Genomic DNA, 60,902 nt, shown 5'->3' on the forward strand with positions numbered 1-60,902 from the left:
CTGCAACCAAAAGGGTTAAGCAATTATCAGTAGAGAAAGGGAGAATCATATTAACATAGAAAAAATAGGTTAGTTACCAACGAGTTTGGTGAAAGAAGTTAATCCCTCACAATATAATAAATTAAGTTTAAATTTTTATTAAAAGTAATGTTAATATTTAGTGTTTGATTATATTTTAAACACAATTATCTCTAATAAAAGAGTACGTGTAATAATAAAAAATAGGTCAATTGACATAGAAATATGAGCTCACTTCTTTTATTTTATTTTCAAATAAAAAAAATGTTATATATATATATATATATATATATATGAAAGTAACCATGAAAATTTAATTATTGAGAGGTACAATTGGTAGCCAATACCAACATGACTAGCCGGCTATTGTTCCTCACTCCTTTTTTTCCTTTCTAATTTTTTCTTTTACTTTTTTGGGTACAAAAGACACTTAAGAGGACCCTCTGTATTAAATTTCTTGTCTATAAAAGAGGAATTTTATCCTGGAAAATGTCAATAAAGTTCCGTAACAGTGAATCTATGACTATTAAGTCGGTAAAATTTTTAAAAAATAAATTGTAAATATTAATCCATTCAATTGCAAATAAAAATTTCAACTATAATCTGATAGTTATATTTAAAATTTAAATATCTTACTTGCAATTAAACTCCTAAATTTATAACCATTTGAATTAATATTTACAAATAATTTTTGAAAAAATTTTGTCAGGACCTAATTGTCATAAATTTATTATTTTGGAATTTTAATATCATTCTCTCATTTTATCATATTTGTCTTTATTTATGTCAATTTGACTCCAATACTACAAAAATAATTATTTATTCATATACTACTCTTTTAAAATATTTTTCAAAATACTATAAATTTGGAGCTCAGTTTGTATCGGACCATATATATTTTTTTAATATGGAAGTACAAAATTCGATGTCACAGACTCACTTCTGTACTTATAATTTTTGACAGGAATTAAGTGATTTCAAAATTTGATTAAGTTAATTATATCATTTTAATAGGAATAAGCATCAAAAGCATATACACGATAAAGGGCATGAATAGATGATATGTTGATTGGATGTCAATGGCAGAGATCATATTTAAAATTTGAGGCTTTGCTTCCTTCATCATATATAGTAAGACAACTAAGAGAGTGTGTTCGTTTTTTTGTTATGCTTAAGGAACTAATAACCTCATCATTAACATTCACCTTACTTTATTGGAACAAATAAAGATATCATAGTGGCTCAAGGAATGGAATTTGACTTCTTAAGAGGACGAAAATACAACTTATGTTCCATCCTCCATTGAGGAACTATACATTTGATCGGATCCTTCTTTTGAACTCTAACAGGCCAAATTCAAGAGTCTCATTCTGCAATTGGTAAAGTTCTACAATATAGTAGTAATTTCCAACAGTTACGATCCATATCAATGTTTGCTTTTCTTCTTTAGACTGCAAAATGCAAATGTCATCTTCCAAAATACAGGAGTACTTTTCGCAACGTAAAACAACATATACACAAAATTCATATATTATTTCAAAATTTCAAAAGTACAGTTGCTGGTGGCAAACAGATCGTTCTCATCATCTCCTTTGAAAGCAAAAGAACTTAATTGCAAAGGCAAATATCACAGCAAAAAGAGTGCAGAAACCAGCCACCGTGACAGCAACAACGCCTAAGAAATCATGCCTATACCCAAAAACATCATTAAGTACATGTCTTGTACTCTTAAATTTGTCTCCATCAGACAACCTCACCAACTTATTATCATCACCATATTGTGAAATCACAAGACCATAGAGTGTCCATGCTACTGGGTTTGCCCAATAGTACCATCTCCACCATATAGGGATTCTCTGAGAAAAGGACCAAAATACATTATTTATTTGTTAACATGCCGTTCAGTTTATCCCAACAAGTAAAAATCTGACTTATGCCACTCCATATGGATATCATAAAACATCAAAACTTGGAAGTTAAGAAGAAATCAACTTCAATAGATACCTTATGAGGGATCATAAAACCACTGAAAAGGTTCCACAACATATAAAATGGAGCGGCTATGATGGAAGCAACATCATGATTTGGCGTGAGAGCCGTGGTCATCATTCCATAGAATGTGAAGTACAACATGGTAAAATACATCAGATACATGTACCAAATAAATTTTTCAGCAGTCCAGTCAAAAGAAGCCATGTAGTAGAATATTGAGCAGTATATCATGGCTTGTGCAAACACGTAAGGAAACTCAATAACAACCTGCGAATTGAAGGGTAACGAATTATATAACTTTTGGAAACAATAAGTTTTGATCAGTGAAGTCTGAAAGAATTGTAATGCCTTGAAAATAAACCTGAGCAAATGCAAATGGGAAGGCTGAATACATCCCTGCAGCTCTTTCTCGATACGAAACAGATCTTTCAATAGAAACAACAGGTTGAACAGACGTGCCATTTGTGATGCCAATGAACAAGATTGCTGAATACAAAGACCCCATGGCATTGAATAGATCTTGCTGTGTTTCCCTATTAAATTGCAAAATCAAGTCAAACTCAATTTTCATGAGGTGAAATGGTACGTCAGAAATAGAAAAAAATCAGACCCAGTGCTGACTGTTATTTTGTTAGTTGCTTTTTCCTAGAAGGGCTTTAGACAGTCAACTACAAAAATAGAAACGCATTTAATCATGGATGGACCTCAGTAACAATGGACAATCAATGATTTCCCAAATTTAATGTACAGAGCCTCTTTGAGGAAAGGACCTTTTTGCACCAAATCTCCAGCATATTGTCCCAAGCATCAGTGAGATGATGACAGTGTAGAAGAAGCGCACAGCAGTGTATTGTGGGTTACGCCAGTAAGATAGATTTTGCTTCCAAAGACATGTTAGAAACTGGTCAAAAAATGACCTGCAATACTTGGTTGGAAAATGCAATTCTACTGAATCGCTGCTTGGCTTGCTCAGGCTTTCAACCAGTTCTTTGTTACGTCTAAGGAGAAAGGGGGAAAAAAAAACAGGCAGTATATGAATACATATAGGTGAGCAATGGTAAATAGTAAATTTAAGGACAAGCTTGAAGAAAAGAATTACACATACTGGAATAAACTTGATCTTCGATAGATCTCGGCGAAGTCCACTCCCAGACGGCTTTCTTCTTCTGAAGAAGTAACATCCAGCATCCATGCAGCAGGATTATATCCAGTTTTAATCTTTGGGACTCCTTCAATTGTCTGCAAGGAAATCTTCTTATGAGAAATAGTCGAGGTATGCTTCATTAGCATTCGACTATAGTAAGCATATCAAATGGAATTGTACATCCACTGACCTCAAAATACTTGATTAGCTCACATGACCTAGGGCCAAGTGGACCAGCATATATGATCTCTCCCCCACGCTTCATAAACAGAAGCTGTAAAAGAAGTTTCATTTGGTGGAGCCATTGAGGAGATAGAAATTGAGAACGATTGCGTGTGTGTGTGTGTGTGTGTGAGAGAGAGAGAGAGAGGAAATACCTCATCAAAAGACTCAAATATGTCAATGCTAGGCTGATGAATTGTGCAGACAATAGTTCGTCCTGTATTTACTATATTTCTCACAGTTCTCATCACAATAGCAGCAGCACGAGCATCCAACGCTGATGTGGGCTCATCCATGAAGACTATAGAAGGGTTAGCAACTAGTTCAACCGCTATAGTTAATCTTTTTCGTTGTTCTGTTGACAATCCATCAATTCCTGGTAGACCAACAAGTGCTCTACTTAGTGAAGTAAGCTCTACAAGCTCCATTACCTCTTCAACAAAAGCCTGACAATCAAAGTGCTTCAAAAATCATTTTGTGCCCATCATATGAGAAAAGAGCCTAATTTGTTGAACAAATACCTTTTTTGTCTCAAAGTTAACATCTGAAGGTAATCGAAGCCATGCAGAGAACAGTAGCGATTCCAAAACTGTCAAGCAAGGGGAGTGAACATCAGTCTGCTCACAGTAGCCAGAAATTCTTGCAAAAGTGTCTTGCCTTTTGGGGTAGCCAGAGATATATATGTCCCCTTCTATGATGCCGCCTGTTTTTCTTCCACCTAATACATCCATGAGGGTGGTTTTTCCAGCACCACTTACTCCAACCAATGCTGTTAGTACACCAGGCCTAAAAGCTCCAGTAACATTAGCTAACAGTTGTAGCCTGTCTTGCAGTATCCCTTGTTGTTTCAATTCCTTGAGTAACATTTGAATTGAAAACCAATTAGTGTGCCAGAAGAAAATCAAAAGAGAAAAAAAAATGAAAAACAAAACCAAAAACACACCAAAGGGACATCCACATGGTAATTGATATTGCTGAAAGCCAAGGAAAGTGGTTGAAATGGGAGAACCATTCCCCTTTGCTTAAAAGCTATTGCTGCAAAGAAATGACAACAACGTGAATACCACTTCCCTCTGATCAAACATGCAAGTATAAACAAAATTGTTGATAATTTTAGAATTAGCAAACCACTTGATCTTGATTGACGCAAGTAGTCTCTCAGCTTCATGGGAACACTTCTGTCTTTCCTTCTCTCTTCTCTCTCTTGCAGCTCCTCCTTTGAGACTACAGCTTGTTTCCTTCCCAAGGCTAAACCAAGTTTAAGGAGCAAAAAAATGTTATCATTGTTGAACAAAATTGTTTCTGCTCCATGAAACGACAGAAAGAAAGGTAACATTAGATTCCTATAAGGCTTGAATAGCGTTCACTGAAGATTTCTTACGCTTGAGGTAAGCTAAGAAGATTGTGAATAGCGTGTTGAATAGAACTGTGTATCCGATCATTGCACCAACACCAATCCAATACCAATAGCCCTCTGCATATAAGCTCCGCTCTCTTAATAGTGCCTCACCCAATGGATAGCTAGATTGATTTCCAATTCTCTGCAAAGAAAGAAAATAGCAAGCATATTTTAACACTGAGGAAAATTTTGGGCAGAATAAACATATGTAAGAACCTCAGAACATTACCAAAAGCATTTTGCATTTAGAAAGTGATGAGTGGATACCTTATCCCAAGAATGTCTAAGAAACTCATTTACAGAAGCGGAATTTTGTGCATACATCAAAGGAGAAATCCAAAAGCCCCATATCCACCAAATTGGTATTCGATCTGCCCAAAGTTTTGATTAAAAAAACTTTAGTAAATTCAATTAATCAAATCTAGAAACATGTAGAGATAGCATTTCCCATTCAACCTCTTGAAATTATATATCCTCCAAGAGCCATCACAACCAACATGGCGAAGGATCCAAAGGTATTGGCTACTATCATATTCCGGCCCAAGGATCCTATCAAACGAAAAAGAGCTATAGACATCTGGTGCAAACAGAAATATAGCAAGAACTGCTGGAAAAATCTGCAGAACCAGAAAAACACACCTACAATAAGCAGTCAGAATGAATGGAAAAAAAAACAAGTTAAATCAAATTATACCCAGAAATTGCAGGATCAAATCCAATTGCATAGTATGTGACTGCCACCCAGCATCCAGCCTCCATGAGGGAAGTGGGGATACTGAGGACCCAAGAAGGGAGTGTATAAACCCAGCTAGGATAAAAATGCAAGTCTCTGTGCTTGTAAAGTAGTGGAAGCTTTGTGACCAACATTGGCACCTCCGTAAAACCATTAAAGAGAATAATAACCATAGAGAAGTATAGGGCACCAAGATAAATGCCTCCATCATCGATAGTATTGTGATGAGTTGTTGTCCGGAAGAAAACACTCATTGTGATCAAAGCAACCAAAAGAAGCTGAAAACAATCAGTACAGCTCAAGATTAGCTACATAATGTTCCTTCCATCATAAAACTACAAAAAAAAAAAAAGAAAAGAAAAAAATCGATTCTAAAGAAAAATTCAAGCTTATAAAGCTCATGGTGAGTAAACAAGTGAGATTACCTGAACAAATTTAAAAACATAAATAAACGAATTTCGTTTCATTAGCAGCTTCTGCCACCGGAAGCTGGTCTTTAAAAGATCACGCCTTTTTGCGCCATAGCTATAAGTTGCCAAGGCTGCTGGATGATTATAACGTCTATCGAAATAAATACTCAGGTCTTCATACAAATTCTTTCCTTCACGATAAAGGTGAAATGCTCGTGCAAACATGCCAACAGGTATGTACCGGTAAGGGCGGTCAAGCATAGCCCAATACTGTTCTTGGTCCCTTTTAGATGTAACCTGAGAAGAATTTGAAGTTTGAGCAATGACTAAAAGCATATAGAATAGAAACTGATATTCTGCTCTCCACAGCTCTACTACTCACTTCTTGCAAGAAATCTGCCACATTCTTTCTCTCAGGGCAAGTAAATCCCATCAAGTTGAAAAATTCAAGAGCAGATTCACGAGGGCCTTGATACACAATCTGACCCTCACACAAAAGAATGATATCATCAAACAGCTCAAATGTCTCTGGCGATGGCTGAAGAAGAGATATGATAGTGGTTGCATCAAGTGCATGGGTTGAGTGCTTAAGATATCTGATAATCTGATAAGTGGTTGAACTATCAAGACCAGTGGATATCTCATCCATGAACATCACTCTCGCTGGGCCTACTAAGAGTTCACCTGAAAACCATACATCATCTTATTTAGTAAATGCACTGAAGGGACGGTGCAAAACAACGTGCATATCATTCACCTGTAGTAAGTCGCTTCTTTTGGCCACCTGAGATGCCCTTAAGCATTTCATCTCCTACCAATGTGTCAGCACAAGAGTCCAAACCTAATATCTTTGTCAGAACTATTTTAGTACCTCAGAATATTTATAAAGACCCAAACAAGGAAATAACCTCACAAATCTGGCATAACTCTCATATCCATTATTATTTTTTAAACACAGATACTATTGCTTAGGGAGAAATTCTTTTCCCACTAAAATTGATTGCAAAAAAGTCAGAAGAACAGTGTGAATTTGCATCAGATATTATATCAGTAACACAAAAATATTATCTTTTTTAAGTAAAATTTATGCCATTTTCATACGTCCGGAAGTTTGAGAATACCTTCATGATGTACTCTACCGCAAGATTTGTTTCCTGTCCCGCCAAAGCTAGTGACTACAGAAAGAAACTGCATTGGATTGATTTGTCTCCGCAGATGAAGTATAAGATTTCATTTTTTTGTAATTTAGAAAAACACATGCATTTAAGAAGGAAAATAATGTGATATGAAGAAGGACCTTCATAAATATATCAAGATCTTCATCAGGTTTTATACCAGCTTTCTTTTCTCTTCTAGCAAGTTCCACTAACATATCTGTAAGGATTTGAATTTTCGTATTTATCATCTAAAAGTGAGAAACGATCGCAAATCACCAGAGTCTCTTGAGAGCATACCATATTTAAACCCAACACCTTGACAACGTCCAGCAAACTTGAGTGTTTCCCTTACAGTCATCTCTGCTGCATGATAATCTTGTTGGCCAATATAAGCAGATGTTTTCTGGGGAACAAACTCATCCAGACCATGTCCATTGTATGTGATGCTCCCTGACATCTTCAAAGGTCATACAAAATGTTAATGGAGAGGGGAAAAGAGAGAGAATTGAAATGAAGTATACCATTACGTCTGATGAGCTTATAATAGAGAAGGCGCCATCCACGACATCTTCAAAGATCATAACGTTTTTTTAACTTTTAACTTGCAGAAAGTAAATTATGTACTATGTTATCACCTTCAGTTATTATGTTATTATGTGGTTATTGGCAACAGAAAAAATAAGTACCTGCAAACCAGGTCCCAGCCTCCCAGCAAGAGCTAGGAGTAGAGTTGTTTTTCCAGAGCTTGGTGGACCCAATAGTAGCGTCAGTCTGAAGGAAAATAAAACAAGAATGTACAAGAATTTTCAGTTTAGTTTTATGTTTTTAATTAATTTTAGTATGATTTAATACTCAATTAATAAATCACGCGTCTCCTCATTTCATATAGTCTAATTTAAGATATATATATATATATATATATCTTTTTTTCTTTTGGAATTACAAGATATATGTCTTGTTTATAATTTGAATATACTTAAATCTTTTAATCGAATTCAGAGGTGAATAACTCATATGATGATAACATTTATGCTAGAGTAAAGCTTAGCTGAGGGAAAATATTGTAAGAAAAATATTGCTATAAATCAAATTTTCAGGCAAGAAGGCTGAACTCATTTATCTTCCTTATCAAAAGATTTACATATCCAGATAGTCAATCAAAATAGTTGTTTTTTCCTCTTATTTGTTTTGGCCAGTAGTTTTTTTGTATTAATATAAAAAAACATTTCAGGTATAAGAAGGCTGCAAGGCGAGTAATTTGTTTTCTATGTTCTTTCTTTAAAAGGACAATTTTTTAAAAAAATTATAATTATTATTCAATAAAAGTATTTATTTTCATTACCAAAAAAAAGTATTTACTTTATTTTTTAAATAAAAATGATAAAATTTTATTTTTATATTTAATTGTTTTATTTTTTTTAATCAATTGAAATTACAAATAGTGTGGGGAAAAAGATAGTAAGAAAATAGTAGTAGAAGCTAGCATCGGCGAAGCCTGATTCTCTCAAGTCTATGCTTTGCTCCCCATAATTGGACGTGTAAAACTGTTAACCCCACGTCCCCAGAGATTAATTGTCAAAAGAATTACAAAATTTAGATTCCAAAGCTTACCTCGAAGGCCTGATTATTCCACTGATGTCTCCTAATATTCTCATTTTACTTCTCTTCCTTCTGCTTATCCGCAGCTGCCTCAAAAGCGCCTGCATCATTTATCAAAGAGTGGAATCAAAACTACGCGGATCATTGACATGTCCAAACAGAGGCTTTTGTTTTTTTTTTTTAACCAGAGCCAAACAGAGGCCTTTGACACCACAAAAAACCCACCAAAACTCATCCTAATAAATTAATCATCCAACAATTTTATAAAAAAATTGGGTGAACCAGCGACTAAACTATTAAATTCACCATGTATTGATTTGTTCAATGAAATACTTTGTTAGTAAAGAATTTGATTATAATAAGGACTACCATCTTTATAGTTAAAATGTCTTGACCGGGTAGATGATTGAACTAGCATCTAAATTAAGGTTGTTAGACGCACGAGTTTAAATGAACTCATGATAGTTATATAAACACATATCATAAACTCGGATTATAAACTCGTAAGAGTTTTCCTCTATTAATAAATAGCCATTAAAATATGATTATAATTTAATTTAAATATATTAAAAATATAAATAATTAAAATTAAACCCATTTATATTGATAAATTATCATATACAAGACATAAAAATTTTAAAATAGGAGAACTTATTTTTGATATTTTTGTTTTCTTTTTTTATTAATATTAGTTTTTGTATTTTAAGTTTTTTTTTTCTTTGAGCGAAGTCTTATAATTTTTATAAATTAAATTCTTCATAGTTAACTCACTCAATCGAAAAAAAAAATTAATGTGTTTAACAAGTTTAATCAAGTTTGTATTTAATTCGAATTTGTGAATTAATTAACACGATTTTATAAGTTAAAAATATAAAAATAAAAAATTTAAAGATAAACTCGTGAGTTTCATTAATTTATATTTAGTCTAAATTTATTAGTGAGTTAATATAATTTTATAAGTTGACCATATAAAGTCAATTCAAAAATTTGATAACTATGTCTAAACTATCGAATTCTCTAAGTTGCACAATAGGTTTGTAAGAAAGATACCTCGGCCATGTTGCAGATATAATTAGGAATTGTGGGCAGCGCTCTGCTTCCTACGTGCACAAAACATTCCACCGTCAAGTGTTCAAATCGAACCTCCACCTTCGGAAAACCCAAACTCACCCTGTTTATGTACCATTCATCATGTTCAGTTCAGCCAAATCAGTTATATGCATGCTTTTGTTTCGTTGCTGAGAATCACAGGAAACTTATCAGACTTAGGCTTTGATTTCTTACGCGTCAAACCGGCGTCTAATCCGATCGAGCAATTTTTCGGGATCATGATCCGCCCACTTCATCAATCTTTCCAAGAGCAGCTTCCTCTCCTCCGCGTCCAGTTCCCTCACGTCCACCACTTTCCGTTCGCCTCGTAAATCCTTGAAGATGCCTCGGCGAACTCGCTCGTACGTGGGCAGCCTCTCCAATGAGACCCGCTCGTCTTCCCTCAAGGACGCCGTTCCTGCGAACACATTCTCGCCGGAGTTCCACATTTCGTCACGCAAGAATCCACAGCGCCTCTCTTCACGCTCCCAAACACATCCAATGCCCACTTAATTAATGCCGATACGGTTTCAGAGAAGAAAGGGCAGAGAGCAGTGAGGGGGAGAGTATGCGTGTGTGTAACTAAATAGGTAACAGAAGTGGGAAGCACAAATAGTATGGCCATTTTCAACCTAATTTCCAAATGGTTTGCTTCTGAATGGGGTTGAGTTGGTGAACAGCCGGTAGACTCTTCACTCTCTAGATTGGTTCACCAGAAAGATTCACTGAATTTTCAAGTTTTATTCTTTGTTCCATTAATCCTGAACGCCAGGTCTTATCTGCCATTAACGTATAAATTTTTGCCCCTGTGGAGATTAACGCTTATTACCGTCGTAGGAAAAGGTTTAGTTAATCTGGTGAAGTTGGTTTACCAGTACTTGACTGCAAGTAACACAGTCATCACCTTCGTCCTCCCTTGATACCATCACGATATGTGTGTGTACTGTCTCCAAATTTCAATTGGCGAGACTGAAATCATACCTAAATTCAGAGTAGTGTAGGTTAGTTTTTGATGAAAGCGTTCACCTTTTGAGGTGAATCATCAACTGTTCTAATTTAGGTATTAAACCAGGTCTTTTTCATTTTATATCAATTATGACAGCGTTCAATCTTTGATAAAAATTAAATAAGAATTGATGTTCTTTCAACTATGAAAATAATATATTTTAAAACACTAAATTATTTTATAAATGATAACTCTTAATTATTTTCTAACTTCTTTGTTGCGCGATTTTATCTGCTGTTTTGCAATTAAAAAAATGCTCCATTTGCATTGTGGAAGAAGTGATTTTTTATTTTTAAAATTATAATGTATCTTATTAGGCAGAAGATGAGCTCTGTAGGTGATTCCAAAAAAAAGAACATGAGCTATGCAGCAAAAAGAGTCAAATGAGTCCTGATAGTTTTTTTTTTAAAAAAAAAAAAAACCGGCGAGTCCTGATTGTTGTTGAATATAATACTATCTCATATATATATATATATATATATATTCTATGATATTGAAAGTGTGTGGTTTAACCTGGAACCACATTCTTATTGTCAAACCATTGAAACAAAGTTTTTATTTGCTCAAGAAACAAAAAAGTTCTTAAAAGGGTAAAAGCGGAAGAAAATGATATTAAAAGAAGAGAAAATCGCTAAGAAAGTTATTTTACTTTTATGGAGGAAAATGTGAACATGAATACAAGATTACTGCATAGATTGACCTAAAGTGTAGTTTTTTTTTTCCCCGAGGCTCAAATTTTGTATCTGTGAGTAGTAAATGTTACATTATCTTGTAACAGTTAGTACTAGTAGCACTCTCTCTCTCTCTCTCTCTCTCTCTCTCTCTGTGGGTTTTGTCCAACAAGATGTTGATAGCAATAAAACTTAAGCAGAATGGGATTAATATCACTCTTGCATCTGCTTGTGATATGAAGAGACATTCAAAAAGGGATTATATATTCATACAAACTTGAATGAGATTTTGTGTTTAAACAGCTGTAACTCATTTTCTTAAAACTTCTTGAAAAAAATAATGTAGTTCAAGTCATATTTTGAGTTAGAGCAATTTATTTTTACCTATTTTACTGTATGTTTAAACCGACTATTTTTTAATTATAAAATATAAATGATTCTCTTAGAATTAAAAATATGATCATAACCTTTTTAAAACTAATTTTTTTTAAAAAATATGGCTTACATTTCAATTTAAATTATTTTTCATTGATTTTAAAAGATGAATTCTTGATCTTAATTCATACATTCTCTAATTCTTAACATCTGAGCCAACTTCAGATGTAGCAATATTTGTTAACTTTATGAAAGGAAAATATATAATTTGAAAAAGGAAAAAAAAAAAACTGATTGAGTTGGGCATTCTCAAAATTTCGCATTGCCACATATTTCTACCACTGAGATTGGCAATCACTTATCCGTACTAATGCCATGTTTTGAATTTGAATTCAACTTTATTTGATACACAAGTAATGAATAATAACAAAATGTAATCAAAGCACTCTCTCAAGAGGGTGACGAACTTAAAAGTATTTCAAATAAGCTTTCATTAATTAAGTTCATATCATCAAAACATGATTTTGAATAACAGAGGTCATACAGAATTAAAAATAAAAGGAAAATATTGTTGTTGTTATTTATTAAGAGATTTAGAAGATACAAAGAAGATCGCTTATGAGCAGCATCAGACGATGATGAAGGACAGCAACAACAGAGCTTATCGAAGCAAAACTCGCAGGTTTCGTAGCAGCAGAAACAGAAACACGTGGCGAACAAACTGCGTACAATAATCCCAGCAAATCAGTTAATTAATAAATCTTGGGAGAGGAAATCATCACTGTAAACCAAAAAAGACGAACAAGAAGGAAGAAGCAACAAATCAAGCACAAAGACAGCCCTTTTCTTCGTGGCGTTTCTGAACATGTTCATGATAACTCATCTGCTGCTGTCCCGGAGCGTCCATGCCTCTCTCTTTCCTGAGAAGCACATGAAGGTCCAACCAAATCCACTGCTTATATGTACAACACTCATGATCCAACCTCTAACATCAATATCAATATTCACTTTGTTACTTTCAGGCTTCCTTTTTTCCCCCTTTTCTTTTTTTACAAAAATCTCATGAATTAAGTTTTCTCTTGTGTCTATCTATCTCCCCCCTTTCTGGTGTTTTTCTCTTTCTATTTTTGATTAATTAGTAGGTGATGTTTTCCCTTTGTTAATTAATAGGTGGCTTGACAGAGTTGAGCACCTGTCAAATTAAGGGTGAACAATTAATTGACAAGTCATAATAATACAGATAAATTGGCTCACTAGTCAAAAAATAATAATAATAATCTTACTATTGACTTTGTTTACTTTTTCCCCCTTGAAAAAACCTTCTGGATATTACCAAAAAATATTCTTGTGGATAACTTCCCTCTAATCTCTCTGTGTCTAATTTTTCTTTCATTTTCTTCTTTTTTTCTTTTTTGATAGGGCAATGTGCCCTCACGTTAGAAACAACATTGTTTAATGCGCAATTATAAAATATAAACATATCTTTCAATAATAAGAATTTCAATCTTAATTTGTTGTAACAGACCATATCCAACCCCCATTAATTGTTGGAAAAAAAGGGTACGATTAGTATCTATTCACGGAAAAACTCCTATAAAAAATCCTAATTAAATAAGAAAAAATTTAATAAAATATAATGTTTTAAAAATCAGATCAAACCGACCGGTTAAACTGAAAACCAACTCTTGGTTTGGTTCGATTGATCCTTCAAAACCAATCATAACAGAAATGGTCAACGACCAAAAAAATTGATTGAAAATTAGACCAGTTTCATTAAAAACCGGTTTGAATTATTTAAAAATTTAAAAAATTAATTTAAAAATTAATTAAAATAAAGAATAACTAAGAATAATTAACATTAATCATGTATTTATCAACAATATATCATTTTACCAAGCATTTATTAATATTTTTTGAAAAGTATAAATATTTGCATGTATTTCTTATTTATTTATGATATATAAATTAAAAATATATTAATTTAATGTCAATCGGTTCAATCATAGTTCGACCACGGTTGAACCAATGAACCCTAAACTAGTGACTAGTCTGGTTCAATGACTAATTTAATTTTTAAAACCTTCATAATCAAATAGTCATCTTTTGCATTTAACATTCTAACATTAGGACAATGATCATCAAAAAGAGGAAAAATCAAAGTCCATCAATTTGAAAAGAAAAGCCACTACTGAAGACTATTTACAAGATTGATTGATAATCCTTCTAACAACCAGTATCACTCCACTTTTTTTCTTAACCTTCTTGCCTGGCTTGAATCTACATCATTTTTAAAGAAGCTATTAAACCTCAACGGGCAAGCAAGAATACATCATCAATACAAGGGATAAACATACATGCAATCCAATTTCATTTGGAATTTCAAAGAGTTTGAAGCTAAATTGAGCAAAGGCCAGGGCTAAGGTGGGTGTGGGACATAAAGAGGGCCAAAGAGATATAGTTACAGGTACTGACACTGCAAATAATTGCCAAAAAAATGAATTACCCACTCAGCAATTTGTGGAAGAACCTAAGCAGACTCTAAAGTGCTGAGCACAATTTGAATCCATGCTAGAGGATTTATGAACCCTATTGGCATCTTAAAGACTAGGTGAAACTGAAAAGAAAAACCACATCACTATATCATTTGAACCCTCACATCTATGGATGGTTATTTGTTTTCTCACTGTGATGGATTCAAGCAACTAGCAGGCCACAGAGCATGCAGCAGATTTTACTGGAACTAAAGTGTCACCAACTACAGGGTGAACATTGGCTGCAGCTTCCAGGCGTTCCCATGTTATTCTTCGCCTCTCAGTTTCAGCACTCGACTTCAAATCTTCCTCCTCCAAGTTATGTTGGCAGGCAAGTACCAGATCCTCATCCATCTGAGAGATAATCTTCATGATGTTCTTAGTCAGGTTGAGTACTGCTTGATTCCAGTGGCTTTGGGTATTATGTACAAGAGCTGCGAAGATGAGAGGTAGAATGGCATGTCGGTTTTGCGTGATAAGATTAAGGATGTGTTCATTGTTCCATAGCAAATGGGAGCGTTCAGCCACCTGATTTATGAGATGAAAATAACCTTATTAATATCCTTTAACAGGCATAAGCGCTAAACAAAAGTTGATTTAGAATTAAAGTGAGGATACCCAGGGACCAACATCGTGGTCTATGTCCAAAATCCAAGTCATCTTAATATATTATGTGCATTTAAGCTGAGATATTCAAATTAGACACAGAAAAGAGATTCAAAACAAGCAGAGATGACAACACACAGAATGTAATGTCCTAATTTCTGATTCCTGAGCACCACTGATCAGGTGGAAGAAAAGTTGATATTACATGTGGACAAAACTTATGCTACAGCTAAAAAGAGAAGCATAATAGAAGAAAGCCAGAAAGTACCTGATAATGGGAACTGTTAAGGCAACCACCTATGCGCCTAAAAAGCGGGACCATAATCTTCTGGAATTCCACCATGCTGGTCATTTCCAACACCTCTTCCAATTCGCTCAAGAACATCAACTCCTTTTGACTATTTGTCACTGGCCAGTACTTCAATAGTCCCTTTATCGCAGTGCTAGCCAGTTTTGGATCCTTATCTATGAACTGTACAACGCAATAGGTTAATTGCTGATGATAAATACCCAAGGACTTGGGTTTGTGCAGGGGAATTAAAACCCTCCACAGAAACGTCCTGTGCTCCTCCTTCAATGGCAAGGCAAATCCACTAATTATGCTCCCAAATATCTCCAACAGCTCAGCAATTCCATTATGATGTTCAGTCTCAAAAACAAACCGGTAGATGATGTTGCTAACTGATTTCCGAATAAAAAGCCTGTGTGCCAAAAATTTCCCATAAATCCTATGCAGAATTGCTTTCAAAGACTCTCTTTCTCTAGGGTCCTCAGAATCAAAGAGGTCAAGTAATCTCGAAATGAAGGCATGGTCTATGTACATTTTTGCCAATTTCACATCAAGAGGGTGGTAATTGATAAATTGAAGGAGGAGGTCATAAACAATTTGCAGGTGGGACCAAGCAGGATCAAAGATTGGTTCTTCATCTGCTGTTTCACTACCAGTAGAACTAGAGCGAAACTTAGGTGGGAAAACCCTGAACAAATTACTTGCACACAGTTTACACATGGCAGATATCGCTGGTTCTGTAAACTTCGCAGATCCAGAAGAAACAAAATCAACGAGCTCTGTGAGTGTTTGACGTTTAAGATCTACCTCTGAGCAGTTCCTATCAGGATCACTCATATCATAAAGACTGCAGCAAAAATTCAACTTACTGATGAACAGGTTTTGCTTCTGTGCATTTGAAACATCTTTGAAAGAAAGATGGGGGTCAGCTGCTTCCACACCAGCACTCATACTTGCAGGGAAAACCACTGAAGATACCCGCTTCACAACATTTAATTTGCTTGAAATGGCAGTCCCAACATTTGTACATTGAAAGACATTCCCAAAGCTCGTAGCATTGCCAGAATCGCTCCGTGAAGTATCTGATGGGTCAGATTTTGGCACCTTCTTAGGCAATTTGCTAAGAATTTGCTTTAACATAATGGTAATGCTGCAACCCAGCAGAGAAACACCTGCATGCAATTCATAACCATCAGCTGAAATCAAACATTATCATATCTATCAGGCTTCAAAAGCTTGAAAATCCTGAGTGAAAAAGCCTAAACCGAAACACTTTTTATGTTGATTGCCCCATAAACCAGGAAACCTAAACTTGACGTAAGAAGAGAACATTTTGGAGATTATAGCAGAGAATGATATAATTTGAAAATTGGACCTAGTGATTATGTCAAGCGAATTGAGGATGATCATAATAAAGTTTAGCCTAATAAGGAAGTGGAATGTCATGTAAGAAATGTGAGTAATAAATTCAAGTCAGATCCAACTATGTCTATGAAGTTCTATGGAGTGTTGACAGAATTCAGCACATTCGGCAGAATTCACATAACGAACGAAGAACAATTATGACTATCCACCAAATTATTGAAATACCAAAACTGGCCTTTCTCTGAAGCACTAGCCCATTGTAAAGTCAGATCAAGTTCATCTCAACGAAATAAAGAGAGAAAATATGCCTCCGGTAAGAATAAAGAAACTAACAAGGGAACGCCCCATCTTTAGCAAGACATTAATGAACCATTCTTAATGGAAACTTAAGGTTGCAATAGCAGATATAGGAGGAGAAAGAAACCAAGATCTGGGACTAAAATTAGAACAAATAGAGCACCCTACTTGATGAACCATTAAAGTTGTGCATAATCTGCGTAACTCTTTACAATTATCACGGGTGGTCAACAGTCTAGTTTAATAATTCAACTTCAAAAAAGGGGGAACTCTCAACACCACCGAAGATCGAAGATTTCAGAACCCATATCCCATAGCTGAGAGGGAGAGAGAAACGACCAACCTGATTTTTTTGAGCGAGACAAACCCCAACTTAGGACGAAGAAAGGCAGAGCAATTCAATAAAGGTCTTGAAGAGTTTCCACGGAGATCAAACACAAAAAGGGTGCTTAAGATAGAAAATGCAGCGTGGGAAGGTGAAATCGGTGAGAAGAGTTTTAGATTTGAGTATTGCTAAAAGTTGGAGAATGGAGGGAGACCCCAGCTGGAGATTTCAATGATGAATCCCCATGAATGGCCCCCAAGTTTCTCCCTCCTCGATTCAAGAGAATAAGCGAGGAGACATGTTATTCAGAAACTGTAGGTACAGCAGTCCTGTCGCTACCAAACCAAGTTAAGTAAATACACCATCTTGGCATGCATAATTTTAAGTTTTTAACTCGTAATTTTTCTCCTGGATGTGTGGTCTGAGAGAGATGTACATAGAGAGCTCGTGAGATTTTGGATGACATGTCAGTTACGGTTAGCTAGCTTGTTTGGCCAAATTTATGAAGCATACTCACTCCAGTCGTTAATATTTCTTGATATAACATAAAATTTAGAAGTTTCTTTTTTCTAAATATAAAATCAGAATAATTAATGTTTTTTTATTTTTTTTCCTTTATTGATTTATTGTTATTTAAATTTTTAAATAACAATTTATTATGGATATTAATTATAAATAAAGATAAAATCAAAATTTAATATTTTTTAAATTTCAAGATTATAACTAATATTTTTTAATAAATGAAAAATTTGTTAATTTTGTTTAATGTCAAGAATTGGAATAGTGGAACTGTAGATGTTAATTATTTTTTTTAAAGAAAATGTTTATTTTAAATTTAACACAATATAGTACCAATATCTTGTCAAGTTTTCTTTGCGAAAATTAATTTCAATATGATAACATCATCAATAATATATCGATATTAAATATAACAAATTTCATTATTAATTTATAAAAAACTCCTAGAATATATTTTTTTGTAACAATACTCCTTGATTTTTTTTTATTATGTGCATGTGTCCTATCAAAAATAATTTTATTCCATGAACATTATCTCTACATGTTCTCTATATTACCTTATTTAATGTTGATTTGTTTTCTCAAGTTTTTCTCTTCGACTTCTAAAAAATTATTTAATACAGGTAGTCAGATGCAGCTAAAAATTTTATATTATTTATGAACAATTAATTTTTTTTAATAAATTTTAAATAAAATTAATAAATAATAAACTTCCCGTTAGTTTTCAATGAAAATGTTAAAAATAAATTGTAAAGACACGTGGAGCGTAGTATGTGTTTTTAATATAATTATGAGGATTTCTTTTTATGATTTCATACTTTTTGGTCAGATCTTTTTTAAATAATATTTTAAACAGAACAACAGTGGTTTGGTTTTCAATTGAAGTCAACCAGAGGTCACTGACAAGGGTAATCCAACTGTAAATTATTATTATTATTATTATTATTATTTTATTTTTTATTTTTTGCCAAATAACTGTAAATTTAATTGACACTTTGTTAATTAATACAAGCTCAATTTCTATGGACAAGTGATTTACAACTTCTTCATCGAAATTAAAAAAAACAATTTTTTTTATCCGCATCACCTTCTAAAATACTCACCTCCTTTTATACATACAATCTCTTATTCTATTAAAAAAATCATAAAAAAGATAAAATTGAAAGTACGTAATCAATGATATATTTTTCATACCCATAAGCAATAAAAAAAAAAGATACATTTTTCATGCAAAGTAATGTATAAAAAACATTAATTTCTTTTTAAAAAGATTCGGATAAAAGTTTCTTTTAAAACATAACTTGTCAAGGGCTTCTGGTTTTCTTAATTTTAATAAATTAATTTAAGAATGGACATGGATGGCCAAAACGAAGTGAAAATTCACAGGCAATTATTTAAATTTAAAAGGCTTTCATGTTGAATGATCCATTATATCTCTTTACCTTTTTTTTAATTGAAATAAGTATTTCTTTCATTAACAAATGTAATAAATTTTTTTAGGAGTTGAATGTTAAAAAATATAAAGCATTTTTAGTTTTTCGAAGTGTAATTATTATATTTTTTCTAAAAATATCCCTATTGATGAATGACTTTATATTTATTGTAGGATGTTTAATAAGGGTAACTATAAAAAGATAGATTAGTTTAAAAATAATAAATAATTACTTTATTTGAAAGTAAAATTTGCTTAAAAATACCTTATTTTTTTTAACAGAATGAGTATAACGCTAATATTAGAAGACCCTCCAGCTCTTACAACTCCACCTAGTTATGTTCTTTTAATATTTGAACAAATTTATATGCAGAGGAATACTCTCTGTTATTATATATAAATTTTTTTAACTGAATTTTGTATGCTAATAAGAATGAAGTTTTGCAAATATAGCCCATATTATAAAATTAAATTAAGCAAACAACCTAACGTCTATTATATTTTGCGTTATAACTAGTTTATTATATTTCTTACTTTTTTAATGATATACTATTATATATTAATGATAAATCCCTTGTAAATTTTTAAATTTTTAATAATAAACTCCTTGTATATAAATGTGAAGTTGCCATACTTCCAAATTTTCAAAATTTGGTTTATATTTTTTGAGTACAAGATCATTTTTGGCTAGTGGGGAATTTATCCTAATAAAAATTCATTATTTAGTTGAAATTTCATTAAATTACATTAATTTTATAATTTTATTCCTAATAATATCAACTAATATCATAGTAGTAGAGGGTAAAACACCCAATTAATATCTTTCTTTTTTCAAGACAATAATAAAACTGTCCAATTACTCAATAATATCAAAGCACCCTTATATATAAAGATAAAAAAAAGCTTTTAAAATGCGCCCTATATATAGGGACAGAGGGAGTATGTTCTGTTTTTATTTTTGACACCAAACCGGTTTACAGGCACAACTTTTTTTTTGGGAAAGATCTTTGACCACTGATCCAAATTATTTTAGCTAGCTTTGTCTTAGAAATGCTTTACAACGAATCAAAGATTTTTTGCTTACTTGTTGATATCTTTGTACGTCAGAAATATTTGTTATTTGTTTCAACAAAAAACTATTCCATTCCCTTCATTGAAAACATCACTTCATAAAATAACAAGTCATTTCTCTTCTGCAACCCTTAGTATCACTCATGATAGTTCTTTCTTTAATTCCCTCCCCTTAAGATTTGTTAAACTTCATGTATTATACTTTTCTTTTTAATTAATTGATTCATATATATATATATATATATCTTCGATTAAGTTAATGTAATTAAAAAAAAGTATAATACTAATATTTAGTCATTTGCGGATGCAGAAGAGAGGACGGATCTGACTCTGATTTCGGGGATTGATTCTGCGTTAATTATACTCACATCATCATAGTGCCCGAGTCTTTCTGTCGCTCCACAGCACTGCAACGTCGTCACGAGAAATGGGTACGTTTCCCCATGACCATGCAATTGTTCCACATGCAAACCCCAAAGGAACTGCGTTTTTCAGTTCAAGGAAAAGTTGGGTTTTGGGGTCTCATTTAAGTTCTCAAAATTTTCTAGGAACGAGGCTTCACAACAATGTCAGTCATTCTTCTGGGAGACCCCGTGGTATTGACCAGCAAGGGTAATACTGCTATAATGTATTACGCTCGAGAAACAAGGACCTTGGCCTATCAAGTCTCGGGAAAATTAAAATTAAGGATGTGATAATTTTTTTTTTTTTTTTAAGTTACTACTGCTACGAGCTGACAATGGGGGATCCTAATCTACAGTGGCAATATGACAGCAGGTCACTTGAAGGCAGAATTGATGCAAGAATCTCTGACTGGCAGAATGCAATCACAATTGTATCAGAGCCAATCATTGGGACTGTGTTCCCCACAAGTACCCGACCATCAAGAGCCAAGCCTCGAGAAAATACAATAAAATCGTATGCTATACAAAGCGTAGTCATCTTGGTGAAGCATTAAATATTGAAGACAGCCTAACAGTATGTGACATGTTGCGTAACCATTAATCAAAAAGGAATATAGAACCACCGCACAGAGAGAGAGAGAGAGAGAAGGATGGGGATAGCCAGGAGCTACTACTTACAATGAAAATGAGACTTCTTTCTCCCCATCAACCCCCAAGGCAAAACAAATCAGAGTGTATGTATATATGTATATATAAAGGCAAGAAAATCAGACAAACACTAGCAAGACTCTCCCGTCGAGCGAGGACCGAAGAGACCAATGCTTTTCCAGCTAATCTAGGTGCTTTCTGCCGGAATCTGATTGTTGGCACCCAAGTTCTTGGGGTATTTTGGCCTCCACTCTGTCCTGCCTCTCACAATCTCAGCACCGTCTTCAAGCCTAAGCAAATGCTTGCACTCTACACCTCCACTTTGAGCTAAATTACCAACATCGGCGCTAGAGACAGCCGTCAGTGACTGCAGCACACTGTCCCTGCCACATTCCCTCCGGTACTCCAGAGTCATGGAGCAAAGCTCGTGGCTCTCCAGAATTGACTGTGGAGCACTCTGCACCAAGTTACAACATGATCCTTGGATTAGTAGACCTGGTAAAATTGATGCATACCATGCTATGCATTAACAAACATATAAAGGCTACTCATGCATAGTAGCATATAGTAAACAAGTCAAGATCATTCCAATTCACATTTCTCTGTAGTTAACAAAGCTCCTCAGTGATGCATTGAATACCCGGAATTATTCCAACGTCTTATAAATAGAGAAGAAAATAACAAATGGATGGGAGCTTCTACGAACAAGGGAACAAAAATCTACCTCCAGGATCCAGCCAATGTACTTCACATTGTTAACATGCTGGTTGACATCCAAATCACTCCACCGCGGCTGAAATCACAGAACACAACATTGATGAAGTTAGAAACATCTCAGCCAGCTTAAGCAAATAAATTAATGATAATAAGTACGAAAACTATTAACATACGCTCAAGCCAGTACGCTTATAGTCTGCTGTATTGTCATCAAGCTTAGGTAGTTTTCTGTTATCCTCTTCAACTACAGGATCAGAGTTCACAAAATAGGGCCCTATCTCTCCTCTGACTTCTTCTGGTATTTTAGATAGCCTCCTTGTTAGCTTATTCATCATGACCCAGACACTGTAGATCAACACAACCAAAACACCAGAACAGAATTGTTACTAAAATTAAAAAGAGAGAATTTCTAATCAAAACATGTCCGTTGCTTATAGAAAGAGGAGAGAGGAGAAAGAAGAGTAATCATACTGCACAAGTGCACAGAAATGATTTCTACCTAGAGGCTCTCGTCAAGGTTTCACCAGTTTTGCAGTCATACACAACCCAATCACGACGCATGCCATTCTTTCCAGATGCAGAAACCCAAGTGTCTACTTGAACAACATCACCCCTGATAATAAGAAAATACAGACTCTTTTCTCTTCAGATTATTTATTTCAAAATGATCCATAATAATCCAATTAATGGTTCTCCCACAACTCATTGACACAAGCAAGCAAAAATAACAGAAAATGCAGTCCTCAGCCAGCAAAGATGGTATAGAACTAATAATCAAAATGAAGTTTCAAGAAGCATTGAAAGTTGCTTCTAATGATTATTCCACACGTCTGCATCAGCTATTGGATTCTAACCACAATTTAGAAACTAGATTGAGCAACCAAATCAATCATTGTCTAATATTATCTCATCCAGACGAACACCCCTAAAGGCATAGGCTTCCCCAGAGTTCATCATGCACAAAGCTCATGCTTCTCGGACATGTTGTCAACTTATCAACTCTGGAAAACTTGAGAAGCACAATGAGAATATGGTTAACACAAATATCATGCCAATTCTGGGCGAGAAAATACATAATCCGCACATTAACTGGAGAAGCGCCAAACCTTTGGAGCCAGATATCATATAGACTCGTCAATCATCATAAAAATTGCTAAAATGTGGGATGCCTAGGCAAATCATTAAATCACATACAAGGGCAAGTCAAGATGACTTACCACATAGGATAACGATCAACCACAACCTGCATCCGAGTAACCACCCATATCAAGTTTTTTTTACACATCTCTGGTGTAGAACCAAAACCATCACCAAGAAGCCCAGATCTCTTAACATGATTAAGGGCAGTTTCCTGTTGGCAAACAAACAATTATACACAGGCTATCCGTCACTAACCAATTCATCTTTGAGAGCATTGTTAGAAACTTGCTAGCAGATCATACCTGCAAATGGTTCATTAACGTCTCAATAGATGCTGTTCGATCAGCACCTATTTCATAGGACCTAATAGAAAAGTTCTCCCGAAACACAAGACCATCCTGAACAATTTTTCCTATACCAAATGGATCCATAAGCATGTCAGGTCGCTTGGGCTTCCAATCAAGCATCATCCACTGCTTCTCAGCTGCCAAGAAAATTGTTGTGATTGCAGCTAGAAGCATGCTCCAATCAGGCAACTGATTGATAAAAGTCCTTGGGGAAGATGATGGAGAATCATTCTCATGTTTCACGGTTTCCAAAGATGTAGTAACTCCATTAATCTTTGGTGGGGCTTGAGCATTCGCCTTAACTTGCAAGCCACCAGAAGTTGCAGATTTGGATTTAAGTCCTCTGAACCCACTACCAAGTTTGGTAGTGTTTGCACCAGAGTCTGGTGAGGGTGAAGTAACAGGGAAAAACGAAGATGTAGCAGCAGTTGCCACCATAATGAATTCTAAAGCTGCATGAAAGTTGAAGCAAGTTATTCAGATATAATAGATCTTATCAAATAACCCAACATCCAAAGAAATGGAAAAGTGGAAAGGGTGACAACGGAAACAATGTGAATTAAGAATTCTTCGGAACATGCGTCAATATCGAACATCGTTATACTTCATTGAAATGATAATCCATAAAAAAAATTTCCTGTCACACACACAAAAGCGATATTAAATACAATCAACTAAAAAATAGTTTTCACCATTAGTTTTAAAACATATTCATGCATGGAGTTCTCTTTCAATCTTCCGAACATAAACTCATTCGAAAATCACCTGTGTCCTTGACATCGTCAATTTCCACCGTAGTACGAAAGACTAAGAGATTTTACCGGTAATGATATCATGCATTTTATATTTGCCTTTCCAAACTTCTAGAGGTACGAATAGAAGAAAAAAAATAATTTAGTGAAAAAGCAAATGCCCGATTTTCGACTGATAATTCCCAGAAAACGCATACACAAGGCGAAAATGATAAGCTAATATGTAAATAATAACTGAATTGTCGCATTATTGTTAATAATAAATTGTCAGCAAAAGTGGGCGCAGATCTGACTCTCTATCTAAAAACATCACAAGTTAAAAGTACGACAAATGACGCAAAACCGAGGAGCCCAAGCAAAGAAGGGAGATACCAACAAGGAAAGAACAAACACAAAGACGATAAGTAACTCGTGAAACAAACCAATCTACCACAAAAACAACATCATCAAAATTCACAATAAACACGATCCCAGTCCTCACTAAACTTTTTCTCAAACAAAACAAAGAATCTCTGCCCCGAAACATAGAAACTTCAATGCCGCGTTGGGTAGCCCAGAAACAAAGGAAGGACGGGATCTTCCACCATTGAAAAAGCAAAAAGAAGACGGAACAAAGTTCATAACCAGAAATGATGGTTCGCGAGAGTACCTTGAATTCCCAGGCAACCAAGCAAGGCACTAAGGCTGAGGTTCGAAGCCGGATCAGACGAAAGATTTCGGAGCCCGAGGTCCCTACTTGACCCAAGCAGAGACAGAGCAGAGCACCACAGCCGTTAGAGCGTCTAGAGGGTAAAACGACAGCAAAGTTGGAGAAGGAGGACCAGAAATAACGAAAGCCGAAAAGGGGGAAAAGGGGGGCTAATGCGTCATTTCGGATCTGCAAATCCCTCTCGTCTCTCCTGTTGTTTGCAAGGTCTGCGTGCGATCTCCGTGGGGTTGAAACCCAAAAACGCTTTCCTTTTTCCTAAAAAAATAAAATTATAGAAAATATTTATTCTGCTCAACTTTCTAAAAAGCCAAATGGCAGAATCAGAGGACAGGGAGAGGGATTATTGCTAGGGCCAGCGATTGTACTGTGAGGCATTGTTGTCCAGAGACTTGATTTTATAGTATCTAGCCCACCTGGCCCCTCCGCCTCTCCTAGCGAGTTTCCGGCTTTCTTTTCTTCTTCCGGACCGGATTGTTTATTTACCTTATTGCCCTTTTCTCCTTCATTCGACCACGCGCCACCGCTATTTTTACGGTCAAAGTCCTTTTTTTTTTTTTTCATTTTGGCTTCACTGCATAACGTAATAACGATCCTCAAGGCTCAAGCTCTCAACTCATGAGTTTGCATGAAATTGCGAAATTTTTCAAAACCTTCTATATTTTCAATGAATAGATTAGTCATTAGTTGCTTAAATTAACAATACCATGTCACTTTATATATATTTTGATATGTTGACGATTGATTATTTTGCGCTAATGGGATGATTAGGATAAAATCATATAATTAATAAAGATGGTTTAGGGAAAAACAGCCGAGTAATACATTCAATTACCAACGTAAGGATGTGGACTTGAGTTTTGCCAATATGAATAACAAAAGACTAGAAGCTGCAAAAGAACTAATCTTCCATGTTATGAGATGTTAGTGAAATTTTAAGAAGTTGATATTGAACTCACTTCATTTTTTTAAAAATAAATTTGAAATGCCCTCCATGCATTGCAGAAACATTATGCTCAAGTTCTTTAAAAAAAAAAAATACAACCTACAAAAAGATGCTGCATTGTAATAAATAAAAAAGTATATGCGTGAGGTGTGAATAGTATTCTAAAAAGTAAATGTTTTGATTTCAATATCAGGGGTTAAGGCGTGAACATCGTTTTCTTTTTTTCTTTTTTTCTTTTAATTTTGTTTGTATTTAACTTGTTATTTATAATCCAATTGACAATTGAGCTCCATTAGAATTTTGCAATTCGTGATTTGTCCCCCAAACAAAAAAATGGTTTGCGTGGCGTGAAATTGCATAGATGGAATCACTCTTATAATATAATGGCTTGAAGGAAAGTTACGTTCAGAAATTATAAATAATGTGAGACTTTAAGAATACATTCGAAATTTTGATAATTGCCATATTCTTGCTGGGTGGTAGGTATGATACAAAACACGTCGGACGTCTCTTTCTTTCCTTTTTTTTTTTTTTTCCTTTTCAAATTGTGATTTTTCCTTTTCAAAATTTCTTTAAAAACATTTACTTTTTAGAATGCACATTGGCTTATTGATTTTCCCTTAAATTATCTGCTCATATTTCGTTATCATGAAATTGATTGATTTATTAATTTATAAGTGTACCAACTAGACTTTGAGTTTGATTTATTTTTTCATTAAATTAGATTTTATTTTATTTTTAGCCATAGGACGCCAGGATGGATAATATACCAAAGAAATGTGATTTGTTGAAATTTGTTAAAAAATGAGAAAAATATAAAAGTGCAATTGATATAACATGGGAAAAAGTGACAGGGAGATTTGCTTATGTATCGGAAAAACTCTTGATGTGTTCTTATATAAAACTATTTAATTGAATCAGATTTAAACATTGTCAAATTCAATAAAGTTTAATCGGGTTACTCTTGTAAAAAAAATTTCTCCTTAACATGAACTTGAACTTGAGATTTTATGGTTGAGCGATCATAGCTGCTTCCATTAAAATCAATGCCTGCTTGTAAAATGTCTAAATGTTGATAAAAGTTAAGTTTATAAATTTCATAGATTATTTGGCTTTTTTAATTTAGTACAAAATCAATACGGTGGGATAAGGGGGGGGGGGAATCAGCATCAATCGACATTTAATATATGATATCTACAACATCCATCTATCCACATATTTATATTTATAATGATATAAAATCTATAAAAATTCATCCCATTAATCATGAACATTACCTTAAACTCCAACAACAGACAATTCTAATTTACATATGAAGTCAGGCATCCCCCTTTCAATTTATATATATATATATATATATATATTATAAAGTTAAAAATATTTTAAGAAATCCAATGACATAAATAATATCGAATTATTGTCCCATTACATATATTTATTATTAGATAAATCACTACGTCGTGATCATGGATTATTTAAATGCTTCTTATAGTATCTTGTTTAATACAAAATTATTCATTAAATATTTGTTTGGGTTAAATTTATAGCAACATATATGCGCCGAACTTACATGAAAACCTTTATTAGTCTAATATTTCTTTGTAGGTTCACAATACTTACTTTTTGAACATGATCAAGGATCAACATTTTATAATAACATTAGACCAATAGCACTAATGATTTGGTTAAATCAGCAAGGGAGTTATGCCAATTTAATTGGAAGTCTTAAGTTGGAGCTCTAACAAAATAATAGTGTTGATGGCAAAGCTTTATCTAAAAAGGTCTCGTCTAAGCTTTATCTCAATTATTATGAACCTCTTGTTAAGCTTTTTTAACTCGATGTGAGATAGAATTAGGATACCACAAATAAAGATTTATATATTTTTTAAATTTTCGATTAAAAGGGTTCAAAAATCATAATTAAGTTAAGGACCAAAATCATTTCTAAATTTTAGATCAAAATGATAATTATAATTTTATGTATTCTTTAAATATTTTATAATGAATAATTTATAGCTATTAATTATGATGACGCAACTTTCATATTGCACCAAATCTTAAAAGCAAACCACAATATGCATAACTTATAATTCGTACAATTTGCCGTAAATTTAACGCATATACATTCGTAAATTGATTGTTTTTCCTCAACTGAAACCCGTCCCTTTGAAAAGATATTGTGGTTGGCACATCGGAAGTGGCCACGCTTCAAAGAGATCAGCATCAATCTCAATTATAAATGATGCGTCTAAAATTGATCTTGAAGTCCCAACAGAAAGCTAATTAGAGTCATTGGTGAATCTTTTAATTTACTCAATGAAGAGGAGTCCATAGCATGGATCATACAACCTCACTTACTCATCTACTCATTTAGTTTGAAGTTGATGATGATCTACCACGTCGGCGTCATTAATGGTTGACTGCCTTTCCAGCTATTCTGCCAAAAACACACTGGAGGACTTGCTTTAATGAATCACCGCTTTAAATCCCAGCCTGAAGAAACAATACCCAACCAAACAACCCTGCTTACAAAACTCTGCTTGGATCGGGAATAATACCGAACATGTCATCTGCTAAAAGAATACGTATCTGTCAACCCTCAACTACCTACTTATTCACAACTTTTAATTGTCCCCCACCCCCCACCCCCACCTTTTTTCTTTCCACTTTCTTCTGATGGAGACACCGAAGGCAAAGGTAATGGTAATTAGGGGGTATCGAGTTCTGGACATAAATCATAAATCACGGACTTCATTGCATCCAAAACAATCATGCTGCCGCTCGTGCCAAGAAAATTAATATTGGCAATGAAAGGATTTGAACAGGATGAAACCCAGCCATTACTTAATATATCGAATGTTTCGTTAAATTTTAACTACCATTTATTTGAATAAATAAACACAGAGAAAGTACATGCAGAGTTTAAATTCTTGTGTGAAGAGGGGAAAAAATATACTTCGAACAAAGGACGGGGGACGTGAAGCAAACTACGACTACCTTGCTGCTTGGGAAGGACCTTTATCCTCAGCTCCTCACACTTTGTTTTAAAGGAGCCCGGTCCTTCCCGATTTATCAGGGCAACTATTTGCATCGAGTGCATCTAAAATTAAACCACAGACAGACTCTGGCACCCATACCCAAAAAAGCAAAAAATAAAAATAAAAAATGCCACCGATGCCTTTCTCCATGGGAAACCTTATCAAGTCAAATTCTGAATATAAGAATCTAACGTTAAGAAATACATCTTAAAAAATAGTTTCAAATTGCCAATGACCTTGTGGCCTGGTAACATAAAAACTCCCCGATGAATAAAAAGTTACGAGTTTGGTTCCATTTGTCATCTCAAGCCATTTGTGCTCACCTCTTTAAATTAAAGAAAAAAACGGTTCAAAATTTATCTAGCTGCAACCAAAGACCTGGGTATACCTTTAAACTTGATATAATAAAAAAAAAAAAATTGATCATGTGTGGATACAAAGCAAAGTAGGACTAAACTAGAGCGGAATGCATAAAATCACCTCACTATTCTGCAGTACATTGGCAAATAGACCACTCAATTTACAAGAAAAAAAGGGCGCTTGTGGGAGCGGGGACCAAAAATCCCTCTTCATACAAACGAATAATTTGCTCTAAGAAAATTGCACATGCATCCCGGTGATCATCCAGGGTGCACGGAGACAGGATAACTGTACAACGTACTATACAGGCCACTGGTCCAGGTGCAAGCTTGAATACATGCAGCTCAAACAATCTAGTTTTCTGTGCTATGAAAGCTGGTCTTGCTTACCATTCAAGCTTGATGCAGATGATGGAAGAATTCTGGAGGAAGCAGGTGCTGGCGGCGGAGCTGTAAGTGCATAAGTGAGTCTTGATGACGATGAACTCTCAATCAGACCAGCAATGCCAGCTGCTGCAGATTGAGCATTTGAAGGAAGGAAGAGATCATGCTTCTGGTCTTTGTATGCACTCCAAACCTTCAAAGCAGGAGAGAGATTCTTTAGTGGGTTCACTTAATAAATTGAAGCGCACAGATTCAAGCAATCAGAAACACTAAACAGTAACAAGTATTGAGACTCACATTGGAACTATTTAATATTTCTCGCACTTTAGTACAATGTGCTCCTTCGGTGGCAAAGGCATGCAAGACCTGATCACCATACAAGAGTACTCATCAGCATAAATGAAAATAGCGGAAAATCAATTCAAGCAGCCTAGCTAATAAAGTTTGGAGACTATGGGAACTTAGGTTCTAGCTAAAAAAGTTTAGAGACTATGGGAATTCAGGTTGCTTGTCTTGTCCGTCAATTGTGCCACTCAAACGAAAGAAAGAAAGAAAGAAATACAAAGTGTAGAAAATAAGAATTTTGCAGTTGAAGGACGTCAGAGAACAATAAGTTAAGAACATTTAAAAGTAACAAGGCTGCAAGCTTGTTTCCATAAAAATATACAGTAATATTTTCTAAAAAAATAGTAATATTAAGAAATTTGAACAGAGCAAAAAAAGTAAAAAACTACGTGAATGCCCCATGAATATTTTGACATATCCAGAAAAATAGAAGTGAATATTAAATGCAAGGGAATTAAGGAGAGTGTAAGAGAACCCAAAGAAAGACAGTTATTAAAAGCAAGCAAAAAAGAGAAATATGGGCATGGAGAAATAAAGGAGGACAGAAGGTTAGATTTACTAGATAAAAAATAGAAACCATTGCGGGAAAAAGAAACCCAGGATGAGGAAGTATGAGATTCAAACCTCAATCGCAAGCACCCTGCCAATAGATGCTTCAGATTCATTCCACTTCATTTGAGAGCAAAGCCCATTCCTCCCACCAGCCCTCCAGTCAAGAAGACCGAGAAGTACTTCAACAAGACCAACTCTACAAAGTTTGCACAATTTCACAATGTTTTAGAAACACAACAAACTTCCAATTATGCATCTCAATAATAAACAACATAAAGAATATTATAGTCTATGCATGACCCCGAGCAGCTTAATCTTTACTAAGCAGAGAAGCCATAAACTATGGAGGCAGTATACAGACTTTTCAAAGCCAATTGCAGATACTAGCAGAAGGATAAAGTTTCTGACATGACATTTATTTCCATTTCACATCCATGGTACCCAAAGAAGTATCAGTCCTTGTCTCCTCAATACTCAAAAGTATCACCATTAACTGTCATCCAACAGCACTGCAGATCCGAAAATTTAGATGGAATTCTAAAACAAACGTTTAAGGGTTCCAAACCAATTGGCGACCTCCCTAGTAGGTGCATTTTTAAATTTCACTGTTTCTAGATGTTCTCTTATAGTGCTGGACCATCCAAAGTAATTTAGGCTTCAAATAATCTAGAATGATTCTCCGCAACCAGGGGAGAAAAAAAACCTAAATATGCACACTAAGTCCATATAGCAAAACATGCTCCACTCTTCAGTATGCATGCAAGGTCAAATGCTTGTACTCGCCAATTAATTTTCACTTTCGTCCAAAACATTTGCGTTGCTGACATATCCATCTAAAGAATTGCCAAAAGATAATCCAAAACAAGACAGATGGGCAAGACCCAAAAGATGATACACGTTAGGGGGGATGACAAGTAAGGAAAAAATATCTTTTGGAACTTGCACAACTCAATACAATTTTAAACTCTTCAATACAAAATATCCTCATAATTGAACTTCACAGTTATATAACCACAGAAAAATCAAAGGATCTAAAGCAAGATTTATTCAAAGAAAAGTGAGAAACAAGCAAACAGAAAAGATACATGTCTGCTGAATATAAATAAGTAACTCACTTGAGTCCTTGTGCAACAAGAGCATCCCTCGCTCGGTTTCCAGCAACCACAACACGTTTTAGGGTCTCAAGAGCTAAAATGCTTCCACCTTGCCATCCTATAGCTTTCATTAGTAGAGGAACTACCTGGAAAGTGGAATTAAATTTAAAATAGATATAAAAAAAATATCAGTACAATTTTGTTTGGAGTCACAACTTGATAATCATAAGTGAAATATACAGATGACAAAAATGCCAGTAATACAAAGTTAAACCATCATAATGAGAGTCTTGGAACCTATGAAATTTACAAATTTCCAGCAGCACAACATAAACCCTCCCACTTTCCCCTCCTTAAATAATCCATGAAAGACAAAGTCATTTCAATTGAGCCGTGTACTCTCCTATCCTCAATCTAAACCCTTAATCCCCAATAAATGTGTAGTCATAATAGGAGCTTGGCCTTCAGCTTAACCTTTGGGGAAGACATGGTACTTATTGCATGGCCTCAGAGCCTCTGATCAGTTTAAATTAGAATTTCTCAAGTTATCGTAGATCTGGGTTTTATCTCAACGTTGAGATCTGGGTTTTATCTAATTGAAGCTAGAAAAGCTATGTGAAGATATGCTAGTAATAAAATGAATAAGAACCTTTATTTGACAACTTAATTTTTCAAGAAAGCCTTTGGCACTGCTCGCTGGCTCGGAGGTTTGAAAATAAGAGTAGCAGCTGAAAGACTGTTTTCAATAGGCCAAAAGTTGCAGATGACCAGGGGCACCTACTGTTGCAAGGTTGATTGGCAGAACCAGGGTGATTTTGGGGATAGAAGGACATTTTGAAGTGTAAATGTTCTTCTCACATTTTAATTAATCTTCCCCTTTAGCAAGAAAGAGAGTACAACAGAATTATTCGTACTCATAATAATATATGGTGTGTCACCAGTAGACCATTAGAACTGTTCTCTCAAAACGATGTTATCATGGCCTGATGGCAAGCACAAGCAGGAAAACCAGCATAAAGATATGTAACTTCAACCATAAAATAATTTCTATCAGATACCTGAGGTGTTCCTACACTTGTAGCAGCCATGGCTTCAGCACATGTGGTGCTAGCTGCAAGTTGATGCAGGACGCGCAAACAACTGAGACGCACACGTTCTTGAGGAGTTTGTGTTTGCTCTCTTGAGCCATTGTCTGTGTCATCCATTCTGTCTGCATGATTGTCATTATTTACCTCACCTGATGATGCCATTGTTTCTCGCCTACCTTCATAGGCAACGGCAGCGACAAGTTTGGGCACATACCCAAGATATCCCACATGATCTGCTAGTGCAGGATGCACGCGGAGTAATGAAACTAATGCAGCAGAGAGAAGCAAAGGCAACTCTGGATCAACAGCCTGTGTCTCGTAATGTGTGGCAGCAATAGATGATAAATACTGATCAAGTAGTCCTTCCAAGAATCTTTTAGGATTTCTCAGAGGAAATTTAGGATCTTTCAGAAACAGTCGGACATAGATGCCACCAACCTGTATCAACGCAAATAGTTTCAATCCATAGGATGCGAGAAAATATGCATTTCTAAACTGCACATCACATAGATGTGGTACCTGTGGCTCATCCCTCATTTCCTGTTGTCCAGAAGCCTGTTCAGGCACATCCCAATCAACAACCCGACCTTTCATCTGCTCACGGAATAGTTCTGATGCCAAAGTTGAAATCTGTGCAGATAAGGAAGCTGCCATTGCGGGCGTCCATACAAGTTCTGGTGTCTCTGTAGTCTGCTCTAGGGCAATTACAACAGCCTCACCAGGTCCATCTCTGATTACAGATACCATCCCATCTGGAAGAAACCTAGCTAGTGCTATAGCAACTCTTGGACCATGCATTGGTTGGCCAACAAGCTTGCCCAACAAGGCAGCTGCCATCGCTCTTTGTTGCAGTGGAATTTCATCTGCATGGAATATTTCCATTATTAGTATTCAATTATTCACAGTGCAAAACATTTTAAAAAATGGCAAAGAATAGACAAACTAAAATAAGTTTTTCTACCCTTCAAAGGCAAGAGCAGTTGAAGAATGTACACAACTCCACCATGCTTGGCAGCTGCCCAGGCAAGTTCTGGAGTGCTTGCCAATGCATATAAAACATGGAGAGCCCCTTCACGACAACTTGGAGAGGAGTGAAGCATCTGTAGTAAAAGAAGAAGGCTGGATCCATCTGCTACCATGGCCTCCAAGCAGGAAGCATGGGCTGTCAAGAGTGACAACACACCCAGGCAAAGTTGAGGAATGCCACTATCTGATGCTTCAGTAAGAGAAAAGCACTCAAAGAGAGGCATTAACTTGTCTTTGTTAGAAAATATCGATGCCAAATTTGGTTTGCTAGTGAGAAGGTTCTGCAGAAAATAAAAAAGATTAGACAGACATGCTTGATGTAATAAATCACAACATTCAAAGGTAATTAAGCAATGCAACCTGAAGGGAGGTTAATGCAGCACGAAGGTTCTTAACCAACTCAAGTTCCTCTTTTTCTGCCACTTGTCCATCAGATACTGTTGTGGAATCATCCAGGACATGCTGCTCACTAGCAGATCCATTACCATTAGTCTCAGTTTGACACTCAGGTGTTTGAACGACTGCAGCAGCGGAATCAACTATGCCATGACCATCAGCATCTCCAGTATTTTGATTGCGCACAAGAAATGATATAAAATCAATTAGAGCAACACAAAAAGCTTCTGCTTCACTAATTTCAGAGTCTGGCTGATCGTTGTAGACTCTTAAGTAAACATTGCCAATGAATAGTTCTCTCGATAATGCTTTATAGCTAAAGTCATAAGAATCTTTTATGTCATATGAACCATCAGAGCCTTGAGATGCACGCTGCTCATCCACAAAAGCCAGCAGCTCTGCCCTTGTTGAAGAGTTCCAGATAATCTACAGTATATAGTTTCAAAAGATGGGTCAAACTAAAACAGAACTCTTAGCACATACACATACAAAATTATACATGAAGCACAGGAAAGAGACCGCCTAAACTAAAAATTTGAAACTTGTCCCATGTATTGACTTATGTTTTGGTTTCCAAGGATAGATATCAGATACAATAGCACAAGTTTAACCTGCATTGTGCAGGCCCACTTCATCTTTAAGGTCAAGATGGTGTTTCTATAGGTTTTCCAATATAAGAAAGCCCCCAGTTTATGGGCCTCAGCACATATATAGGTTAAGCAATAAATTTTATTCGGCGTAGGATAGAATGATATCAAACTTCTCTTTGATTATGGATAAACAATTTACACTTCTTACCATTTCAACATGGCTTTCATACAATATCAAGGATCATTCAACCAAAAAGTTTAAGCCATTAAGTGAAGGCAAAAGTCCTATAATATAATCTACAACACTACTAATCATATCTAGCTCTCAATCCTTTGCTCAGACTGGGTCAACCAGGCAGTTATTTGACCTCAGTACATTGATACTATAACATATATGTAGATCCTGAATGTTATCTCCGTCTACCAAAATAAAACAAAAACAATTGAGAGTGAGCTAAAAACATTTAACCATATTTTTACTTGTTAAACAGACTTGATCTGTTGGCCATTAAAAGTCACTTCAAGTTCAAATTACCAGCGCAAAGTGAGATAAAATGCAAAGCAATATATTTTTTTGACCAAGTCAGAGAAGTGCCATAAAATCTTTGGGCTCCATATTGAATTGTTTTAACTAAGAGTTGGGGAAAGGGGAGGGGGGAAGCATTTACCTCAGGAGTCTCCAGGTTTGCGTTTAATTTGGAAAGCAGATCTTTAGGCATTTGGTCTTTTAACATGCTACAAAGCTTAGGAGTTAGCAAAGCTCTGAGAGCATCAGCTGCAGCATTATTATAAGGTGTCGGATTCTCATCAGCACATAAACCACTGATCCTTGACAAAGCCATGGATGCTCGTATAGCATGCATGTTTTTGGCAATTTGAACACTAGCACCAACACCATGTGACTCTGTAGTATCAGATTCTTCAGCAGTGGAGTCAAACTGAAGCAGTAAAGGCAGAAGGTACCTATCATGAATCATATTCCATGGATAAGTCTGAGTTGCAGGATATAATTCACAGAAGATATCAAAAAAATCTAGTACAGCAAGCAACTACAATTTGACATACAAAGTTAAAGTCTATAATCTAACATAACCAGAATGTTGATAGCGTCATGATGAGGATGGTAAAATCCGTGCATATAAAGTTAGAAAGAAATCCTGTGCATATAATGTTAGAACCAATTACCGAATCACTAGAATATAACAGAATGATTGAGGAGATACTGAAAAATTGACCAAAACATTATAAGGAGCTGAGAAAGAAGAAAAGAAGAAAAGGAAATTTCCATAAGGCCTATATCAATTATCAATAAATGAACAAATTTATGATTCTACTGGCAAGCACAAGAGAAAAATAAGTTTCTCGCTTTCTCAATGCTAAAAAGGGTCGTCTAAATAAGCTACTGGTATGAAATTAAATCACTAAATAACATGTCAGACAGTTCCCGTGCAACTATTTATTACAGGGCAAGTGTAGGAAAACTCAGTGAGCAAAAGACTGCATTTCCTCCTAACCTTGAATGATCAAAGCATAACATTGATGAATTAATTTAGTAATAACTACCAAAAACATTCATTAAATCAGTAGTTTCTTCCTTAACATCAACCAAACTAGAAATAAAATGCCTCGATTATCATTCAAATTCATTCATGAAGAACTTTATGCCCAAGAAATTTAAGTTCTGATACATCTAAAGGCATAAACAAGGAGATCCAGGAGTCAAGGATCATTTTTGGACTTTGACCACTTAGGATGAAGGGCCAACAAAAAATTCATGGTTGTGAGGGATCAGCCAGTCTTCCCAACTCTGTAATGTGAAAAAACACAATTGAGAAGGCAGACATACCATAATACACCAGCCTTCAGTAAAGCATTCTGCAACTCCAAGGAAACAGAAATGTTGGCAATAGTCTGCAAAGCAGCATCAACAGCTGCAGGTGCAAACTCAAGTTCAGTACAGTGCACAATGTCCTCAACTAGTCCAGAATACTCAAGCATGTCAGCTCTGGCAGCCTCAAATTGACTCAGAACTGAAAAGGTTTGCATGATATTTGTAACTATGATGGCTGATGGTTCATTTCCAGGAGTAGTGGGTTGAACGACACCCATGCAACGGGAAAGAAGGGTTGCAAGAAGTTGTACTCCGCCATCCCTCACTAGCTCTTCACCATTCAATGAAGAAGATGCGCACCTGACCATATTAAGATTAAATGATGTTACCAGAATGTGCAACTCACAAGCAAAAAATATGAATCTAACAAGAAAGACAACAGGATTTTACGTCAGCCAAACAAGCTCTGATGCAGCAACAAGGAGAGGAGCTCTTTCTGAAGAAAGAAAATTGTTATCATCATTGTCCACAGTAACTGCATTTAACAACATGGGATAGCCAGCATATTTGAATGGCTCCAATACATCTCCATATCTTCTGTACAATATACACTGTCCTTTCAATAAAAGAAGCAATCTCCAAGGTTGAGGGCCTTGCAAACCTTGCATGGTAGCCTGATAAGCAGTCATGTAACGCTAAAAATTAAGTAACTCCGAACAGAAAAAAGGTGGGTGACAAGGTTGCTTGTACAAAAAATAAAGCATTTTGTCGCCAGGGTTGGCATCAGAATGAACAGAAAAAGAAGGTATTATGCTCATCATCACCATTTTATTTTTATGCCATACAAAATCCAGGGATGGGGAACATGCATGTTGCAGCTACTACCTTTTTAGGAATAAAAATTGCATTCACAGCAGCTATTAAAAGTTTTAAAGAAACCATATAGTATAAGGATGCATAATCTTCTACCTATCTTGCTGTTAAGCCACATAACAAACTTGGGATTGGGAACACTTGCCTCATTCCCAAAATAGCTTATTGTGCAGAGTATGAAAACATTTCTCTACCTGGAGGCGTTCATAGGCTTTCTGCACAGCAAGAAACTTTTCCCTTCCTTCTGGGTTTTTGTCAGGATGATATTTCATTGCCAGTTTCCTATACTGTCGCTTTAATTTTTCTTCATCAATATTCTCAATCTGCTTGGATAAGCTAAATGCTTCCTCTCCCATATCCAAAGAATTTTTATTTCCATCAATAGATACATCCTCCAATGATATTTCTAAGATTTTGCAAGCTTCTTCTTCTGAAAGATCCATAGGCTTCCTTGTCAACTCTTCACGCCACAATACCAATAATGACTGCAGAAACTCAACATGTTCAACAATAGGCCAATTCGGAAATCGAATCTCATCACATAGATTCCTGAGGTAATAGCGGTGACACCACATTTCATCTTTTAGCTCTGGGTAAGTAACAGGAGGCATAGGGGCATAATCATATAAAACATGGCAATGCTGTGATAATTTCTGCGGGAAGTCACCAAGATGCTGCAAAACCTGGTAAAAATCAAAACAGCATGGATTAACAAACGTTGATGACCCAAAAAACTTCTATTGCATTGGTATCATATCTGAAGAGCAACCCAAGTTTTATCATTATGATTTATGAAGTCAAATACCTGACGAATTAGATTTTCAGCCCTCATTTTGTGTGTCCATATAATTTCTGGAGTATCAGAATCAGAAACCATAGCAGCAGCAAATGCTGCTGGACCACTACGCTCCAGTACATACAACAAAGATTCAGGGAGCAATCCACCAAGAACACTACGTTTTGCCAACGGCAGTGATGTTGAAACTGCAGCCTCTTCACCACCATGAAATGCTTGATGGACATGGGTGACAGCAAAGAGCTGGGCAATTGAAATCAGATTGGATCCAGGGTAAGCCAGTGCAAAATAAAATGCTCCAGTGCTGTATAAGCGTATCATGGCCTTGGGATTACGAGTGACAATGGCCTTCAGCAAGGCAGCAGCTGCCTCAACAATACTAGGTTCCCCAGAAAGAATGGCCTATACACAAACCTCACCCAGTCAAAAATCAAGATATTCAAAGTCACCAAAAAGAAAGGAAAATATATATAAATCAAGAATTAAGCACACAATATTATCTTATACTAAAAATTTCATCTAAAAATAATAAAGGCAACGTGATTTGACAAAACTATAAAAAATATGTCATAATATTCACTCTGGCTGGGAGTCCAAATAATCAAGTTGAAGAAACTAGACAAGATCCTTTTGTTTTACAAAAATAGAAAGTTAAAAAAAAAGAAATCAAAATCTATACTAAGCAGTAAAATGTTCAGAGTGAAGGCAACCAGAGACTATGAAGAAAAAAAAAATTTAGGGGGGGGGGAATGAATGCATAATGGATGGACCACTCCTAAGATTACCTGTGCAATATGCGGAAGACAGCGAGGACTTGACAAGATTCGTTTTACTCTAGGAGTTGGAGTTACAATCTCTCCAGCATCATCTAAATCTGAATGTGCAGATACCATGCTATGCAATATAGATAAAGCTGCATCCCCTACCTACATACAATATCCTTCTATCAGGAGGGAACTACGCAAAGCAGAATAAGACAAGGAAATTAAAAGAAATGCAGTATCTGAGACAAATCATTAGTCACAAAAACACTTCCAAGCAAGTTCTTAATGCTACTTTCGAGAGAGAGAAATGCATTGATATTCATTGCGTTTAAAACTGAAGATCATCAACATAACAGCACCTAAATGTGAATATCTAAACAAGAACAACATTTTTCCAGTTCTCATACTAAGCTCAAGAGATTTGGAACACAGTTGGCTGGATTGTAGTCCACTAACTTAGTCAGTAGTTTGATCATGAGCAGAACAGATTAACAGCAGGGCAAACTATTAAGCCTTGACAGAAATTTGCAAAAGTCTTGATGTAAATATAGACAATTAGTCCTCTAGCATAAGGGAAGAAAAAAATCAGATTATAAGCATTAAGTTCATTAGTATCAATATCAACATTGTCTCCTATCTGCAACATGACTTTACCTGAGCGGGTGTAAGGACAGGAACTCTAAGTGCAAGAGCCCAACGGAGCTCACGAATATCCCGCAGCTTCTTCCAATCCAGCATCCCAGAAGCCCAACATCTTGTCGTCCAATCAATAGCTTTTTTAGACCATAACCTTCTAATAGCATCTTTTTCCAAAGGTCCAACTTGGGCACCATCTTTATCAATATACATCCATTCCTTAAGAGGTTCCATAAAAGCAGTAGCAGCAATCAAATTAGACTGCAAGGGAATAGCTGTCCTCTCTGAGGCTTCATGGACCACTGTAAGTAGATCAACAGCTAGTACACAACCTCCAACTAGAACACAGGCCTCAACATTTGATAGAAAGTTCATTAAAGCCTGGCATTGAACATAAGACAGTAAATTGCACATGATTTTTACTGGTAAATTGAATTGTTAACTCGAGCATTCTTTATATCTCTATTACATCTATGAAAACAAGTTAAGCTATATGATGGCTCCTATTTTACCACCAAAAAAAATAAATCTATCTAATGGCAATTATGAACAAATTGACAATAATTAAAAATGAACAATTTTTTATTGGAGCAAAACACCTACTGAACATTAATACAGCAAGACAAGACACTAAAGAACATGAAGGAATTGATTTTGACAAACCTTTAAAAGTAGAAGAAGTCGGTGCCTCAAAGCCCTGTCATCAGTCCTATCCAAGAGAACAGTTATGTGAGATGTGCCCTCAAAAGGACCAATAGTCTTGTAATGTTGTTCATATACAATTGCCATCGCCCTTGCACAGAGCTCCCTCACTGATGAACCACCACCTCCTCCAAAACCATCTAACCTGCCCATATCACACCAATCATCAGAGGCACCTAGTTCATCAGGAACAGCACCATCTACAGTAAGCCCTGTGTCAGCATCACATAGAAACCGATGGTAAAGTGCTCTAAAGAATGCAATTGGATCACGCAGTGGGAAGTCCTGCGCCCTGCCACCACCACCACTCTCAAGCAGCAAACGCAGATAATACTGGCCCACACAAACTTCTTTTGACAAGCTTGGGTAACGGACAGAAAATTCAGGGTAGTTCCAAGATATTTGGGGTATATTTTCAATCCCACTTATCATTTCTACTGTAGCACCACCCGGGACAATATCTTCAGTTCGCTCCTTCTCAACATCTAGTAGATGAACTTCAGCTTGCAAAGCTTCCCTCAACTCTTGCCTAGTACGCTCATTCCATATCAAATCTGCACGATTATGATCTAAACTAAAAGCTCGCCAAAATTCAGGCCAATTGCATATTAGTCGACCAGATCCTACAGGGATGTTCTCCACAACAACTTGAGCAGGAGCTGGAACTCCTGGACTTTGAAAACCAATTGTATTGCCTTCAGGGTCAACTGAACTCAAAGAATTAGGTCCTGATGCTTCTTCATTTGAGTTTGCAGATGGTGCAATAGAGGAAGGCATAACAGTTGAATGACCATTTTGTGCATCTCCTACTGAAGATCCATTATCCCGATTTTCACTTGTGGAAAAAATTGAAGATTGAGTGTTTGAAGCTTGTGCAAAGTTTGGGTCAGAACTAGATGTATGATAGTTGTCTATACCCCTATGAGCAGCAACCCCAGTTTGCCTACCCAAATCAGCACCATCAAAATTATTAACTGTAGAGAACTGTTGCTCCTGAGCAGTTATTCCTCTTCCTACACGACTTTTCCTCTGCTGTAGTAATCGTCGTTTTCTTCTTCCAGCTAATGACTCTTCTTGATTTACATCTTCTGCTAGAACTCCATCAAAACGGGTGTGCAAATAAGCAACAAGGCCAGGAGGCAAAATTCGGGACAATAGCTCCAGAGCTGGTTGGTAAGAATCTGCCCAAAGAGCAACAAGTTGTCGACTAACTTCACGACGCTCACCTGCAGGAAGGAACAATGCATGCAATAAATGTCTCAACAAAGCACCATCACGCAGAGCAGCACCCCGCATGGACTCTGCAGCAATGGCATCCTCTTCTGCAATTGATCGCATAATCACAGCTACTGTTTCTCTAACACTTTCAGCAGGATGACCAAACAGTGCAAATAAGCGACGCTTCAGTCCAGCTACATGGCGCAACAACTCTACAAAAACAGTGTACTGGGTAGTCTCCCCATGTGGCTCACAAATCATAGCCTCAAGCACCTCAACAACTGCCATTGACAGTAATGGTGATACTGACATAGGCTTTAGTCTGTTGACAAGAATAATAACGTAGCCATGATTAGCAAACAATACTGACTTGGTGTGCATAATTGTGGCATGCCACTCTCCTTTAAGATCTGTCATTGTATTTGCATCACCAGGCCCACCACCAATGAGTGATGCAACTAGACCAGCAGCCTCAGCAGCCACACCCTCAGAACCGTTTCTGAGTAAACCCATTATCCTTCCAACAGCAGCAGGAAAAGACATTACATGTGAGGCTGCACTTCTTGAGGCAAGTAATCTATGCAAGCATGCAATGAATCCCATCACTGTTGCTGCTGCTTTTGGTGAAGGGGGTGGCAAAGGAGGAGATTCTGGAGGAAGATTAGGAGTAGCAGGAAGCATAGTAATCAAGGCCATCAAAGTAACCTCCGGTACTTCAATGTTCTGAGGCACCCCACTGTATGGAATACAGGCATTAAACTCCCTTATTCTACGCCACAACTTAGCTCTTGATCCAGGTACAGAACCACCTTCAGCAACAGCATCTTTTGCCGCTGCTGCTAAATGTTTTAAATGCATGGTCGCACTTTCTATATCAGCTACAAGCCTTTGTTGACCATATTGCAGATGAACTCTCCCACAAGGAGGATCAATACGGTGACCAGGCATTGTTAGCCTTGGCAATACAGGAATTGCACATTGACCCTAGACAAAACCAATACAAGAATTCAAACATACACTTCTTCGAAGTAAACATTTATTACCTCCAGTTGCAGGAAAGAGTTTAATAGTGAACCCTCATGTCCCAAAATAGGCGTACAGTTATAGAACAATTCTTAATCAAAAGAAGATACATCTACCTACTTCTGTTTGTAGTACATCACGAACTGCTGCAAGTAAGCTATCACGGGATGTGCTTGCATAGATCTACAATTCATAGCATGGACATGAGAAACTTCCCCACATCGTAAATCACAATCACAGTAACATAGCAAATGCTTACATGGATAGGGCACCCATCACTGAATTCAATTGCAAACATCTGTGGCTCTTCAGCAAATCGAACAAGAGCACTTACAGTAGACAAAGGACGAACAGTAACAGCCTGCAAATATCTAGTGAAAATTCTCACATAGTCCTCTAGATGTATTAATATACAATGGTTGTCTTTTGGATACACATCGAACCTTTTCCAACTATCAACAATCACAATTACATATTTTATCCATTTGTACAAGACAAATGCATAAAATCTATAGTAAGTTTACTTTAGCATATATAGAATGACAATGTTCACATTCCAGGATCAGTTAAATGTATAGGTTTATGGTTCCAAGATCGCTATGCCAAAAAACCAGAGCCTTGTTACATAGAATTTACCCTTCCAAAATCTAATTTACGTGCAATTCATGTAAGCTTCTAATGATCCAAATATTCTAAATATCACCAGAGTTGTATGTATACAAAGTCTATCTTAGAAAATAATTGTTTGTGTTATTGCTTTATTTCCCTTGTGCAAGATCTTTACAGATGAGTTCAACAGCATATATCTTTACAAAGCCTATGAAAAAGCTAAAAGTGTGTGAGTTCTATATTATTAGAGCAGCTACACAGTTTTAGCTAATATACTTAATAAATCCACCACTTACTTCATAGTTCTCAGGACGCCTTTCAACAAGTGAAACCTTTGTAAGAATAAGTTGACGAGAGACAGCATCACCGCGCTCACCAAGTCCTCCTTTTGGGCCAACTCCTAAGCTCAAACCTGGAACATTTAGAGTTCCATGAGCAGCAGACCGCAATCTAGTAACAGACCAACCCCCCAAAGGGGTCTCCTCTGCACCAACTGCTTCTTTTGCTGCATCATTTATTTATTCAAGGTTAGACCATTAAATTGCTATCAATAACTAACCAAACACAAGGGACCCAATAATTTGAAAAGCAGAAAGGGCACAAAGATTTTAATATTTAATACCCCTTCGTTTTAAAAACTCCAAAATGGTGAGGGTGTTGGTGTTCTCCACAGACAGTGTCAGCCCAACAGTGGATTTTGCAGTTTTTGTCTGCAATGATACAGCACACCGGCATTATTACTAATAATAAAAATTTCAAACATAAATTCTCTAGTTCTCCCAAAAAAAATAAAATAAAACCATTTGCCAAAGCACTAATTCTTCCTTCTTCAGAACCAAAAGGTAGCCTATTTCAAGATGTCAATGTATACCAAAATAATACTTCAAAGTATTGAGAATGCCATGAATACCAAATGTGAGATAATAGTAGAATTTGAGGTTCCAGAAGCGGCTTGAAAAGCTTTAGATTTTCTTCCATACAAGGGACAAAGAACAAAGCCACTTCCATGATCGACATTTTTCATTCCATAAGCATCAGATAGAATTATAATTGCAGGAGAATCCATGTCTCTAAAATCCAGGCACCAGCGAAGGTCTCCAGATTTTATCTCAATGAGTTCAACACCAACGTAAGTCACTTTCAATTTCTGCAAGTCACCAATCATGCACAACAATCAGTTCACTGTTCATCACCCAATGCCGTCAAGAACAACAACCAAATAGAATATACGAGCTTATTACACACCTCTTATGAAGTCCAAACAAATCATATAATGACTAACGGACATGAGACATTAGAATAAACTCTTTCTAGTTTCTAGACCTGTTGTATGCATGAAACCCTTGACTTGACTTTAAGAACCTAATGACACTTGATGCGCGCGCGCACAAAACTCGCGCATTCCAATTTTCGACAATCGACCGGAATAAATTATCTTTACAAACAAGAGCGACTAGAAAAATTGAAGAAAGTAAAGTAACTTACAAAAGGAACCCACTCAGATGTCCGTCGCCGTATATGAAGTACAGGAAACTCAGCTACTGGCCCCAGCCTATTCCACCGTATTCGGTGCAACTCTGTCAAAATGCTCGCCCTGTATCTCGATGAGAACCTCATGGCTTTGAACTTGCCACGTCCGTCAGTCCGCACACTGATACTGAACTCGTTCGAATTCTCATCGCGCCCCAAAATTGGTGCCGCACCCTCAAAATCGTTCCCCGCATCATATGAATTCGTAACCGCCAGCGTCGACGGATCCAAAGTTATAATGGCAACGCTAGAAATGCACAGTATCCTCTTATAGCGGCCCCGCCACGAGTGCTTGATGACCAAATACCGTGCCAAGTACTCAGGTTCCTCCAAAGTTGAAGGAGCAGAATTGCCGGTATTTTCCATGACGCGTGGGGGTGCGGACGACACTGGGCGGTTATGATCGGATGCCAGGCGGGTCACGGATTCGACTTGGTGAAGATACGCAAGGGTGTGAAGACGAGGCGCATGATTAGCGCGGAGGAAGAACCACGGTCCCTTCGATGATGAAGCCGCCGCCGGGCTCCGGTGAGACCGAGACTGATTCGCCCCCAGTTCTAATACTTCTTATTTAATAAATTGCATTAACTAGTTCAACAATCGATCAAACCCTAACTGTATGAAATTCTTCATCCAATACACAATTATATTCAATTCGTGATTTCACCAATCAAGATGCACAAGAATAAGAGTTGATCGAGGAGATAGATCGAATTGTAGCAGCATGGGGGCAAGAAAGAGAGGAAGGTGCGCAAAGCAAGATCGAAACGTTTTAAGACGTTCTGTTGGCTCGGTGAAGCCGCCACTACTCGCTTTGTGAGCTGTGGTAAGAGTGACGAACGATGAGGTGGCGATTTCTTATTCGCTGAAGTCTCGAATTTTGACGTTCACGGTTCACACCCGCGTTAAGTTGTAACTTGAAACAGCAGCATTTCCTCCAAAGATGAACAGCACTATCAGTAACGGCCTAACTGATCGGCACACAAGTTGTGACAGAACTTTTTTTTTTTTTTTTGCATGATTTTATCGACCTCGTTTTGTGGCACAATCGAAAGTTCTCAAGTGTGATATTTTTATCAATTAAGAATTATCACACAGATACTTCACATGAAAATTATCAACGACTTTGTATCAGAACTGTGCGCTTTTTATTTTATTTTTTTAACCTGATGGAAAAGCTCTTAAATATGATATTTTATCTCTTAACAATCATCACACAAAAACTATATATATATAAGTTATAAATGAGATATGGCTTTTTTAAAATCATATTTGTTACTTTATTTATTAAATTAAAATTTATTTTTACCTTTTAACTTTACCTACAAAATTATTGAACATCTTAAACTTAATTATGAATTAACTTTATTTTTTAATGATAAAAATTCAGTCATCCATGCCTCTAACTTTATTTTTCCTTTATGTGGATCTTGCATTTAAATGTTTTAATGCTTCTTATTATAAAATATTTAAATAAATCTCGTAATTTAATTTTTTAATATATTTTTCACTCTATCCCTTTCTTCCCTTCTCCCCCCTCCCTCTTCCTCTCACCATCCCTCTCATCCTCTCCCTCTCCTCTTTCTTGTCGTCATCCTCATCCAAGACTTCCATCATCAATGTGGTTTAAGGCATGATCAGCGGCCTCATTTTCATCACCTCAACTGTAACTAATTAAGTGCCATCTAAGAGGTCATCAAAGCTCTTCATTCATTCCATCCTTATTCACTCATGCACGCTTGTTTTTCAAGTGTTGTGCAGGGAAGGCGTTGCCATCATCATGGGAATGTGCTCAAGCTCCATTCCTAGGGTGACCATGATGGTGGTCCACAAGAGATCCCAGCTGCTTTCGAGGATGAATGATGCTATGGCTGTATTTCACACTCACACGAGTAACATTAATTTATAGTTGAGTTTAAAATATTTAATAACTTTTCAAGTAAAGTTAAGAGGTAAAAATATTCATTAATATTTATTTATTTATTTATAAAAGCTAGTTCAACACCTTGCAATCTTTTAAGCAAATAATAATCCAGATTAAGGTTGTTTATGATAAATCTTTGTAAGGAATGAAATCACATTTTCGCTGAGAAAGGAGGTGGGGTGAGGAAAAAATATGAAAGTTCTCATAACACTACCTTAGCATTAGGAGTCCCTCGTGTGAAAGGGGGTCGCATGATCATTATTTAGCACATTAATACACATTAATGACTTGAAGCTACATTAATATTTTCTCGTTGCTGCGCCTCCTCAAATGGTAAATTTGTGTCAAGTCTGCTAACTCTTTCGTCCACAAATAGGCTAGTGAATATGTTGAACCTCTTGAAAAAGAATTGGAAATGGCTAGTTTCGCAAAAAGTTAAAAAAAAAAAATTATACTCATAAACTTTAAGAGCCAACTTGGGTCTTTCTCCCACTAGAAATTTACTCCCTAGTCTCGAAGCAATGAGAATGTCATTTAAATACTTTATGAGCGCCTTTATAGCGAGATATGTGTGAAAACAATTAATTAATACTAGCTTTTATACATGTTTTTTTTGGTTTTGATTTGTAGACACTTGGTTAGATGAAATGTTGAACATAAACTAGCCTTGGATAGAAATGTTTTAAGATCAATGGATAACCTTCAAGCATGTTATCTCCCGTAAACATGTTTTGAGTGATCAAGAATGTTCCTCGCCACTAGAAAATACTACAAGAGCTGATGTACATACGTCAGTTACTTCTTAGAACCATGTAGCTTAGGGTGGTCTGATAAGGAACTCCAAGGGAGAATGGTTGCAGGTTTCAAACATGATCTTGGCAGCCTCCTCATCCCTATAACAGAGGTCTTGACAGTTTGAATATGTTTGCAGACATGTAAACAACTTTTCTTTCTCTCTTTCCTTTCCTCTCCTTTTTTTTTTTTTTTGGCTTGGAAGGCCAATGGAACTTCAAAAATTTAAAAATGATAGCAGCCATGTCCTTTAGATAACATGACCGACACTTAACACACATATAGAATGGATAAGCATGTTAGAGCGTGATTATCAAATCATTTTTTGATCGAAGTTTGTGAAATTTTACTTAAGCTACTGGCATTTTATATTTACCTTTTTATATATATGAGACAAACTTTTAGACAACGCCAAGTACTTTTTTATTCAAACACTAAAATTATATAATCACCTAGACCAATGTTAAATTATCTATTTCATATTTCATTATAAGTGTTTTATAATTAAAACCTCCACATGCCTGAATACACTCGTGAGTATATCTATACAAATTGTTAAACCATGTTTAATATCTTGTTCACACGCTTCACTATATCAATGACTAAAAGGATTCATTAATACTTGAATAGATATGTTAATCTAAAATAGAGAATACTCCAAAGTTTAGGGGAAAAAAGAACACTCCAAAGATTTTATCTTTATGTTGATCTGTAATTTAAATTTGATTGATAGCATTAAAAAGCGTATAAATGAAATTCAACCTTCAAAAAATAATAACTTTCCATTAAAAACATGATGCCGTTTGTAACCAATGTCCCTTTTCTCCCTTTCTAATGTAGTGTGGTGGTCCTATCCCTTTCACTTCTGGCAAAAATAGCCCACAAGGATCACAATTATGCAAAAAAGTAAAATCAAGTTGAAACTTGAAATACATCAATTATGGTCCACTATTGATACCTTAAAGAACTCACAAAGTGGGTAAAAGGGTTAAATGAACCATGACAACTTTCAAGCCAGCCCTGAATTTGGCAACAAGGCCTCTAGAAACCTTTGAACAGCAGATTCAGGTAAGCATATGCAAACTATGATAGAACCACTATAACAATCACCATCTCCTTCAGGTAAAAACACACAAACTTGTGGGGTAGGTGTCAAATCTATAGGACCAGCATAAAGTGGCTTTCCCCACCCAAAATCTGTAGATTTATATATAGAGAACCTTGTCCACTGAGTTATTGTCAATTTACCTCCAAATTCAAGTTGCTTTGGTCTATCCACATCAATATAATCCACTGTAGATCTTAAATATTCCTCAGAGACGCCCAGTCTTGCTTCACGAACCAAACGAGTTGTTTCAGGGAGTCCTCCATGAACCAAATCTGACACTGTGCTTGTTGCACAAGCCACACACACCACATTACCATAGAACCCATCTTTCAATGGTGGGTTTCTTAGCTTTTGCCTTGCATTGACTGAAAATGTTAGCCTAAGTTGATAATCAAGTGGTTTTACATCAAGGGCTTGTACCCATGATCTCCAAATATGTGCAGCTGTGGCATCAAAAGTGGTGCAACCTGCAAGATCAAAGGGTTGAGCCATAGCCTTGATCCAAGTCTGGAACTCCTTGCTAATCCTAATACACTTTTGAACAGGCTTGGTCTGCCATAACGTCATTGTAAGGCTGGAACGTTCTTCAATTCCCATAAATTCCATGTGGGGAAACTTCACTACTGGTGGTTTTCGAGGTCGAAACATCTCTCGGTCCCAACATGGCTTAGGGTCTGTGACTAAGGTCCCCATTCTTGCAGTGGTAGCCCATGCACTTAAGAACTGCATGGCTCCTAACCCATCACAGATACAATGGCAGAGTCTCAAACCAAGGCTGAAGCCACCACAACGGAAAAGGGTTACTTGAGCAATAAGTAATGGCATGTCAAGGACTTTGTAGGGTTCTTCATTAGGAAACTTGAAGATCAAGGGCTCCCAATATGGGTTTGGGGCTGTGAGGTCTCCTAGTTCAGATAATGTAGTTTCAGAATGTGCTTCCACCATAAGTGCTCCTTGATTTGATTCAAAGAACACTTCGAGCTTCCCATTCTTGGTCTCTCTTAGCCTGCCTGAAAGAGGGTAATAAGGGACTAGAACATCAGCAAGAGCATCACACAGGGTTTTAATGAGATGCTTTTGGTTTTCTTCACAAAAATGCATTTCATCTGTTTTGTAGAAGTACACTGTGGGTGTAAACACACGAGCTCCAATCATGTCGTCAAGGTTGGAGAGATATAGGCTATCTCCAGGTTTAGCATCAATAGGCTTCGACGGGGTAACTAAAAACATGTTATCAACATTGACAGGAATGTTCAAGTGACGAAGATGAATCTCCTGAACCCATGGAGGAGCCATGAGAGAGTGCTGAAGAAGGTCATGTCAAACGATGCATTTGTAGAGAGGAGGAGCCTGTTCAAACATGCAAAGATGGGGTCAACTTTCTAGAAAAAGAAAGAGAAAGAAGATAAAAAGATAGCACCTGGCTTAATAGGACCAAACTCATGAAGATTTCCAGGTGTGATACTGACTTCTGTGGGATAATTTTTATTCCCAACTGGTTTACCATCACTCTTTGTGTGATTTTACTTTACCCTTTATTGTAAGAAACAATAGTTGATGAATGAGAAAATTTGCAGAAAAAAGCCATGTCAAGAAAACAAGGGACATTTGAAATCCTGCTGTCATTACTTGAGAAAATCCCCCACCTCTAGTTCCTGAAACTGTACACGCTTTACTTGTTCACAACATATTCATGAAACTGTTCGTGCAAAAGTTTTATAGTTTATTCGTGAAATTTGAAAACAGAACATGTCAATGTTATGATGAATCCACAAAGAAACGAGAAAAACAAATACTGGGAAGTAGTAGGTAGAGGACGTGAAATGAATGGAAAAGTACTTACTCGAACATGCAACATAATTCAAAAAGGACGAGAGAAGAATCAAGGTCAATGACGGCATATCAAATTTTTTTTGGAAGAATTACATTGAAATTTCACGTAAAAAAATTAATTACTGCAAGATTCACTGACAACTAAACTAAACTAAATTATATTGACATCCTCTTCGTCCTCTCTCAGGAAACAAGTGACAAGAGGGTAGAAAAGATAGGACTACTCTTTAATAAGATAGCAGCAAGTTAGTTCTTGGTACGATATGAGTTAGGGCTTTTTTATCACCGCTAACTACTTTTGGTCTCAAATCTTTGGGGTTGCTTTTTTCAATAAACGTTAGTTACATTTCTATATGTTATTTGTACCTCTAGTAAAGAGAGTCAGAACTGATAGCCACTTATAATTTAATTCAGTTGTCAATAAATTTTATAATAATTAATTTTTCTATATAAATTTAGTTGTAATTCTCCCTTTTTCTTTTCTTGCGAAACAATATATCAACATACAATGCTAGCAGTATTTAGAGCAAAAATAAAGTTATTTGCTTGGGTGAATAGTGAGACTGTTGTAGATTAATAGGAGTTAATAACTTTGTATTTTATAAATATTTTAAAATTACGATTATTATTTCAAATATTACTTTGTATAATTTAAATTATATTTAATGATTAATTTTTTTCAATTAGAATGTTTGGAAATTGTTTGACTGAAATTCCAATAACTGTCACACAAAAAAAAGAAATTTCATATAAATAAATTGATCAAAAATTCAAAAATTTTATAAATTTAATGTTGGGAAAATATATTTATAGATCCTCATAGTTTTCTTTAATTTTAAATTATGTCCTTGTAGTTTATTTTATTTTAATTTTGCTCTTATAGTTTGATCAATTAAATAAGTTAATCCTTGAATGTTAAAATTATTAATAAATGATTAAATTTCCCAAAATAAAAATATTTTTGGAGTTCATAAAAATTGACTTAATACTTTTGGCTAAAAAAATTAATTTTATACAATGTGAATATTTTTATTATTTTTTTACAAAAATTCTATATGTATGAAAATTATATAGAAGATTATATAGAAGACAACCTAATTTTACAAATTTTGAGTTATAAAAATTATATCATTAATTGTAAATTTATATAATATTTTAATACTTAATTTTATTTTTTAAAAATGATTAGAGATTAGCAAATATAGCAAATCAAACTATAAAGGTTCAATTAAAGCAAAATAAATTGTAGGGACCAACTTCAACATTGAAGAAAACTATAAGAACTTGCAAATATATGTTTCCTTTAATGTTTCAAAATATATGTAATTAATTATTAATGTTTAATGTTGATAATATATTTTCATTTTGTTAAATATAGGATAAAATATGCTTTTGATCCTTAGTTTTGCACAAATTTTCAGTTTTGTCCCTTAATTTTTATAAAGCATTTTTTCAATCTTTTAGTCTTAATACTATTAATTTTAAATGATAAATTTTATATTAATTCTTATTATTTTAAAAAATTTAATCTTAATATATTAATATTTGATAATGTTTTGTTAATATTTAAAAATTTAATGTAAGAGTTTTGTGTTAATAAAACTAAACAACATTAAAGTTAAATAACTACAAAAATATTTTATAAAATTAAATAATTTAAATGAAATATTGTGTAAAGTTAAAAGATTAACGACACACTTTAGCCTTAAATATATTATCAACATTAAAAATTTATTAATTGGTAGACTCTTTCACATCATTAATTAAAACTATTCCCTAACTTAAATGTTTATTAATCATCTATTATTAGAGTTAAAATTGTTGGAGTGTCCTTGACAATTATTGCTTGAAATTGAATTGATATGATCAACTTAGCTGCAAGGCATGTTTATTTTGATTGAAATTGAAATGTATTAAATCATAAATTAAAAGTTGAAGTATAATATATATGTATTGATTTTAGGAAACATATATTTACAAGTCTTTACAGTTTTGTTTAATTTTGAATTATATCCCTACCATTTATTTTATTTTAATTAAACCCTTATAATTTGATCAATCAAATTTTTTAATCCAAAAAAGTTAAAATCCTTAAATTTTTTCAATTAAAAACCAAAATTAATAACTTTTATATTTTTATTAAATTATTGCATAACATTAAGATTAATGACTGATTATATGACATTTAATTATTCATTATTAATTTTTAGAGGTTATGTATAATAGATCAAATTGAGTAAAATTATAAGGATTTGATTAAAATAAAATAAACTGTAGGGGTCTAATTTAAAATTAAGTAAAATTATAAGGATTTATAGATATATTTTTCTTGATTCTAACTTACTATTATTATTGGAACTAGTGTGTAACCCGTGCGATGCATGGGATGTGAAAATTTAGAAAATAATTTAAATAAATAATGATATTTACTTAAAATCTAGAGTAAATTGCCTTTAAATAAAAATGATTAACTCCTAAGTTACATTTAGATATATTACAAAAACCAAAATTTAATAATATCACAATGCATAATGATAAAAAGTCATAGAACACAACTTAATGCCTTATTCAATAATTAATGTGACTCATCTCTTATCTCAAGAACTCAATCTCTATTGGTATTATCAATCACGAAAATAAGAACTTATGTGTTCTAAAAGTAATGCCTTCACAATCCATAATGGACAAATTCATATATTTAATGTAAATAATGAAATTATAAAATGTATCTATAAGGATTTTGTTTTCCAATATGCTAAAAACTTATGACATATACTTCACTTATATCAATATGATTATGAATGAGCCTCAAAATTGCAACCACTCAATTCAATCTTACTTCTCATTCAGTTGATCCTTTATCATGCTTTATCATTTTTTCAACTTGCTCTCCTAATTTGAGAGCCTATCCAAAAAAAGTTAAATCAATATTAAGGCAATGATGATTTTTATCAAATAAATTGGTTTCACTTTTGATAGAAAAAACCTAATGAGATGAAACTTTTTCTCTTAAAGCATCTTAAATTGAGTTGGCATCTAGTGTAATGAGAGAGTTAACTTGATATGTTGCTGAAAAACTTGATACTTGAGTGTCAAAGAATTTGCCTTTTAGTTGAAGTATGGATTTTAAGTATTTCATTCTCATTCTAAAAGTCTATCTCTTTGCAATTTTTCCCAACAATTTCTCTTGTAATAACCTTATTGTATTGTAACTTTAAAGTTTGTTAGAAACAAATTGAATAGCAATTAAAAATCATAATTAAGTACATGTTGGGGAAATTACTTATGAATATGGCATATAATGAATAGGGCATAAAATGAATATTTTGTTGAGGAAGCTAAAGTTATTTTCATGCTTTATCAAAACAATATTTAGGTCTCCACATGCATTAATCACATTGCTAAGAAATTAAGAACATTATGAGAATATCCCTTCTCCAAAACTTCCCAACATTCTAAATAATGTCAACAACTTGTCCACATTTTCTATATATCGAAACATGCTTTGCAGCTTTTCCACTAACCTCTCACCCACTTCACACAAAAACCATCACAACCTGGTGTGCTTCATAGCTTTGGATCCTGCATTCATGTTGAGCAAGGAGAGTAAACATAGGAATGATGATATGGGCAAATTATCCTTTGATTTTTGTGTCTTTATTAAAAAAAATTGTTAGCATCCTAAAAACTAAATTTAAAAGTGGTATATAATGGTTGCATTGAAATTAAAAGTGAAGTTTGAAAGATATGATAGTGAGAAAGTTTTTGGGTGGAGGTAGTAGACATGATAATAGAGAATATTTCAGGGTATTGCGGAAGTTATAATGTTTGATTATTTTTATTTTTTGTAAATTTAAAAATATTAAATTTAAATAATATTAAGGAAGTTATGATTAAAATAGATATATTATGAAATCTAAAAAATCAAGAGAAATATCTCAAAAATTTAAAACATATAAATTAGATTATTTTATAAAAAGATAAGTAAAATCAGATGTAGGGGAAGTTATAATGTTGGACTTTTTTTAAAAAAAATTCTTCATGTGGAGACTTTTTTATATATATTTTAAAAATCTTAAATTTAAATAACATTTAGGAAGTTATGGTTAAAGTGGTTAGATTGTGCAGTCTGAAAATTAGGAGAAATATAAGGAAACTTTAAATATATAAATTACCCAATTTTATATAACATAATTAAAATTAGGTGTAGGGAGAATTATAATGTTTGATTATTTTTTATTTTTCTAAATTTTTTTATGGTAGATACTTTTTTATATATTTAAAAATATTAAATTTAAATAAAATTTAAAAATTTATGATTATTTATTTATTTAGGAAGCTAGGAAGTTATGATCAAAATGGATAGACTATGGAATTTGAAATTTTGAAAAAATATAAGAAAATTTTAAATATATAAATTAGATTGTTTTATATAACATTATTAAAGTTTGGTGTGACTATTTAAAATTATAGTATTTTGTAAATTAGACATGTGTCAAACTTAAAAGGTAAATTTATATTATTTTATATTAGAGCGATAAAGTAAATATAATGAAAATGACGAATAGATTTTATTAATCTTGATTCTAACCATTAGATGACAGATTGCTTGTCGTCATAACATATTTTAGGAATAATAAAATAATTTATTTTAGTAAAATATAAATGGAGAGTTGAGATAATGGAGAGATGTTTGAAGATAAGATAAATTTATCTATTCTAAAATTTAAAATAAAAAAGGAAAATAGCATTATGGACACATCACATGTATTGTTATTAGATGTTACTTGCAATTCTACTTTTTTAAAAAGTTGAGATAATGAAGAGATGCTTGAAGATAAGGTAGTTTTATTTGCTTTTAAAAATAAAAAATTTAAAAATAGATGAAAACAAAATTAGAGACTCATGTCTTCTTTAGATGCTTTTATGGTTATACTTTTTTAGGAAGTTGAGATAATGGAGAGATATTTGAGGATAAGGTAGTTTTATCCATTTTTAAAAAATTAAACATTTAAAAATAAATTTAACAAAACATAATAAAAAACATGTGTTGTTATAAGATGTTGCTTGTGATTCTACTTTTATATATATATATATATATATATATATTTGTGAACTTTGCACCCTTTTTTTTTCCTTTTTGGTCATTTAAAAAGTTCTGAAAATGGCCTTTCAAAAATGAAAGGGGTACGAGCTCTAGTTCAAAACTAATTAATGAAGTTGTGAACCTCGTTGGTAAAAAAAAAAAAAAAAAAGATTGTGAACTTGGACGGACCTGATAATTCTCTCAGTTCGTCCGCGTTATGGTCCAATCCTAACCCAATCTATCTGACAACATCAAACAATTACCATCCCTCCCAGCTGAAGATAGAATAGCAACATAGCACTTTTCTTTGTCATTCATGATTTCATAATCACAAGACAAAATGATGAGAAACTCTCAGGACTACCTAAATCATGGTTCATTAGCCGGATTTTATCCCATATATATGCATAAACAAGTGAGAACCAGATACACACGCAGGTAATATAACCAAAATCAGCGACCCGTCTCAATTTGCTTCATACTTGCAGTTGAAAGAACTACATCACCCTGATATAAAATTTTCATAACAAGAATGAACAAATACTGCAGCCAAACTTCATTTACATAATGAAATGAGTACCATTTCCATTAATTTTTTTTTTAACCAAACCATTTCCATTAAATTAGAACAAAATAATCTGATTATTGAAGGAGCATCTCTCTTTCGACATTCTCAACTTCCAAACCATAAATCAAAGTAGTACCAGGAAATCATGATGAAGGGGATGAGCAGCTATCAAAAGTTGTTCCCACATGCTGGATCACGAAGCCGTAGATCTTTCTCTTCAACTTTTCTATCTTGTCTGTCAGCAAGTCATCCCCTTTAGAAACCACACGGTCCAACCATTCATTCACTCGCTTCAAATGAGATAAAACTACAGCAATAGAACCACCATCCAAAGGTAAAGTTTTTTCCCCAAATACTTTAAATCCAGCATCCAGGGACTCCTCAACGAACCGTAGAAACCACATTTGCATTTCAGACAACAAATTGGTTCCAAGCTCTGCTGTCTCTTTCATTCCACTGCCCGCTGTCCACCCCCCAACAATAGGATTGGAATTCGTTGACGAAGTGGCATTCATATTCAGATTGTTCTTGGTTGCTCCAAGGGATTTCCTTTTGACAAACTCCTTTGCAAGTTTAATGGAGGGTTGGCGTCACTCCCGGTTAGGAGGGACACTACCTGAAGATCAGTGGCCAAGGCAGCCTCAACCCAGAGAGAGAGCGACTTTGATTGTTCTGTTGGATACCCATCATCAAGTGCCTCAGAATTATGACCACTCACAACTGATTCAGCTATTTTAACTGATCTCAGAACGTCATCATAGATTGTAAAAAACCGGTCTATGGTTGGTAACGGATTTGTGGCCTTGCATACAGAACAGAGCTCTGAAAACATGCTAAAGTAAGCAGGAGGGGAAAAATCCATGTTAGAGGGAAGTAAAATATGGTCGAAGTGCTAATATGAACCTTGACTCTTTCAATTGAAAGTGGACCTTTCCTATAACAGATCCAATACTTTGTTTATAAAGTCATAAATTGGAAAATTTAATTTAATGACAAGAGAAGAGGAAGAAAGTATCATTACCTTAAATTCCTTACAACACACTCAGTTGTATTGGCCTCCTCCAATGCTTGAGCAGCAACTGCAGAAGCTAGGGCTTTCCTTTGCAATGCATCCTGAATTGAGTTGACAACAAGAGTTCTCATGTTATTCATCGAATTGAAGTGATTAATCGAAATACAGGGTAATTAGTGATTACTGTTTATCATTTTCATGATCCTAGAAGCCATGTCAATCATTTCATTTTCATGCTTGTCTTGATCATGCCTACAACTTAGTTGTATATTTCTAACTTTTTGGCCATACCTTTCCAAGTTTTGCTAGTTTCACTGACACGGCATCCAATGGAACCGTGCCGTCAGTCCATTTCTTCTCATAAATGGTGATACCTAGAGCTGCAAAATTGCTTTTTGCTTGAGCCTGATATCTTTCAATGGAATGAGATTTAGTTTTTTCCTCAGTCGAAGAGTCATTGCTACTGGTTTTCTGACCATTCACATCACTTAATCTCCTTGAGATTGCAGCCTGGAAATGTTATTGGTGTCAGTTTAAACTAATTAGAGGCATAGAAAATAATGTTGTAACCAAACACAATAGTAGTGGAGCTAGGAAGCAAACAGACATAGACCTACTCAGGTGCCTTACTCCAAAAACTAGATATACAAAAATATAAACCCATGCACCATGCCTCTGTGCGCAAGCATACAAATATAAATCCATATATTACCGGTGTAAAGACGTTTCCTAGTCACTAGTCTATGCTTAATTATGTGTTATTGTGATGTGCAAATTCACAATTATATATTTGTCAGTAGTTTACAAAATTTCAGTTCCTTGCAACAAATAGAATTATAGATGGAGTACAGGAGTTGGCTTCTTTTCTGTCGTAACAAAACCATTGATGTATTTACCTGTGTACGCAAGATTGATTGGGCATCAAGTTTACTTTTAGTCACACTTTTTTCTTTCTGCTCTGCAGGTGCTGCAACAGTTGGTTGCTCATCCCAATTCTTCCTGGTTGCTTTTGCAGGTCCCACGAGTGCTTCTGACACTCTCGAAATTCCAGCAGCAATAGTTGCCATCTTTTTCTTGCTTGCAGAATCTGCAACCCCTGCAACCATGGGAGAAATCTTGAGACCACCGGATAACCTTCTCCCAGGAGAAAGTGAAGCTCTTCTTGCGTTTGGCGATGCCTGTCTCCTCCCATTCGGAGAAGGCTGCCTATATCTTGACGGCACTATAATTGCAGGTTCTTTTGATGCCTTGCGATTCTCATCACGTGCAGCAACTAAGCTGGGAACCACACACTTCGATGGCACCGGTGACGCCGACCTCTTTCCTTTTCCCGCTGGTGAAGGGTCTCTTTCCGCCACTGTGACATTCTTCTTCCCTGCAGATGCCGATCTTTTTGCAGTTGCGGGAGATGAGAACCTTTGAGGCTTCTCCGGAACCTTGGTATCATCCAAATTTCCCGATGGCAAATTATCTCGAGGGGCTAGAGGTTGCCTTGTTTTAAGCTTTTCAACCTTATGTTCCGTCTTCGTTTCCTTGATATCACTTCGCGCCTGCTCAGGTTTCTTGCTAGAGAGGTACAGGGCAATCGGGTCGATGGACGGATCCGAATCCGAAACAGGTTGGATCACGAATTCCCGTTTGGAAGCCGAGATTCGCGCAATGAGTGGTTCAGGACTTCCCACAAATGGGTGGCGGCCAGCAACGGGCCGAATACCAGATACACAAGGGAAAGGAGAATCAAACTCGAAACGGTCAACGTACACGAATTGGCCGAGCTGTAAACGATTGGTGAGGATGAGTTCGTTATCGCGCTCAGAGAGAGAGATGTAAGTGGAATTAAGAGAATCGGAGAGCTGGACATAGAAGCCATGGTTGGGCCAGAGGTCGGAACCGGCGAGAGCAGGGACGATTCCGATGACTTGGAGAAGGGCAGATCGGTGGTCCCCGGTGACGCGGGTGTTGGAATTCATGGCCTGCAATAGTTTCAGAAGGATTCCTTGAGTGAGGGAAGCCATTGTGCGCCGCGTGAGTTGGTGAGTGTCACGAGGACGATGGGAAGGCGACCGAAGAAGTAATGGGATATACTAGTACTGGAAATGTCCGTTGTGGAGTTTAAATTCAAATGTGGACCGTTTTGGACTGGCATGGTGCCGTTGTTCGGCTGCAATTTATTTGAATTTTGTTTTTTTTTTCAGCAAAGGCAAAGGATGCGCAATTTATTTGAATTTAATCAATTTATTTTCAGTGAGAAAATAATACTTTGCCGTTACTAAGGGGAATGGCAAGGGTTACCGACTCTTATTGGTGACAAAGTTAATGCTTGGTGTTCAACACGATTCCTATGCGCCCATTTGATCGTATAACCGATTAATCATCTAATTCTTATGAGCTACTATACTTCTATAAGATTATTTTTTTACAATTTGTGTAATTTATGAAATCCACAATGAATAAGAGGGGAAAAAAGGAAGGATTTTTCTTTTTCTTTTTTACAAATGATGCTCTGTTTTATGTTATATACATATACATATATATATTATAAAATAAACTTGAAGAATATAGATATAAGGGTGTGTTTGGTTAGAGGTGTTGAAGGAGAGGGAAAATGCTCCCATCCACTCATTTGGTTAAGAAATTTTGAAAGGGAGGGGAGCCGGTCCTCCAAAATTTTCTCTTACCTCACCTCCCTTTCCCTCCCCTCCTCTAATAATTTCTTTTAAATTGGAGTTTTTTTAAAAAAAAAAAAAGCCAAATTTTTTAACCACTTTACCCTCAAACATTTTGTTATATTTCATACTTACCCATTAATTGAATTTTTTTTAAAAAGGTCAACCTTCACCTCTAGAGTCGAGAATAGAGGTCGGCCTTGGAGGGTCACTCATTTAAACCCGTTTTTTATAAGAGTTCAAGCTTGAGAAATTAATAATTTTTTAGAAAATTAGGTTTTGAAGCCCGGCCCTGATAAGCCCTAAAAAAAGAGCTTGGGCCCAGGCAGTAGCCTTCCAAGCCTATTCTCTCTTTCTTTGTCGGCCAGGGTCAAAATGCACAGCTTAAGCCATTGAAGGAAAACCAAATCCTAAACCCTAGTTGATGTTGTGCCTCACTCCTCTATTCAATCTCCCTCTCTTCTCCTCTTACGCCTCTTGATCTGAACAAACTTGCATGTGTCTTCATCAATTAATTAGTCACTCTTAGCCTCTCAATCTTGCTCAATCACCCCCAACCTCTTGATCATGATCTCGCCTTCGTCATAATGTAGCAGTGCCGTGATTTGTCATCTCCATCTTGCCTTTGGCATAATGCCTTTGGATCTCAATCTAACTCTGTTCCCTGTTCCTATACTCGGTGTCCCTAGTTTCAACATCCCTGGCTGTGTGTCTCCATGAACAAAGTTGTGTCCTTAATAGTGTCTTTAAGATTGAGATTTCGGGTTCAATGAACAAACTCACTACGTCATCTGTTAAGCTCCTCATTCAAAAAGCACTCATTTCAAATTTGGGTAGATCTCTAAAGACTGATAATAAATCCAGATTAGCCAAATGCTTCTTATTGTTCTTGGTTTTTTTTTTTTTTGCTTTGATTTTGTGATATTAAATCTTGACCTCTCTGATTCTGTGACTATATCCATTAATGTTGAATTTCCTGTTCTGAATCTTAAATTCTCAAGAGCCTCAAATGTTTGTTCTAGTTCTGAATTTTTGTTTTTTTTGTTGGTTCTTTCTTGCCCTATAATTTATGGCTCCTAATCATGATTTTAATTCTGTAGCTTGTTTAGCTAGTTGGTTATTTTATTTTTAATATTATTTTTTTAAAAA

At 35.3% G+C, this 60,902-nt stretch overlaps 6 protein-coding genes across 9 annotated transcripts; all 6 read right to left on the minus strand.

The window, feature by feature from the left end:
• Window positions 1-1,532: 1,532 nt before the first annotated feature.
• Window positions 1,533-10,336, minus strand: LOC129320624 (ABC transporter G family member 32-like). Of its 2 annotated transcripts, none has more exons than XM_054966155.1 (24): window positions 9,959-10,336; window positions 9,725-9,845; window positions 8,687-8,775; window positions 7,762-7,846; window positions 7,373-7,532; window positions 7,216-7,292; window positions 7,040-7,093; window positions 6,676-6,766; window positions 6,301-6,602; window positions 5,934-6,215; window positions 5,470-5,786; window positions 5,232-5,392; window positions 5,043-5,146; window positions 4,758-4,917; window positions 4,508-4,624; window positions 4,320-4,411; window positions 3,898-4,230; window positions 3,532-3,822; window positions 3,345-3,428; window positions 3,116-3,249; window positions 2,781-3,008; window positions 2,372-2,543; window positions 2,023-2,277; window positions 1,533-1,874 (listed from the first exon to the last, which is right to left on the minus strand). In XM_054966155.1, exons 1-24 carry the CDS (start codon window positions 10,210-10,212, stop codon window positions 1,602-1,604), a joined length of 4,236 nt encoding a protein of 1,411 aa, XP_054822130.1. In that variant the 5' UTR covers window positions 10,213-10,336; the 3' UTR covers window positions 1,533-1,601. The 2 variants fall into 2 exon arrangements, with proteins under 2 accessions (XP_054822130.1, XP_054822128.1); XM_054966153.1 differs by having other exon boundaries at window positions 4,505-4,624.
• Window positions 10,337-14,151: 3,815 nt separating this feature from the next.
• On the minus strand, window positions 14,152-17,580 carry LOC129319341 (serine/threonine protein phosphatase 2A 57 kDa regulatory subunit B' kappa isoform-like). Its single transcript, XM_054964375.1, has 3 exons — window positions 17,247-17,580; window positions 15,221-16,413; window positions 14,152-14,874 (listed from the first exon to the last, which is right to left on the minus strand). Exons 2-3 carry the CDS (start codon window positions 16,379-16,381, stop codon window positions 14,518-14,520), a joined length of 1,518 nt encoding a protein of 505 aa, XP_054820350.1. The 5' UTR covers window positions 16,382-16,413; window positions 17,247-17,580; the 3' UTR covers window positions 14,152-14,517.
• Window positions 17,581-21,191: 3,611 nt separating this feature from the next.
• LOC129320796 (palmitoyl-acyl carrier protein thioesterase, chloroplastic-like) lies at window positions 21,192-25,327 on the minus strand. Of its 2 annotated transcripts, none has more exons than XM_054966411.1 (7): window positions 24,908-25,324; window positions 23,462-23,958; window positions 23,237-23,370; window positions 22,519-22,632; window positions 22,193-22,364; window positions 22,027-22,095; window positions 21,192-21,759 (listed from the first exon to the last, which is right to left on the minus strand). In XM_054966411.1, the coding sequence occupies exons 2-7, from the start codon at window positions 23,942-23,944 to the stop codon at window positions 21,490-21,492; spliced, it is 1,242 nt and encodes a 413-aa protein (XP_054822386.1). In that variant the 5' UTR covers window positions 23,945-23,958; window positions 24,908-25,324; the 3' UTR covers window positions 21,192-21,489. The 2 variants fall into 2 exon arrangements, with proteins under 2 accessions (XP_054822386.1, XP_054822388.1); XM_054966413.1 differs by having other exon boundaries at window positions 21,659-21,797; window positions 24,908-25,327.
• Window positions 25,328-29,364: 4,037 nt separating this feature from the next.
• LOC129320965 (dnaJ homolog subfamily C GRV2) lies at window positions 29,365-45,554 on the minus strand. 2 transcript variants are annotated; one of them, XM_054966670.1, is made up of 22 exons: window positions 44,720-45,554; window positions 44,145-44,381; window positions 43,857-43,944; window positions 43,531-43,739; window positions 42,885-42,986; window positions 42,746-42,808; window positions 40,346-42,586; window positions 39,701-40,063; window positions 39,068-39,208; window positions 38,292-38,684; window positions 37,681-38,169; window positions 37,064-37,287; window positions 36,629-36,973; window positions 35,451-35,745; window positions 34,157-34,618; window positions 33,732-34,077; window positions 33,290-33,633; window positions 32,741-33,208; window positions 31,704-31,828; window positions 30,661-30,784; window positions 29,989-30,057; window positions 29,365-29,884 (listed from the first exon to the last, which is right to left on the minus strand). In XM_054966670.1, the coding sequence occupies exons 1-22, from the start codon at window positions 45,128-45,130 to the stop codon at window positions 29,675-29,677; spliced, it is 7,749 nt and encodes a 2,582-aa protein (XP_054822645.1). In that variant the 5' UTR covers window positions 45,131-45,554; the 3' UTR covers window positions 29,365-29,674. The 2 variants fall into 2 exon arrangements, with proteins under 2 accessions (XP_054822645.1, XP_054822646.1); XM_054966671.1 differs by lacking the exons at window positions 43,857-43,944; window positions 44,145-44,381; window positions 44,720-45,554 and having other exon boundaries at window positions 42,885-42,996; window positions 43,531-43,733.
• Window positions 45,555-48,243: 2,689 nt separating this feature from the next.
• LOC129319442 (fatty alcohol:caffeoyl-CoA acyltransferase) lies at window positions 48,244-50,006 on the minus strand. Its single transcript, XM_054964513.1, has one exon. It carries the CDS (start codon window positions 49,882-49,884, stop codon window positions 48,490-48,492), a length of 1,395 nt encoding a protein of 464 aa, XP_054820488.1. The 5' UTR covers window positions 49,885-50,006; the 3' UTR covers window positions 48,244-48,489.
• Window positions 50,007-55,951: 5,945 nt separating this feature from the next.
• On the minus strand, window positions 55,952-59,182 carry LOC129320410 (uncharacterized). Its single transcript, XM_054965856.1, has 5 exons — window positions 57,984-59,182; window positions 57,379-57,597; window positions 57,097-57,188; window positions 56,630-56,908; window positions 55,952-56,597 (listed from the first exon to the last, which is right to left on the minus strand). Exons 1-5 carry the CDS (start codon window positions 59,100-59,102, stop codon window positions 56,219-56,221), a joined length of 2,088 nt encoding a protein of 695 aa, XP_054821831.1. The 5' UTR covers window positions 59,103-59,182; the 3' UTR covers window positions 55,952-56,218.
• Window positions 59,183-60,902: the final 1,720 nt, after the last annotated feature.

This window comes from Prosopis cineraria, unplaced genomic scaffold (genome assembly GCF_029017545.1).
Source record: "Prosopis cineraria cultivar Desert tree isolate PC_DT_omini unplaced genomic scaffold, ASM2901754v1 PC9, whole genome shotgun sequence".
In the NCBI taxonomy this organism is placed as follows: Eukaryota; Viridiplantae; Streptophyta; class Magnoliopsida; order Fabales; family Fabaceae; genus Prosopis; species Prosopis cineraria.

What these genes read in the sequence shown, in the direction of transcription:
- LOC129320624 (XM_054966153.1), bottom strand. Translation starts at nt 10,212, where the DNA reads ATGTGGAACTCCGGCGAGAATGTGTTCGCAGGAACGGCGTCCTTGAGG. An exon ending in AGGATATATAATTTCAAGAG is followed by an intron (nt 5,147 to 5,231) that starts GTTGAATGGGAA and finishes AACTTTGGGCAG; the next exon opens with ATCGAATACCAATTTGGTGG. An exon ending in ACCATGTGGATGTCCCTTTG is followed by an intron (nt 4,231 to 4,319) that starts GTGTGTTTTTGG and finishes ATGTTACTCAAG; the next exon opens with GAATTGAAACAACAAGGGAT.
- LOC129319341 (XM_054964375.1), bottom strand. Translation starts at nt 16,381, where the DNA reads ATGTTAAAGCAAATTCTTAGCAAATTGCCTAAGAAGGTGCCAAAATCT. An exon ending in TTAACAGTTCCCATTATCAG is followed by an intron (nt 14,875 to 15,220) that starts GTACTTTCTGGC and finishes CTCATAAATCAG; the next exon opens with GTGGCTGAACGCTCCCATTT.
- LOC129320796 (XM_054966411.1), bottom strand. Translation starts at nt 23,944, where the DNA reads ATGGTGGCAACTGCTGCTACATCTTCGTTTTTCCCTGTTACTTCACCC. An exon ending in ACCTTGACGAGAGCCTCTAG is followed by an intron (nt 22,365 to 22,518) that starts GTAGAAATCATT and finishes GTTGATCTACAG; the next exon opens with TGTCTGGGTCATGATGAATA. An exon ending in ACATTGGCTGGATCCTGGAG is followed by an intron (nt 21,760 to 22,026) that starts GTAGATTTTTGT and finishes AACTTGGTGCAG; the next exon opens with AGTGCTCCACAGTCAATTCT.
- LOC129320965 (XM_054966670.1), bottom strand. Translation starts at nt 45,130, where the DNA reads ATGGAAAATACCGGCAATTCTGCTCCTTCAACTTTGGAGGAACCTGAG. An exon ending in CATCTGAGTGGGTTCCTTTT is followed by an intron (nt 44,382 to 44,719) that starts GTAAGTTACTTT and finishes GGTGACTTGCAG; the next exon opens with AAATTGAAAGTGACTTACGT. An exon ending in GTCTTCCGCATATTGCACAG is followed by an intron (nt 38,685 to 39,067) that starts GTAATCTTAGGA and finishes GTTTGTGTATAG; the next exon opens with GCCATTCTTTCTGGGGAACC.
- LOC129319442 (XM_054964513.1), bottom strand. Translation starts at nt 49,884, where the DNA reads ATGGCTCCTCCATGGGTTCAGGAGATTCATCTTCGTCACTTGAACATT.
- LOC129320410 (XM_054965856.1), bottom strand. Translation starts at nt 59,102, where the DNA reads ATGGCTTCCCTCACTCAAGGAATCCTTCTGAAACTATTGCAGGCCATG. An exon ending in AACTAGCAAAACTTGGAAAG is followed by an intron (nt 57,189 to 57,378) that starts GTATGGCCAAAA and finishes AACTCAATTCAG; the next exon opens with GATGCATTGCAAAGGAAAGC. An exon ending in TGTGTTGTAAGGAATTTAAG is followed by an intron (nt 56,909 to 57,096) that starts GTAATGATACTT and finishes TGCTTACTTTAG; the next exon opens with CATGTTTTCAGAGCTCTGTT.